This window comes from Dendropsophus ebraccatus, chromosome 13 (genome assembly GCF_027789765.1).
Source record: "Dendropsophus ebraccatus isolate aDenEbr1 chromosome 13, aDenEbr1.pat, whole genome shotgun sequence".
NCBI classification, from domain to species: domain Eukaryota; kingdom Metazoa; phylum Chordata; class Amphibia; order Anura; family Hylidae; genus Dendropsophus; species Dendropsophus ebraccatus.
This window is the reverse complement of record NC_091466.1, coordinates 4,399,802-4,471,890: the sequence shown is the minus strand read 5'-3', so window position 1 is coordinate 4,471,890 and position 72,089 is coordinate 4,399,802. Positions and strand designations below refer to the sequence as shown.

Genomic DNA, 72,089 nt, shown 5'->3' with positions numbered 1-72,089 from the left:
TAAGATCATGTTAAAGGATCAAAATGAACGATTTCTCGCTCGTAGTTCAATCGTTCGCCGCGTTTACACGTATGATTATCGTTCAAATTCGATCGTTATCGCGAAAATTCGCCCGATAATCGTTCCGTGTAAACGTAGCATTAGGGTGCGTTTACGCAGAAAGATTTATCTGACAGATTTTGGAAGCCAAAGCCAGGAATGGATTTGAAAAGAGGATAGATCTTTCCTTTATGACCCGTTCCCTGTGGTCTGTTCCTGGTTTTGGCTTCAAAGATCTGTCAGATAAATCTGTCTGTATAAACGCACCCTTACACATAACACGACATGTCCGGACTTGTCTCCCCTATTGCCATCCCATATATCGCTACCCGGGTCCCGCAGCCCCCGTGGCCCCGGTGCGTCCGCCTCCCCCGGAGCCATATAGACCCCACAAGCCCCTCACGTGACCCCTGCCCTCTCCGCAGCCCCCGACCTCCACTATAAGCCCCGATAATACATATTGACCTTCCCAAGATGGCGGCGCGGCGCCCCCGTATCGTCACTTCCGGGCTGTGCGGCCGCTCTCCCTTATATACGGCGCTCAGCTTCCGGTCTCCCTCCTTTTCTTCAGCGGCCGCGTACCGTGAACATGCCTGTGAGTGCGGGGAGCGGGAGCGGCGAGCTGGGCCGGGGGAGCGGGGCTGTGGACGGGCACGGGGCCGTACCTGGTGCCGCCCCTACCGGGAGCTGCCGGACTCATAGGCGGGGAGAATGAGGAGGACGCGTGGGCAAGATGGCGCGCCGGGGCCTGTGGAGATGGGGCCGCGGAGGGGAGGTCACGTGACTAGCTGCTCCTGGCCCAAAATCCAGGGGCCACATGCAGCTCCGGGGCAGAAGGGGAGGAGTGTGCGGGGGGCCCGGAGTGTGCGGGGGGCCCGGTGATTATAGGTGTATATACTGCCGGCTGTACGTGTGTATATATGTATATACTGCCGGCTGTACGTGTGTATATATGTATATACTGCCGGCTGTACGTGTGTATATATGTATATATATATATACTGCCGGCTGTACGTGTGTGTATGTGTATATATATATATATATATATATATACTGCCGGCTGTACGTGTGTGTATGTATATATATATATATACTGCCGGCTGTACGTGTGTGTGTGTATATATATATATATATATATATATATATATATATATATACTGCCGGCTGTACGTGTGTGTATGTATATATATATATATATATATATATATATATATATATATATATATATATATATATATATACACACTGCCGGCTGTACGTGTGTGTATGTATATATATATATATATATATATATATATATATATATATATACTGCCGGCTGTACGTGTGTGTGTGTGTGTGTATACGCTGCCGGCTGTGTGTGTGTGTATACGCTGCCGGCTGTACGTACGTGTGTGTGTGTATACACGCTGCCGCCTGTGTGTGTGTGTGTATGCTGCCGGCTGTACGTACGTGTGTGTGTGTGTATACACGCTGCCGCCTGTGTGTGTGTGTGTGTGTGTGTACGCTGCCGGCTGTACGTACGTACGTGTGTGTGTGTGTATACGCTGCTGCCTGTGTGTGTGTGTATATACGCTGCCGGCTGTACGTACGTGTGTGTGTATACACGCTGCCGCCTGTGTGTGTGTGTGTATACACTGCCGGCCTACCGGGGCTTAGTGGGACGGCGGAGCACTACAACTCCCAGCCTGTCTAACACTACTACAACTCCCAGCCTGCTTTATATGCGGTCCTGTAGATGTTACAATAGTGCACATCCTGATGGGGCATGCTGGGAGTTGTAGTTGATTGATGGGGATGTCTTGCAGCTCGCTAAGGATCTCCTGCACCCGTCTCCTGAGGAGGAGAAGAGGAAGCACAAGAAGAAGCGTCTGGTCCAGAGCCCCAACTCCTACTTCATGGATGTCAAGTGTCCTGGTGAGTGAGCGCTCCGGGGGTGGGGCTTGGGTCACTTCCTGTGCATCCTCTAATTGTGTCCCCATCTCTCTGCAGGTTGTTATAAGATCACCACGGTGTTCAGCCATGCCCAGACCGTCGTCCTGTGTGTCGGCTGCTCCACGGTCCTGTGTCAGCCCACTGGCGGCAAGGCGCGACTGACAGAGGGTGAGTGACCACTATGGGGAGAATGGGGTCCTCTGCTCTGTAGCCTCTTGGGTCATGTAGTGGGGTTACTCTGCTCTGTACCCTCTTTTTAGGACATGTAGTGGGGGTCCTCCGCTCTGTATGGGGTCGGTTGGGGGGGTCCTCCGCTCTGTATGGGGTTGGGGGGGTCCTCCGCTCTGTATGGGGTTGGGGGGGTCCTCCGCTCTGTATGGGGTTGGGGGGGGTCCTCCGCTCTGTATGGGGTTGGGGTTGGGGGGGTCCTCTGCTCTGTATGGGGTTGGGGGGGTCCTCTGCTCTGTATGGGGTTGGTGTTGGGGGGGGTCCTCTGCTCTGTATGGGGTTGGTGTTGGGGGGGGTCCTCTGCTCTGTATGGGGTCGGTTGGGGGGGTCCTCTGCTCTGTATGGGGTCGGTTGGGGGGGTCCTCTGCTCTGTATGGGGTTGGTGTTGGGGGGGTCCTCTGCTCTGTATGGGGTTGGTGTTGGGGGGGGTCCTCTGCTCTGTATGGGGTCGGGGTTGGGGGGGGGGGGGGGTCCTCCGCTCTGTATGGGGTGGGTTGGGGGGGTCCTCCGCTCTGTATGGGGTCGGTTGGGGGGGTCCTCCGCTCTGTATGGGGTCGGTTGGGGGGGTCCTCCGCTCTGTATGGGGTCGGTTGGGGGGGTCCTCCGCTCTGTATGGGGTCGGTTGGGGGGGTCCTCCGCTCTGTATGGGGTCGGTTGGGGGGGTCCTCCGCTCTGTATGGGGTCGGTTGGGGGGGTCCTCCGCTCTGTATGGGGTCGGTTGGGGGGGTCCTCTGCTCTGTATGGGGTCAGTTGGGGGGGTTCTGTAATGTTGGGGTACTATGTACACTGATGGCGTCCCCCTTCTCCCCTCACAGGTTGCTCTTTCAGGCGGAAGCAGCATTAGGCGGTGATGACCCGGAGGCGTCCGGCGGATGTCAGCTGCGGCTGGAGGGGCTCCGCTCACACCCGGGACACTGTAGCCTGTACCCCCCTGACTGTCAATAAATTTTGGATACCAATTTCAGCTTATGCTCAGTAAATTATTTCGAGGAATTGTCCTATTTCCAGTGGAATTATCTGAGGTGGCCGCGTGGCGTTCCGGTCATGTGACTCCTCGTTCTGTGAATTAAACATCATTGAAAGATCCTGCTGCAGTGTGTTGATGTGAGTGCGGCTCGGCGGGGGGCGGGGATCCTTGTGTGAGACTCTGCGCCTTCACCACCGCCATAGTGTGGCTACATCTGCCCCTTAGCCTCCAGTTTCTCATTAAGGGCCGGTTCACACTGAGCAAACACGGTGCAATCCCGCCGTGTTTAGTGTCCTGCTTTGAGCGAATGGGAGAGCGCGCGCCTGTCCGCCCCCTCTCCTCTCAATGATCATGTTCAATCGGTGGCAGCGGATGAGCGCGCGCCTTCTCCATTCACTTAAACAGCAGGACACTGAGCGCGGCGGAATTGCGCTGTTTGCTCAGTGTGAACCGGCCCTAATGCAGACATTTTGCTTCCTGTCCGTGAATCTTAGGGTCCTATTCCACGGGGCGATGGGGGGCCCGATTAACGATGTAAACTAGCGTCGATCTGCCAGATCGGTGCTCGTTTACTGGGCCTATTCCACGGCCTGATGATCGTTTAGCGAGGGCAGCGGGGACATTGTTACCGATGTCCTTGCAGCCCTTGCACCATACATTACCTGTCCGGGCTGCAGGTCTTCTCCTCCCAGCAGAAGCTTTGGTGCGGGGCTGTCTGAACTTACGGACCGCTCAGCCAATCACTGGCCAGGACTGCAGCGGCCAGTGATTGGCTGAGCGGTCTGTCAGTTCAGACAGCCCCGCGCCAAAGCTGCTGCGCGCGGGACCCCAGGAGAAGGCCTGCAGCCCGGACAGGTAATGTATGATGCTGCTAAAATGGTGGGTCGCCGCCGTGCACCGCTATTTTAGGTCTGAACCTAAATGATCAGCCGATGACACGATCGACTGATCGTTCTCTATTCCACGGAGCAATAATTGCTGAATTGGCATGATATCACTCCCATTCGGCTGATTATCGCTCCGTGACTATCGTCAGATAGTCACTCTTACAGCGGTGTTCCCATCATACACAATACATAGAATATTTATTGGTTCCAGGACGGCCATTGTGTGTAACATATTGTATCTCGAGACAAAAACTATGAAAACTGGTAAAACAAGCAGCTGACTAACAGGTAGATCTGGTAGAGAGGAGATACCAGACACAGCAGTACAGGACATGTAGTATCACACTATACTGTAGAGAGGAGATACCAGACACACAGCAGCACAGGACATGTAGAATCACACTATACTGTAGAGAGGAGATACCAGACACACAGCAGTACAGGACATGTAGTATCACACTATACTGTAGGAAGGAGATACCAGACACAGCAGTACAGGACATGTAGTATCACACTATACTGTAGAGAGGAGATACCAGACACACAGCAGTACAGGACATGTAGTATCACACTATACTGTAGGAAGGAGATACCAGACACACAGCAGTACAGGACATGTAGTATCACTATACTGTAGAGAGGAGATACCAGACACACAGCAGCACAGGACATGTAGTATCACTATACTGTAGAGAGGAGATACCAGACACACAGCAGCACAGGACATGTAGTATCACTATACTGTAGAGAGGAGATACCAGACACACAGCAGCACAGGACATGTAGTATCACTATACTGTAGAGAGGAGATACCAGACACACAGCAGCACAGGACATGTAGTATCACTATACTGTAGAGAGGAGATACCAGACACACAGCAGCACAGGACATGTAGTATCACTATACTGTAGAGAGGAGATACCAGACACAGCAGTACAGGACATGTAGTATCACACTATACTGTAGAGAGGAGATACCAGACACAGCAGTACAGGACATGTAGTATCACACTATACTGTAGAGAGGAGATACCAGACACAGCAGTACAGGACATGTAGTATCACACTATACTGTAGGGAAGAGATACCAGACACACAGCAGCACAGGACATGTAGTATCACACTATACTGTAGGGAGGAGATACCAGACACACAGCAGCACAGGACATGTAGTATCACTATACTGTAGAGAGGAGATACTACATGTCCTGTGCTGCTGTGTGTCTGGTATCACACTATACTGTAGAGAGGAGATACCAGACACACAGCAGTACAGGACACATGAGTAATCACTACTGGCCTAATCTGGTTTTAAAAAAATTTGTAATGAGTACACATAGCCCAACACAGGGCCAACATGATAAATTAGTTAGATGCCCGTCCTCGTCTAATGATTGGCTGCTTCCTGCGGTCAGTATGAGATTAGTCATCACTTCCGTCCTGATCTGGTGATCAGCCGCTTCCTGCGGTCAGTATGAGATCAGTCATCACTTCCGTCCTGATCTGGTGATCAGCCGCTTCCTGCGGTCAGTATGAGATCAGTCATCACTTCCGTCCTGATCTGGTGATCAGCCGCTTCCTGCGATCAGTATGAGATCAGTCATCACTTCCGTCTTGATCTGGTGATCAGCCGCTTCCTGCGGTCAGTATGAGATCAGTCATCACTTCCGTCCTGATCTGGTGATCAGCCGCTTCCTGTGATCTGTGGTTGGGATTTTGTGGCTCTATTCACTTTAATAGAACTTTGTTGCAGTACCACGCATGGACTGAGGACAGAGGTAGTGCTGTTTATGAAAGAAAGTAGCCAAATGTTTATAATCCTGGGTAACCCCTATAATAGTGACGGTGGATGGGTGAGGGTTCGGCCCCTTCAGCATCAGGCATAGCGCACCCTAGTGGCCATACCTGGTACTACATCTTACTGGCAGAAGAGGTAGGCTAAAGAGAGAAGCGACCCCTCCAGCCTGGTGCTCGGGGGGGGGGCTCACACTGTGGACCCTTCTAACAAACAGGATCAGCTGGGTTTGGTATGCTGTAGCCGGTGGTGAGTCCCCTATACTAAAGTGTAGACCACCACTCTGCAGCATCATACCCATCCCTGCCCGCTGGCTGCTATAAATCATCGGGCAGCACTTGCCTTGTGTCAGCACTAGGGGGCGGTATGTGCACATCCCTTTGTACTACAGGCTGTTATATGAAGACTTCTGACACTGCAGCAGATCTGCCAGGTGTGAACACAACACTAGAGACATTAAAGGGGTTATCCAGCGCTACAAAAACATGGCCACTTTTCCCCCTACTGTTGTCTCCAGTTTGGGTGCAGGTTTTGAAACTCCGTTCCATTGAAGTAAATGGAGCTTAATTGCAAACTGCACCTGAACTGGAGACAACAGTAGGGGGAAAAGCGGCCATGATTTTGTAGCGATGGAGAACCCCTTTAGTGTGGCCATGACTCCGCACATCAGCCATACAAACAGAATAACCCCTTCTCTCTAAAGGACCCCAGTCCATACAGATCAGCGCGGATCCCAACCATGGCAGAAGCGTCACCTCATAGACTGTAATGTGGTACAGATGGCCCCTGTGTAACGCTGCCCGCTTATCTGCCGCATTGTGCTATATACAGAGACTGACCACCATCTTGGTGTGGACTGGTAGATCTGGAGATTCACCACCTGATCGCCGCCTACGCTGCTCGGCTATGGTGCACGACGCTCAGGAATCCAGTCCAGACAGGCGCGGGCCGACTTGTCAGACCAGCTATGGCAGCCACCGAGACAAACAATGCACCAGTGGATACACGTCTGCTGGACGCCATCACCCCCCTGACTGTGCCCCCCCCCCCCCCCCGCTCTGATAGTCCGAAGAACCGCCAAGCCTTTAGGATCCAAAAGCTCCAGAGCGCAGCTGCCATTGTCTTATCATCACGTTAGAGTCCAGGAGGTGACACTGACAATATTGGGATCAGCTCCAAGATACCATTTAGTTTCTGTCAGATAAGGGTTAACGCAGAATACAGGCAAGGCGGGTCCTGTGACTATATATCTATATCATAAAAACGAAAGTCTGTCTGTCTGTCCGTCTGTCCCATATAGACTTCCAAACGCCAGAACCGTTTGAACCCAAATTTGGCACACAGATACATTGGGCGCCCGGGAAGGTTACAGCGAAGATCCCGTCCTTGCCAGATGTACAGGAGAGGAGGGGGATGCAGAAGAGCGGCGCCCCATAGAAATGAATGGGAACATCTCCACACTGCACACACAGGTGATAGAATTAGCTGCATCTGCCCAGCAGTAAATGGTAGTTGGAAGCCTTAGCAACCAATAGGATTACTGCTTTCATTTTCACAGGGAGCAATGGTTGCTAGGGCGGCTGCCTCACAACATCCACAGTAATAACTCGTAGATCCCCTACTCCATCTATACAGTACATGTATACAGGGCCCCCTACTCCAACTATACAGTACATGTATACAGGGCCCCCTACTCCATGTATACAGTACATGTATACAGGGCCCCCTACTCCATCTATACAGTATATGAATATACAGGACCCCCTACTCCATGTATACAGTACATGTATACAGGGCCCCCTACTCCATCTATACAGTATATGAATATACAGGACCCCCTACTCCATCTATACAGTACATGTATACAGGACCCCCTACTCCAACTATACAGTACATGTATACAGGACCCCCTACTCTATAGATACAGTACATGTATACAGGACCCCCTACTCCATCTATACAGTACATGTATACAGGGCCCCCTACTCCATCTATACAGTACATGTATACAGGACCCCCTACTCCATCTATACAGTACATGTATATACAGGGCACTACAGGTATACAGGACCCCTACTCCATCTATACAGTACATGTATACAGGACCCCCTACTCCATCTATACAGTACATGTATAAAGGACCCCTACTCCATCTATACAGTACATGTATACAGGACCCCCTACTCCATCTATACAGTACATGTATACAGGGCAGTATTACCAGCTGCTGCTGCCCTAAGCACTATACCTGAGGACGCCCCATCCTCACTCACCAATTAGCATCATGATAGATTGGTAGATAATAGCTCCAGAGGTCACATTTAACAAGACCATATCAGACCTGACCAATACCGCCATACTGTGACTGGATAACACCGCCATACCAGACCTGACCAATACTACCATACCCCCCTTTAAAAAGACACTAGATTTTCTGGCAAGTCTGAACAGGAGGTGGAAGACTAGAAAAAAAAAAAAGAAGAAAAAAAGTTGTTTCCTTCCCCCTGCTCCCTGGTGCTGCGCCCATGCCAAGGTGCTGTCCTACGCAGAGCACGAAAGCCTAATGGTAAATAGGAGCCTGCAGGTATACAGGACCCCAAAACTATACACTACAGGTGCACGGGACCTCCACCAACTATATACGACAGGTATACAGGACCCCAAACTATACACTACAGGTATACAGGACCCCAAAACTATACACTACAGGTGCAAAGGACCTCCACCAACTATATACTACAGGTATACAGGACCCCAAAACTATACACTACAGGTGCACGGGACCTTCACCAACTATATACGACAGGTATACAGGACCCCAAACTATACACTACAGGTATACAGGACCCCAAAACTATACACTACAGGTGCACGGGTCCTCCACCAACTATATACAACAGGTATACAGGACCCCAAACTATACACTACAGGTAAACAGGACCCCAAAACTATACACTACAGGTGCAAGGGAGCTCCACCAACTATATACTACAGGTATACAGGACCCCAAACTATACACTACAGGTATACAGGACCTCCACCAACTCTATACTACAGGTGTACAGGCCCTCCACCGATTATATACTACAGGTAAACAGGACCCCAAACTATACACTACAGGTATACAGGACCTCCACCAACTCTATACTACAGGTATACAGCACCCCCACCAACTCTATACTACAGGTAGACAGGACCCAAAACTATACACTACAGGTATACAGGACCCCAAAAGTATACACTACAGGTATACAGGACCTCCATCAACTATATACTACAGGTATACAGGACCCCAAACTATACACTACAGGTATACAGGAACCCAAAACTACACACTAAAGGTATACAGCACCCTCACTAACTCTATACTACAGGTATAAAGGACCCAAAAATATACACTACAGGTATACAGGACCCCAAAACTATATAATACAGGTATACAGGAACTCCACCAACTATATACTACAGGTATACAGGACCCTCAAACTATACACTACAGGTATACTGGAACCCCGAACTAAATACTTCAGGTATACAAGATCTCCACCAACTCTACTACAGGTATACAGCACCTCCACCAACTCTATACTACAGGTATACAGGACCCCAAACTATACACTACAGGTATACAGGACCCTAAAACTATACACTACAGGTATACGAGACACCAAAACTATACACTATAGGTATACAGGACCTCCACCAACTATACACTACAGGTATACAGGACCCCCACCATCCAACTATACACTACAGGTATACAGGACGGATGTTTGAAGCTTTTAGTTTATTTCTAATGTGAATAAGCTACAATTTACATAAACAGTGCAGAACTGTCGGGTATATAGGGGGACATAGGGCTACTGGCGATTTCCCCTTAAACATAGATTGGCCTCCTGGGCACCTTAGAATAAATCTAATCAACACACTGACACTTTATACCCGGGCAGCGCCGGGTACAATTTCTAGTATATATATATATATATATATATATATATATATATATATATGCTGTATCCATGTTGGGCACCTGTGGGGAATCAAATGCAGAGCGTTCGGTTTCGGGTACAGTTTCCGAACTCAAACAATTTGACAGATCCCCTGATATATTTTTGGCTTAAGGCGGCCCACCGTTTCTGTAGCCGTCTTTGGTAAGGGCCAAGAGTGTGGTGGTGGGGGTCCCTTCACCGCTATATGTACAGGATCAGCAGCGTCATTCCATATAATCTGTCACCACTACTTTTACCTGACAAGGAACAGAAAACCAAAAAGAGCTCTTGAAGGTTCCAGGAGGATTAAGCAGAAACCCCATGACGGTCGCACCTGATGCCTGGGCTACATGATGGCTGCAACGCTAGTTGTGTTACGTGGCAGAACCAACACAAGTACCTGCAGGAGTGTGACCCCATTCACTTACCATACTGTCATCTTATTCACAGGCTGCATCTGCCGGAGCATGGCCCCCTTACCTTACTGCAGCTGCCAGAGCATAGCCCCTTACCTTACTGCAGCTGCCAGAGCATAGCCCCTTACCTTACTGCAGCTGCCAGAGCATAGCCCCTTACCTTACTGCAGCTGCCAGAGCATAGCCCCTTACCTTACTGCAGCTGCCAGAGCATAGCCCCTTACCTTACTGCAGCTGCCAGAGCATAGCCCCTTACCTTACTGCAGCTGCCAGAGCATAGCCCCTTACCTTACTGCAGTTGCCAGAGCATAGCCCCCTTACCTGACTGCCGGAGCATGGCCCCCTTACCTTACTGCCGGAGCATGGCATTGGCCCCCTTACCTTACTGCAGCTGCCAGAGCATAGCCCCTTACCTTACTGCAGCTGCCAGAGCACGGCCCCCTTACCTTACTGCAGCTGCCGGAGCATGGACCCCTTACCTTACTGCAGCTGCCGGAGCATTGCCCCCTTACCTTACTGCAGCTGCCGGAGCATTGCCCCCTTACCTTGGAGCATGGACCCCTTACCTTACTGCAGCTGCCAGAACATGGCCCCCTTACCTTACTGCAGCTGCCAGAGTATTGCCCCCTTACCTTACTGCAGCTGCCGGAGCATAGCCCCTTACCTTACTGCAGCTGCCAGAGCATGGCCCCCTTACCTTACTGCAGCTGCCGAAGCATTGCCCCATTACCTTACTGCAGCTGCCGGAACATTGCCCCTTTACCTTACTGCCGGAGCATGGCCCCCTTACTGCAGCTGCCGGAACATGGCCCCTTTACCTTACTGCAGCTGCCGGAGCACGGCCCCCTTACCTTACTGCAGCTGCCGAAACATGGCCCCCTTACCTTACTGCCGGAGCACGGCCCCCTTACCTTACTGCCGGAACATGGCTCCCTTACCTTACTGCCGGAGCACGGCCCCCTTACCTTACTGCCGAAACATGGCCCCCTTACCTTACTGCCGGAACATGGCTCCCTTACCTTACTGCAGCTGCCGGAGCATGTCCCCCTTACCTTAATGCAGCTGCCGGAACATGGCCCCCTTACCTTACTGCCGGAGCATGGCCCCCTTACCTTACTGCCTGAGCATGGCCCCCTTACCTTACTGCCTGAGCATGGCCCCCTTACCTTACTGCCTGAGCATGGCCCCCTTACCTTACTGCCTGAGCATGGCCCCCTTACCTTACTGCCTGAGCATGGCCCCCTTACCTTACTGCCTGAGCATGGCCCCCTTACCTTACTGCCTGAGCATGGCCCCCTTACCTTACTGCCTGAGCATGGCCCCCTTACCTTACTGCCTGAGCATGGCCCCCTTACCTTACCTAACTGCCGAAGCACGGCCCCCTTACCTTACTGCAGCTGCCAGAGCATGGCCCCCTTACCTTACTGCCGGAGCATGGCCCCATTACCTTACTGCAGCTGCCAGAGCATGGCCCCCTTACCTTACTGCAGCTGCCAGAGCATGGCCCCTTTACCTTACTGCCAGAGCATGGCCCCCTTACCTTACTGCAGCTGCCAGAGCATGGCCCCCTTACCTTACTGCAGCTGCCAGAGCATGGCCCCTTTACCTTACTGCCGGAGCATGGCCCCCTTACCTTACTGCAGCTGCCGGAGCACGGCCCCCTTACCTTACTGCCGGAGCATGGCCCCCTTACCTTACTGCAGCTGCCGGAGCACGGCCCCCTTACCTTACTGCCGGAGCATAGCCCCCTTACCTTACTGCAGCTGCCGGAGCACGGCCCCCTTACCTTACTGCCGGAGCATGGCCCCCTTACCTTACTGCCGGAGCATGGCCCCCTTACCTTACTGCCGGAGCACGGCCCCCTTACCTTACTGCCGGAGCATAGCCCCCTTACCTTACTGCCGGAGCATGGCCCCCTTACCTTACTGCCGGAGCATGGCCCCCTTACCTTACTGCCGGAGCATGGCCCCCTTACCTTACTGCAGCTGCCGGAGCACGGCCCCCTTACCTTACTGCCGGAGCATGGCCCCCTTACCTTACTGCCTGAGCATGGCCCCCTTACCTTACTGCAGCTGCCGGAGCACGGCCCCCTTACCTTACTGCCGGAGCATGGCCCCCTTACCTTACTGCCGGAGCATGGCCCCCTTACCTTACTGCCGGAGCATGGCCCCCTTACCTTACTGCCGGAGCATGGCCCCCTTACCTTACTGCCTGAGCATGGCCCCCTTACCTTACTGCCGGAGCATGGCCCCCTTACCTTACCTTACTGCCGGAGCACGGCCCCCTTACCTTACTGCCGGAGCATGGCCCCCTTACCTTACTGCCTGAGCATGGCCCCCTTACCTTACTGCAGCTGCCAGAGCATGGCCCCTTTACCTTACTGCCGGAGCATGGCCCCCTTACCTTACTGCCGGAGCATGGCCCCCTTACCTTACTGCCGGAGCACGGCCCCCTTACCTTACTACAGCCGCCGGAGCACGGCCCCCTTACCTTATATCGATTCTATACGTCCCACATATATATATATATATATATATATATATATATATATATATATATATATAAATAATCCTTCTATAGACTGTATACGTCCCACCTGTATATATACATCATCCTTCTATAGGCGGTATACGTCCCACATATATATATATATATATATATATCGTCCTTCTATGGATTGTATACGTCCCACCTGTATATATACATCATCCTTCTATAGGCTGTATACGTCCCACATACATATATATATATATATATATATATATATATATATATATCTATCGTCCTTCTATAGGCTGTATACGTCCCACCTGTATATATATATATATATATATATATATATATATATCGTCCTTCTATAGACTGTATACGTCCCACCTGTATATACAGTATATCTACCCTTATATAGACTGTATACATCCCACCTGTATATAAATATATATATATATCCTTCTATAGACTGTATACATCCCACCTGTATATACACTACAGTTCAAACGTTTGGGGTCACATTGAAACGTCCTTATTTTTGAAGGAAAAGCGCTGTACTTAGCAATGAAGATAACTGTAAACTAGTCCTAACTTTAAACCAATCCCCTCTATACATTGCTAATGTGGTAAGTGACTATTCTAGCTGCAAATGTCTGGTGTTTGGTGCAATATCTACATAGGTGTATAGAGGCCCATTTCCAGCAACTATCACTCCAGTCTTCTAATGCTACAATGTGTTTGCTCATTGGCTCAGAAGGATAATTGATGATTAGAAAACCCTTGTGCAATCATGTTCACACATCTGAAAACAGTCTAGCTGGTTACAGAAGCTACAAAACTGACCTTCCTTTAGCAGATTGTGTTTCTGGAGCATCACATTTGTGGGGTCAATTAAACGCTCAAAATGGCCAGAAAAAAAAACTTTCATCTGAAACTCCACAGTCTATTCTTGTTCTTAGAAATGAAGGCTATTCCATGCCAGAAATTGCTAAGAAATTGAAGATTTCCTACAACGGTGTGTACTACTCCCTTCAGAGGACAGCACAAACAGGCTCTAACCAGAGTAGAAAAAGAAGTGGGAGGCCGCGTTGCACAACTAAGCAAGAAGATAAGCACATTAGAGTCTCTAGTTTGGGAAACAGACGCCTCACAGGTCCCCAACTGGCATCTTCATTACATAGAACCCGCAAAACACCAGTGTCACCATCTACAGGGAAGAGGCGGCTGCCGGATTTTGGGCTTCAGGGCCGAGTGGCAAAGAAAAAGCCATATCTGAGACTGGCCAATAAAAGAAAAAGATTAAGATGGGCAAAAGAACACAGAGATTGGACAGAGGAAGACTGGAAAAAAGTGTTGTGGACGATGGATGAATCCAAGTTTGAGGTGTTTGGATGACAAAGAAGAAGGTTTGTGAGACGCAGAAGAAATGAGAAGATGCTGGAAGAATGCCTGACGCCATCTGTTATACATGGTGGAGGTCATGTGATGGTCTGGGGTTGGTGCTGGTAAGGTGGGAGATTTGTACAGGGTAAAAGGGATTGTGAATAAGGAAGGCCATCACTCTGCACCGCCATGCCATACCCAGTGGGCAGCGCTTGGTTGGAGCCAATTTCATCCTACAACAGGACAATGACCCTAAACTCCTCCAAATTGTGCAAGAACTATTTCCAGCAGAAGCGGCAGCTGGTATTCTATCATAGGTAATGGAGGGGCCAGCGCAGTCACCAGATCACCACCCCATTGTGGGAGCAGCTGGACCGTATGGTACGCCAGAAGTGCCCATCCAACCAATCCAACTTGTGGGAGCTGCTTCTAGAAGCGTGGGGGGCAATTTCTCCAGCTTACCCCAACAGATTAATAGCTAGAATGCCAAAGGTGTGCAATGCTGGAACTGCTGCAAGAGGAGGATTCTGGGACGGAAGCAAAGTGTGATGGAAGAACAATGTTATTTCACATACAAATCAGTATTTCTCACCTTGTCAATGTCTTGTCTCTATTTTCTATTCATTTCACAACGTCTGGGGGTGAAGAAGTGCGACTACATGGAAAACACTAAATTGTTTGGGGGACCGCAAACTTTTGAATGGTAGTGTGTATATATATATATATATATATAATTCTTCTATAGGCTGTATACGTCCCACCTGTATATATATATATCCTTCTATAGACTGTACACATCCCAACTGTATATATATATATATATATATATATATATATCTCCTTCTATAGACTGTACACATCCCACCTGTATATATATATATATATATATATATATATATCCTTCTATAGACTGTACACATCCCAACTGTGTATATATATATATATATATATATATATATCCTTCTATAGACTGTACACATCCCACCTGTATATATATATCCTTCTATAGACTGTACACATCCCACCTGTATATATATATATATATATATATATATATATATATATATATCTATCCTTCTATGGGCTGTATACATCCCACCTGTATATATATCGTCCTTCTATAGGCTGTATACATCCCACCTGTATACAGGGCTGATTCTAGCCTTTCTGCTGCCTGAGGCAAAAATTAAAATGGCGCCCCCCCCCCCCCAATAATTAGTGATCAACTGCACACATACATATATATACTAGCAGCAATTATACCACACATATAGGTATATATTAGCTATAAATATACCACACACATAAAAATATACCTGCCGGCAGTGTATGGACTGCATAGTAGGTGCCAGCGGTGCGTATACTGCATGCAAACACATGTAGCAGCTGTGTGACCAGTTACCATCACTCCCCCTGTCTCTGTGCCTTAGGCCATGTGCACACTATGTATAACACCGGCCGTTCTGTGACCCAGCCGGATCACAGAGCGGCTGGTGTTACTGAAGATCATCAAGTCACTGCAGTATCGGCTGGATGATGTTCATTCCTTCTGAATTTGGGTGCGGACCCACTCATGTGCGCCCACATCCGAATTCACCGCTGCACACAATGGAGCGTACGGCCGGAGCCACACACTCCATTGTGTGAACTAACAGGTTCTCTGCGGCCGGTATTCAATGAATGAGATGGAGAGATGATGATGAACTATAAAGCATGAGATCCGCATAATGGCTGCACCCTCACCATGCTGTATAAGTCACCTCCCTGTGCCCAGTAGAGGATTACAGCAGATGATCAGGGGAGGTGACCTATAAAGCCTGGTGCCCCCTGGAATGGTGGACATCACCTAATACCCCCAAACAGACTGACCTCCTAATAGAAGATACCCATACCCCTCCCTCAGCAAAGACCCCCTAATACCAGTCACCCCCCACAGTAAGCACCTAGAAACACTGCATACCCACCTCACCATATATCTACTGTATAATACACACACACACACACACACACACACACACACACACGGAGGCTGTGAAGGGTCAGAACCTCAGAAGACAGAGCTCATGGTGCAGAGGGGGGCACAGGACAGGCAGCACACAGAGGGGAGGGGGGCACAGGACAGGCAGCACACACAGAGGAGGGGACAGTCAGCACACAGAGGGGAGGGGGCACAGGACAGGGAGCACACAGAGGGGAGGGGGCACAGGACAGGCAGCACACAGAGGGGAGGGGGGCACAGGACAGGCAGCACACAGAGGGGAGGGGGCACAGGACAGGCAGCACACAGATGGGAGGGGGGCACAGGACAGGCAGCACACAGAGGGGAGGGGGGCACAGGACAGGCAGCACACACAGAGGGGAGGGGACAGGGAGCACACAGAGGGGAGGGGGGCACAGGACAGGCAGCACACACAGAGGAGGGGACAGGGAGCACACAGAGGGGAGGGGGCACAGGACAGGCAGCACACAGAGGAGGGGAGGGGGGCACAGGACAGACAGCACACACAGAGAGGAGGGGAGGGGGGCACAGGACAGGCAGCACACACAGAGGGGAGGGGGGCACAGGACAGGCAGCACACAGAGGGGAGGGGGGCACAGGACAGGCAGCACACACAGAGGGGAGGGGGGCACAGGACAGGCAGCACACACAGAGGGGAGGGGACAGGGAGCACACAGAGGGGAGGGGGGCACAGGACAGGCAGCACACACAGAGGAGGGGACAGGGAGCACACAGAGGGGAGGGGGCACAGGACAGGCAGCACACAGAGGAGGGGAGGGGGGCACAGGACAGACAGCACACACAGAGAGGAGGGGAGGGGGGCACAGGACAGGCAGCACACACAGAGAGGAGGGGAGGGGGGCACAGGACAGGCAGCACACAGAGGGGAGGGGGGCACAGGACAGGCAGCACACAGAGGGGAGGGGGGCACAGGACAGGCAGCACACACAGAGGAGGGGGGCACAGGACAGGCAGCACACACAGAGGGGAGGGGGGCACAGGACAGACAGCACACACAGAGAGGAGGGGAGGGGGGCACAGGACAGGCAGCACACAGAGGGGAGGGGGGCACAGGACAGGCAGCACACAGAGGGGAGGGGGGCACAGGACAGGCAGCACACAGAGGGGAGGGGGGCACAGGACAGGCAGCACACACAGAGGAGGGGACAGGGAGCACACAGAGGGGAGGGGGCACAGGACAGGCAGCACACAGAGGAGGGGAGGGGGGCACAGGACAGACAGCACACACAGAGAGGAGGGGAGGGGGGCACAGGACAGGCAGCACACACAGAGGGGAGGGGGGCACAGGACAGGCAGCACACACAGAGGGGGGACAGGGAGTACACACAGAGGGGAGGGGGCACAGGACAGGCAGCACACACAGAGGGGAGGGGGCACAGGACAGGCAGCACACACAGAGGAGGGGGGCACAGGACATGGAGCACACAGCTCTGCAGGGTCAGTTTCCTGGTCTCCTCACTGTTATGACCCCTGCAGGCTGCCCTACTGAGTCCCCTCCTCCTCCTGCTTCCAGTCCAGACGCTCAGGCAGCACACAGTGGAGGAAGCACAGGGATCACAGGGAAACTGTGGTATTGTGCATCCTCCACTGTTTGCTTTGGAGATAAGGCAGCAGGAGGGGGTCCTGTAACTGCTGGGCGGCTGCTGTCATTTAGTTAAGTCAGAAATGACTTAAATGGGCATTCCCCCCTCCTACGTACCATCCGTGCCAATGTAGATATTGGAGGAATCCGAGTTGGGGGCGCAACCCATAAGGTGGCTGCCTACGCGGATGACCTACTTTTTTTCATTTCCTCCCCGAGAATCACACTACCGGTCTTGATGAGGGAATTGGAGGTCTTTTCCTCCTTATCCAACTTCAAGATTAACTTTTCCAAATCGGAGGCACTTAATGTCTCCCTTTCAGTAGACGTAGTGTCCTCCATTTGTCCTTCCTTTGGCTTTCGCTGGGCCTCGAAATCCATCAAGTACCTGGGTAATGTGCTTTCCGCTTCACTCCAAGATTTATACACTCTCAACTACCCACCTCTGTTAGCCCAGATCCAATCCTGCTGCTCCGAATGGAGCAAAGGGACATTCACGTGGTTTGGTAGGTGCGCCATTTTTAAGATGACGCTGCTGCCGAAGTTGCTGTATGTCTTCCAATGCCTGCCGATCAGAGTCCCCAAATCCTTTTTTAGAGCCGTGACGTCCACCCAGTTGAAATTCATCTGGGGAGCAAAACCTGCCCGCCTAAAAAGGACAATCTTGTGCAGACGAAAGGAACATGGAGGAGTGTCCTTGCCAGACCTTTATACATACTACCAAGCCGCCCTACTGACCAGAGTGATTGACTGGACTAGACACACACGGACGAAGTCTTGGGTAGCCATAGAACAGGCTGTGACGGACATCCCCTTGTGTTGTGCCCCGTGGTTGCCTGGAGCGGCGTGTAGCGCCCTTCAGGCACACCCCATGATTGGTCCGACGCTTAAAGTGTGCGAAAATACTATTGTCCGTGACAGGCTCCTGCCACGGAGGTCCCTGATGATGCCGGTTCTCGGTAACCCGGATTTCGTGCCGGGCCTCTCAGACCCGGTTTTCATGAGGTGGATATCCCTAGGGTTCTTTAGGGTAACACACTTCTCCTCTGGCGCCTCCTGGCTCTCAACGGAGGCATTGGGGTCCAATCCTGACCTCCCGCCCCTTGGGATGTGGAGGACTATGCAACTCACCCACTTTATTAGATCCCTCCCTCCGCCACCCCAATTCTCCAGCACAATGACTTACTTTGAGACCCTCTGTGACGGTTCCGACACGCTACGACATTCTCTGTCCCTGATCTACTCCGACTTGGTGTCCCCGACTGACCAGGACCCCCCCCCCATTCCTAGCGAAATGGGAAGAGGACTTGAACTTGGTCCTGACCCCGGCCCAAAGAACCAATATCCTGACGCTCGCACACAAGAGCTCTGTGAGCTCACGCCTCCAGGAGGCGGGGTACAAAATCCTAACACGTTGGTACCAGGTCCCGGTGAAATTGCATGCGATCTGGCCTGAGTCTGACCCACTCTGTTGGAGGTGTCGGGACTCTCAGGGCACGTTCCTGCACATCTTTTGGTCCTGCCCCCTACTCTCCGCTTTCTGGGACCGGGTGAAGGTCACGTCACAACAAGTGACGGGGGTCTCAGTGGAACTCACCCCTGCTCTCTTTCTCCTACATCACAGCGAGATGGCAATGCAAACTTATAGGCGATCTCTATTGCGCTTCCTGGTGATGGCCGCCAGGGCGTGCATACCTTTGTACTGGAAACACTCGGTCCCTCCTCCCGTATCGCTGTGGGTTAACAAAGTTAATGAGTTAATGAGGATGGAAGATTTGACATCCTCGTTGCACAACTCCAACTCCCGTTTTACGCGGACTTGGTTCGCCTGGATGGAATTTCAGTCCACCCCTAAATATGCCACCCTCCTGGCTGGAGACGCTGCTTCCCCACCAGTGTAGGGGACATTGTAGGCCGCCTTGGGGACTGCCATCTGGGCCCTGCTCCCCCCCCTCCCACACCCTTCCCTATATCCCCCCCTTTATACTTTCCTGCCCCCTCTCCCTCTATTCTGGCTCTCTTTCTCTGTCCTGTGGGCACTTCTTGGCCCCGGGAATCTATCCTTTGTATGTTGGAAAAGCAGCGGGCCCGGGTGTGGTTCCATCCTTGAAGTGGTTTGCCCATTATCCTTTTCATGAGTACTGTCAATTGTTATTACATATTTGCACAGCATCCTGATATCTACTCAACCGCATCACGAGTATTTGGTGTACTGTGTTTGCTCTGTCTCGTGGGTTCACATTATGATACTCACCTTATGTCATCCTTCCGGGGTGTGTCCACACCTTCGGCTTCCGTCTGCAGAAAAGGTGTTGTGGTTGTTGTTATTGTACTTTATTGTACTTTATTGTATCCTCATTTTATTCACCTCTGTTTGTCTTTACTATGTGTCTTTTTTGTGTTACATAAATAAAGAATTTATAAAAAAAAAAAAAAAAAAAGGGCATTCCCCCCCAAGAGCTAAAAAACTGAAATGCTCCCAAACCTAGCTGGCCTTACTCACCAAGTCCCCCTGAGTATTTTGAGCCGTCTCCCATCTTTCTAGCTGCTGCCGTTTCTGAGTTACAACTTTTTCTAAAACATTGTCTATATCCAAGATAGGAAACTACATTTCCCATCATGCAATGCTTCTGCCTGATGATGGCGATGTAGCAGAGCTGAGACAATGAAGGAGATGATGACAGTGTAGCAAAGCTGAGTTGGAAGTGACGGTGTAGCAGAGCTGAGTTGGGGACGCCGGTGTAGCAGAGCTGAGTTGGCGGGGACGCCGGTGCCGCAGAGCTGAGTTGGCGGGGACGCCGGTGCCGCAGAGCTGAGTTGGCGGGGACGCCGGTGTAGCAGAGCTGAGTTGGCGGGGACGCCGGTGCCACAGAGCTGAGTTGGCAGGGAAGCCGGTGTAGCAACGCTGAGTTGGCGGGGACGCCCGTGTAGCAAAGCTGAGTTGGCGGGGACGCAGGTGTAGCAGAGCTGAGTTGGCGGTGATGCAGGCGATTGGGAGGGGCGTAGCTTGTCGCGGTGGGGGGCGGAGCTTACCGGGGGGCGGAGCTAGTCACGGGCGATTGCGGGGGGGGGGGGGGGGGGGACAGAGCCAGTCGCGGGCGATTGTGTGTGTGTGTGTGTGTGGTGTAGGGGGCGGAGCTAGTCGTGGGCGATTGCGGGGGGCGGAGCTTGCCGTGGGCAATCGCGGGGGGCGGAGCTTGCCGAGGGGGGGTGCCGCTGGTGAGTGCGGAAGCTATGCTGCGGGTGAGTGAGGGATGCTACGGGTGATGGTGCGGGGGGCTGTGTGCTCCGGGTGAGTGCTGGACACGGGGGGTGAGCTCTGGGCTGGGGGTGACCGGGCGGCTGCTGATAGAGAGGGATGCAGTCACAGCTGCGCTGATCACTGTAACAGAAGCCGCCCCATCAGTGTTCTCAGTCACTTCACTGTGCTGGGACCGAGGACACGTGATGCCGACACGGAGGGTGGGGGCCAGGAGCAGGGAGCGTGTCGGTGTGGACTGAGGTCTGATGATTCTCTGCAATCCGTGGGGGTGAGTGCAGCTGGATAACAGCAAAACTGTGCAGAATCCATAATAACTTTATATTTGAAAGATGGAAAGCTACGGGGGGGCAGCGTATTAACCCTTTAACGAACGTGGGCGTATATTTAAGCCCTGCGGTCGGTAAGGACGTTCAGAGCGAGGCCGCGCAGCGGCCGCGCTCTGAACCGCGGCGGTCCCGGGTGCCACTTGTAGCCCGGGACCGCAGGTATTAGCGGGCACAGTCCGATCGCCGTGCCCGCTAATACAGTAATCGGATGCAGCTGTCAAAGTTGACTGCTGCATCCGATTACCGTTTGCAGCGTCATCCCTGGTTTCTAGTGGGGAGATCGCTCCTCCGGGACGTTGTCCCGGAGGAGCGATCTCCGTTTCTGAAGCCGGCCGGGGACCGCTCCAAGATGGCGCCGTCCCCGGCTCGACACTCGTTTACTTCCGGCTGCAGCAGCGAGAAGTAAACAAGTGTCTATCTCATGGATCTCTGCAGCATATCTATGCTGCAGAGATCTCTATGAGTGATCAGAGCGCTTATACTAGAGGTCCCCCAGGTGGAATAACCCTAACCCCAGGGGGGGATAACCCTAACCCCAGGGGGGGGGGAATAACCCTAACCCCAGGGGGGGGGGAAATAACCCTAACCCCCGGGGGGGGGGGGGGAATAACCCTAACCCCAGGGGGAATAACCCCAGTCCCAGGGGGGAATAACCCTAACCCCAGGGGGGAATAACCCTAACCCCAGGGGGAATAACCCTAACCCCGGGGGGGGGGGGGGGGGGGGGAATAACCCTAACCCCAGGGGGAATAACCCTAACCCCAGGGGGGAATAACCCTAACCCCAGGGGGAATAACCCTAACCCCGGGGGGGGGGGGAATAACCCTAACCCCAGGGGGAATAACCCCAGTCCCAGGGGGGAATAACCCTAACCCCAGGGGGGAATAACCCTAACCCCAGGGGGGAATAACCCTAACCCCAGGGGGAATAACCCTAACCCCGGGGGGGGGGGGGGGGGGGGAATAACCCTAACCCCAGGGGGAATAACCCCAGTCCCAGGGGGGAATAACCCTAACCCCAGGGGGGAATAACCCTAACCCCAGGGGGAATAACCCTAACCCCAGGGGGGAATAACCCTAACCCCAGGGGGGAATAACCCTAACCCCAGGGGGGGAATAACCCTAACCCCAGGGGGGCTTCTAGTATAAGTGTAAAAGTAAAAATAAAAGTGTTGTTAATAGTAAAAATCCCCCTCCCCTAATAAAAGTCAGAATCACCCCCCTTTTCCCAGGTTATTAATAAAAGTAAATAAATAAACATGTTTGGTATCGCCGCGTGCGTAATCGCCCAAACTATTAATTAATCCCATTCCTGATCTCGCACGGTAAACGGCGTCAGCGCAAAAAAATCCCAAAGTGCAAAATTGCGCATTTTTGGTCGCATCAAATCCAGAAAAATGGTAATAAAAAGTCGTATATGCGCAATCAAGGTACCGATAGAAAGATCACATCATGGCGCAAATAATGACACCTCACACAGCCCCATAGACCAAAGGATAAAAGCGCTATAAGCCTGGGAATGGAGAGATTGTAAGGAACATATATTTGCTAACAATGGGTTGAATTTTTTACAGGCCATCAGATACAATATAAGTTATACATGTTATATATCGTTTTAATCGTAACGACTTGTGGAACATATATAACAAGTCAGTTTTACCCCAGGGCGAGCGGCGTAAAAACACATCCACTAAAAACACAAAATGTGGGGGTTTTTTTCCAATTTCACCACACATTGAATTTCATTCTGGTTTCGCAGTGTACTTTATGCAAAAATTCAGCCGTCATTGCAAAGTACAATTAGTGACGCAAAAAATAAGGGCTCATGTGGGTCTGTAGGTGGAAAAATGCAACTGCTATGTATGGCCTTATATACACAAGGAGGGAAAAACTAAAACGCAAAAATCTAAATTGCCCCGGTGCTTAAGGGGTTAATGCAAAAATAATTTTGGGGGGAATACCCCTTTAACCACAATGACAGGGCAGGATTGTGCCGCCCCCTCAGGGACCTCGTAAGCTGCCGCCTGAGGCAGAATTCTCACTCCGCCTCATGGTAGGAACGGGCCTGCCTGTAATATATATATATCCTTCTATAGGCTGTTTACATCCCACCTGTATATATATATCGTCCTTCTATAGACTGTATATGTCCCACCTGTATATATATATCGTCCTTCTATAGACTGTATATGTCCCACCTGTATATATATATATATATATATATATATATATATATCCTTCTATAGGCTGTATACATCCCACCTGTGTGTGTGTGTATATATATGTATATATATATATATATATATATATATATATATATATATATATATATATATATATATATATATATATATATATATCCATCCTTCTATAGATTGCTTATATTCTTCTAATAATTTGTTTCATAAAATTGTATCTTTGTCCCAGTCTTTACAGACATATCTGAACCTTAAAGTGTCACTGTCGTGAATTTTTTTTTTGCAGAAATCAATAGTCCAGGCGATTTTAAGAAACTTTGTAATTGGGTTTATTATCCGAAAAATGCATTTTTATCATGAAAAAGCAGTTTGAAGCTCTCCCCCGTCTTCATTGTTCTCCTATGGAGAGAGCTAAAGAAAAGACCAAAACAGGACAACAAACAGTTAATCTACAAATCCCTCACGGGATATCTCCTGTGACAGTCACCAGTGACCTGTCTGAGCTCGGATTACAGCTGTCACCCAGCTCCGTGCCTGTAATCCTCTGTTATCTGCTTTCTGCTGCCGGCTAACTCCCTCCTTCCTCCTCCCCCCTCCCCTCTCCATAGAGCAGACTGGGGACGTCTCCTGCAACAAGTCACAATTTTCAGATTTTTCAGAGTGGATGAAAAAGAGGAAGGAGGGGGGGACCTGGGAAAAGGCTTTTTACATGCAGATAATGGCAGATTTGGCTAATAAACCCAATTACAAAGTTTCTTAAAATCGCCTGGACTATTGATTTCTGCAAAAAAAAAAAAATACGACAGTGACTCTTTAAGTGAGGACACCCCTGAGGCTGGACACCCCGTCCTTGTCTCCCCCAGGCTCCCCGCAGGGACAGGACACCCCTGAGGCTGGACACCCCGTCCTTGTCTCCCCCAGGCTCCCCGCAGGGGCAGGACACCCCGTCCTTGTCTCCCCCAGGCTCCCCGCAGGGACAGGACACCCCTGAGGCTGGACACCCCGTCCTTGTCTCCCCCAGGCTCCCCGCAGGGACAGGACACCCCTGAGGCTGGACACCCCGTCCTTGTCTCCCCCAGGCTCCCCGCAGGGACAGGACACCCCTGAGGCTGGACACCCCGTCCTTGTCTCCCCCAGGCTCCCCGCAGGGACAGGACACCCCTGAGGCTGGACACCCCGTCCTTGTCTCCCCCAGGCTCCCCGCAGGGACAGGACACCCCTGAGGCTGGACACCCCGTCCTTGTCTCCCCCAGGCTCCCCGCAGGGACAGGACACCCCTGAGGCTGGACACCCCGTCCTTGTCTCCCCCAGGCTCCCTGCAGGGACTGGACACCCCGTCCTTGTCTCCCCCAGGCTCCCTGCAGGGACTGGACACCCCGTCCTTGTCTCCCCCAGGCTCCCGCAGGGACAGGACACCCCTGAGGCTGGAGGGACCACCCTTGTCTCCTCTCTCTGGTGGTGCTTACCTGCCTTCTGGTCTGCTGCTGTGATACATTGTTGTTGCTGATACTATGTACCACCCAGCAGCACACATGGCCAGTGATCGCCCCATACACTGCCCCAACCACCAGGGGGAGACACTACACAGTGCCACGCAGACATTATTGGGGGCCTCCACCTAGTAGTCCCCTCTTCCCCCAGACCCAGCACAATAACCACAGCAGAGGTGTCGTTCACGTAGCAGCCTTATTTTATTCATGGATATGGAAGCTTAAAAAATTTGTGAATTTGTGAATTTAAAACCAGTCAGAGAAAAACAAATATTGTCACGCCACCAGCCGGCGTCCCACCACCCCTCCCCCACCCGACCACCGCAGACAGGACACTGAGGCAGTCATAGGAAAAAAGTGGCACATGGCGTTTATTGGCTGGAACTGGCACCAAGGAGAAATCAGAGACCCCCCTCCCCCGCACAACATGGACAAGGGGAACTCCGGCCCCCAGACCTGACTGACAGGAGGGACCCCACTCACAGGAGCCTAGAGGGGCTGTAATACTATTCCCGGGGGTCCAGACAAAACATCAGATCCTAATCATACAGTAACAACTAATCACATGATCTAATGGGAGCGGGGGGACACACCAGTACCCCACCGGCTCCGCACTGATGGGGGAGGGGTACAACCATTACTGAGGCCCCATAGAAAGAGCCCTCCTCTCAGGGGAATACTGCAGAGGGCGGCTGGATGCTTCTGGGATACAGAAGTCACCCGCCATGCTAGGGTCGGGGGTCCGGGAGACCCCTGGAATATGGCACTGGGCACAGAAAGATTTGGTCCTTAAAAACCAGCATTTGGTGGGTGGCGCCCACTGGGACAGGAGGAAAGCGCTAGACACGGGGGCGGAGTGTGGTCTGGGGGGCAGCGGTGGGGGGAGGGGAGGGGCTGACGTCAGGCAGTGACACGGGGGTCTACAAGCTGTGCAATTCCAGCAGAGTGTCGTCCAACATCTTCTGCATCTTGCAGTTCTCCTCCTTAGTGATCCTCAGCTTATCTGCGGAGACAAGAGACACATCAGGACTGGTACACAAGGGACTACAACTCCCAGCAGCACACCATGCTGGGGGTAACAGTACACATAAACAGCTGTGCAGGATGAGATTTCCTTGATCTGCCACCAGGGGGCACCAGAGACCGCCTCTCTCCTCCGGAGCTGTATATACCTATTTATACACATGACGTAGTGATTGGCGCTGGGCCCGGAGCGCAGACGAGCCGGAGACATGGCTGTATATGGACAGGTCTGCAGACTCTACCCCGCCCACCATGCTGATGGTTTCCCGACAGTGGGTGGGGCTTCATGTCCCTCTAAGAACAGCGGCACCACCCCTGTCCATGGCCGTGCCCGGTACTGCAGCCACATCCATGGGCGGTGTTACAGCATAGCCGCCATGACAGCTCCCACACGAGTGGACACTGGTCTATCGGGGGTCATGGGGCTGTAATGGCGTTATCCAGCTTTCCTGGGGACAGATGGGATTATCCTCTCCGAACTTTGCTCCAGCCACAATGTAAGGTCCGTGCCGACTGCAGTGCATCATGGGAGGAGTGTTTACAACAATGCATTGCAGAAGGACATGGGGAATCACAGGAGCTCAGCACAGAACTATGAGCGCAGCTCTGAAGGATACAGCACCCCATTGTATATTCATGTAGAAAGACGGCTCCACACAGCGAGTCACAACATGGAAGTTTATTAAAGAAATACAAAAAAAAATGCCGGCAACAACCAAGACATTGCAGAACCCAAAAAAACAGGACAGGCTGGGACCCCCAGGAGGACAGGCTGGGACCCCCCCCTCCATATACAGGACCCCCAGGAGGACAGGCTGGGACCCCCCCCTCCATATACAGGACCCCCAGGAGGACAGGCTGGGACCCCCCCCCTCATATACAGGACCCCCAGGAGGACAGGCTGGGACCCCCCTCCCCCATATACAGGACCCCCAGGAGGACAGGCTGGGACCCCCCTCCCCCATATACAGGACCCCCAGGAGGACAGGCTGGGACCCCCCTCCCCCATATACAGGACCCCCAGGAGGACAGGCTGGGACCCCCCTCCCCCATATACAGGACCCCCAGGAGGACAGGCTGGGACCCCCCCCCTCATATACAGGACCCCCAGGAGGACAGGCTGGGACCACCCTCCCCCATATACAGGACCCCCAGGAGGACAGGCTGGGACCACCCTCCCCCATATACAGGACCCCCAGGAGGACAGGCTGGGACCCCCCGCCCCCATATACAGGACCCCCAGGAGGACAGGCTGGGACCCCCCTCCCCCATATACAGGACCCCCAGGAGGACAGGCTGGGACCCCCCTCCCCCATATACAGGACCCCCAGGAGGACAGGCTGGGACCCCCCTCCCCCATATACAGGACCCCCAGGAGGACAGGCTGGGACCCCCCTCCCCCATATACAGGACCCCCAGGAGGACAGGCTGGGACCCCCCTCCCCCATATACAGGACCCCCAGGAGGACAGGCTGGGACCCCCCTCCCCCATATACAGGACCCCCAGGAGGACAGGCTGGGACCCCCCCCTCATATACAGGACCCCCAGGAGGACAGGCTGGGACCACCCTCCCCTATACACAGGACCCCCAGGAGGACAGGCTGGGACCCCCCCCCCCTCATATACAGGACCCCCAGGAGGACAGGCTGGGACCCCCCCCTCATATACAGGACCCCCAGGAGGACAGGCTGGGACCACCCTCCCCCATATACAGGACCCCCAGGAGGACAGGCTGGGACCACCCTCCCCCATATACAGGACCCCCTTGGGGTACAGGCTCGGCCCCCCATATACAGGACCCCCTAGGGGTACAGGCTCGGCCCCCCATATACAGGACCCCCTAGGGGTACAGGCTCGGCCCCCCACATGCAGGGACCCCCTAGGGGTACAGGCTCGGCCCCCCACATGCAGGGACCCCCTAGGGTGACAGGCTCGGCCCCCCACATGCAGGGGCCCCAGGGGTACAGGCTCGGCCCCCCACATGCAGGGGCCCCAGGGGTACAGGCTCGGCCCCCCACATGCAGGGACCCCCTAGGGTGACAGGCTCGGCCCCCCACATGCAGGGGCCCCAGGGGTACAGGCTCGGCCCACCCCCACATGCAGGGGCCCCAGGGGTACAGGCTCCTCCTATATACAGGCGCCCCAGGGGTACAGGCTCCTCCCATATACAGGGGCACAGGCTCCTCCCATATACAGGGGCACAGGCTCCTCCCATATACAGGCCCCAGGGGTACAGGCTCCTCCCATATACAGGCCCCAGGGGTACAGGCTCCTCCCATATACAGGCCCCAGGGGTACAGGCTCCTCCCATATACAGGCCCCAGGGGTACAGGCTCCTCCCATATACAGGCCCCAGGGGTACAGGCTCCTCCCATATACAGGCCCCAGGGGTACAGGCTCCTCCCATATACAGGCCCCAGGGGTACAGGCTCCTCCCATATACAGGCCCCAGGGGTACAGGCTCCTCCCATATACAGGCCCCAGGGGTACAGGCTCCTCCCATATACAGGCCCCAGGGGTACAGGCTCCTCCCATATACAGGCCCCAGGGGTACAGGCTCCTCCCATATACAGGCCCCAGGGGTACAGGCTCCTCCCATATACAGGCCCCAGGGGTACAGGCTCCTCCCATATACAGGCCCCAGGGGTACAGGCTCCTCCCATATACAGGCCCCAGGGGTACAGGCTCCTCCCATATACAGGCCCCAGGGGTACAGGCTCCTCCCATATACAGGCCCCAGGGGTACAGGCTCCTCCCATATACAGGCCCCAGGGGTACAGGCTCCTCCCATATACAGGCCCCAGGGGTACAGGCTCCTCCCATATACAGGCCCCAGGGGTACAGGCTCCTCCCATATACAGGCCCCAGGGGTACAGGCTCCTCCCATATACAGGCCCCAGGGGTACAGGCTCCTCCCATATACAGGCCCCAGGGGTACAGGCTCCTCCCATATACAGGCCCCAGGGGTACAGGCTCCTCCCATATACAGGCCCCAGGGGTACAGGCTCCTCCAACCCGACACACACGAAGCCTCACATTTTGAAATAGTTGAGCTTTATTGACAGTAGTCGGATGCTACAGAACGATGTAACCACAAGACCCAGAGGGTTCTAGAATGGGCATCTCACCATTACTGGGGACCCCGGGGCCCTCATTACCCTATCAGGGGCCACAGCGAAGGAGAAGCAGAGATCCGGTTTAGCCCTGCACTCCACTGGGTGGCAGAACAGAGTAGATCCCTCAGTGCCGCCGCTGTACGTATAGCACCAGTCCTATAATGGCCGGAGGTAGGGGGGGGGGGGGGGGGGGGGTCAGACATCACTATAGAGACTGATGAGGCCAGTATATACATATAGACAGGGGATGGCCCCTCCCACGGGCGGCGCTCCACGTCCCCAACTGATCCGCCACACGCTTGCGATGTACGGGGCCCGACCTCACTCACAGAGGTCACGCAGAGTCACCTTCAGCTCACTAGCAAGGAGCCTGTTTTTCTCCATTTGGCTGTAGAGGCGCTCTGCGGGGGAGGGGCAGAAGAGGGAGGGGCGGAGAGAGGAGAGTGAGAGAAGAGACAGCTTGTGTTAGTGTCAGAGAGAGAGAGCGAGAGCGTGTGAGATTACAGAACAGACCATGCAGCTGACGGCTCATCCTCCTCCAATCACCTCCACTGCTGCCACACAGACAGCCCTCAGGATACCACCGCTGCCACACACAGACAGCCCTCAGGATGCCACCGCTGCCACACACAGACAGCCCTCAGGATGCCACCGCTGCCACACACAGACAGCCCTCAGGATGCCACCGCTGCCACACACAGACAGCCCTCAGGATGCCACCGCTGCCACACACAGACAGCCCTCAGGATGCCACCGCTGCCACACACAGACAGCCCTCAGGATGCCACCGCTTCACAGACAGCCCTCAGGATGCCACCGCTGCCACACACAGACAGCCCTCAGGATGCCACCGCTGCCACACACAGACAGCCCTCAGGATGCCACCGCTGCCACACACAGACAGCCCTCAGGATGCCACCGCTGCCACACACAGACAGCCCTCAGGATGCCACCGCTCCACAGACCGCCCTCAGGATGCCACCGCTGCCACACACAGACAGCCCTCAGGATGCCACCGCTGCCACACACAGACAGCCCTCAGGATGCCACTGCTGCCACACACACAGACCTCAGGATGCCACCGCTGCCACACACAGACCGCCCTCAGGATGCCACCGCTGCCACACACAGACAGCCCTCAGGATGCCACTGCTGCCACACACACAGACCTCAGGATGCCACCGCTGCCACACACAGACCTCAGGATGCCACTGCCACCTCAGGATGCCACCGCTGCCACACACACAGACCTCAGGATGCCACACACACACACAGACGCTCCACAGACAGCCCTCAGGATGCCACTGCTGCCACACACAGACAGCCCTCAGGATGCCACCGCTGCCACACACACAGACCTCAGGATGCCACACACACACAGACGCTCCACAGACAGCCCTCAGGATGCCACTGCTGCCACACAAAGACAGAGAGCTCTCAGGATGCCACCGCTGACACACACAGACAGCCCTCAGGATGCCACACACAGACAGCTCTCAGGATGCCACCGCTGACACACACAGACAGCCCTCAGGATGCCACCGCTGACACACACAGACAGCCCTCAGGATGCCACCGCTGACACACACAGACAGCCCTCAGGATGCCACCGCTCCACAGACAGCCCTCAGGATGCCACCGCTGACACACACAGACAGCCCTCAGGATGCCACCGCCTGGTGACCGGGGGTGCAGAGTATGACCGCCACTGCTGAGTGACCGGGGGTACAGAGCATGACCACTACAGCTGGGTACACAGTATGACCACTCCCGCCAGGTGACCGGGGGTACAGAGCATGACCACTACAGCTGGACTCCTAAACGGGAAATGCGCTGTGGAAAAATGGCCTTCCCTCCATTCAGGATTCCAGAAAAGCTGGACCATGATCATATGACCATAATCAGTCATCACTTATAAAGAGTGTGATCGCAGCTCCAGAGAATGGCTCACTGTTAATGCAGCCCGTTGCAGCCAGTGCCCCCCCACTCCTCTTACCCAGGTAGACGCCTGCAGCTGGAGACCCCCCCCCCCCCCATATACATCCAGCATCATAGTGACTGCACCCCTCCCCCCCATATACATCCAGCATCATAGTGACAGCACCCCCCCCATATACATCCAGCATCATAGTGACAGCACCCCCCCATATACATCCAGCATCATAGTGACAGCACCCCCCATATACATCCAGCATCATAGTGACAGCACCCCCCCATATACATCCAGCATCATAGTGACAGCACCCCCCCCATATACATCCAGCATCATAGTGACTGCACCCCCCCATATACATCCAGCATCATAGTGACTGCACCCCTCCCCATATACATCCAGCATCATAGTGACTGCACCCCTCCCCATATACATCCAGCATCATAGTGACTGCACCCCCCCCATATACATCCAGCATTATAGTGACTGCACCCCTCCCTCCCCATATACATCCAGCATAATAGTGACTGCACCCCTCCATATACATCCAGCATCATAGTGACTGCACCCCCCCATATACATCCAGCATTATAGTAACTGCACCCCTCCCCCCCATATACATCCAGCATCATAGTGACTGCACCCCCCCATATACATCCAGCATCATAGTGACTGCACCCCCCATATACATCCAGCATTATAGTAACTGCACCCCTCCCCCCCATATACATCCAGCATCATAGTGACTGCACCCCCCCATATACATCCAGCATTATAGTAACTGCACCCCTCCCCCCCATATACATCCAGCATCATAGTGACTGCACCCCTCCCCATATACATCCAGCATCATAGTGACTGCACCCCCCCCATATACATCCAGCATCATAGTGACAGCACCCCCCCATATACATCCAGCATCATAGTGACTGCACCCCCCCATATACATCCAGCATTATAGTAACTGCACCCCTCCCCCCCATATACATCCAGCATCATAGTGACAGCACCTCCCCATATACATCCAGCATCATAGTGACTGCACCCCCCCCATATACATCCAGCATCATAGTGACTGCACCCCTCCCCCCCATATACATCCAGCATCATAGTGACTGCACCCCTCCCTCCCATATACATCCAGCATTATAGTAACTGCACCCCTCCATATACATCCAGCATCATAGTGACTGCACCCCTCCATATACATCCAGCATCATAGTGACTGCACCCCTCCCCATATACATCCAGCATAATAGTGACAGCACCCCCCCCATATACATCCAGCATCATAGTGACTGCACCCCCCCCCATATACATCCAGCATCATAGTGACTGCACCCCCTCCATATACATCCAGCATCATAGTGACTGCACCCCCCCATATACATCCAGCATTATAGTAACTGCCCCCCCATATACATCCAGCATCATAGTGACTGCACCCCTCCCATATACATCCAGCATTATAGTGACTGCACCCCTCCATATACATCCAGCATCATAGTGACTGCACCCCTCCCCATATACATCCAGCATAATAGTGACAGCACCCCCCCCATATACATCCAGCATCATAGTGACTGCACCCCCCCCCATATACATCCAGCATCATAGTGACTGCACCCCCCCATATACATCCAGCATCATAGTGACTGCACCCCTCCCATATACATCCAGCATTATAGTAACTGCACCCCTCCATATACATCCAGCATCATAGTGACTGCACCCCTCCCCCCCATATACATCCAGCATCATAGTGACTGCACCCCCTCCATATACATCCAGCATTATAGTGACTGCACCCCCCCATATACATCCAGCATCATAGTAACTGCACCCCTCCATATACATCCAGCATCATAGTGACTGCACCCCTCCCCCCCATATACATCCAGCATCATAGTGACTGCACCCCTCCCCATATACATCCAGCATCATAGTGACTGCACCCCGCCCCCATATACATCCAGCATCATAGTGACTGCACCCCCCCATATACATCCAGCATCATAGTGACTGCACCCCCCCATATACATCCAGCATTATAGTAACTGCACCCCCCCCATATACATCCAGCATCATAGTGACTGCACCCCGCCCCCATATACATCCAGCATCATAGTGACTGCACCCCTCCCCCCCATATACATCCAGCATTATAGTGACTGCACCCCTCCCCATATACATCCAGCATCAGTGACTGCACCCCTCCCCCCCCATATACATCCAGCATCATAGTGACTGCACCCCTCCCCCCCATATACATCCAGCATCATAGTGACTGCACCCCCCCCCATATACATCCAGCATTATAGTAACTGCACCCCTCCCCCCCATATACATCCAGCATCATAGTGACTGCACCCCTCCCCATATACATCCAGCATCATAGTGACTGCACCCCCCCCCCATATACATCCAGCATTATAGTAACTGCACCCCTCCCTCCCATATACATCCAGCATCATAGTGACTGCACCCCCCCATATACATCCAGCATTATAGTGACTGCACCCCTCCCCCCCATATACATCCAGCATCATAGTGACTGCACCCCCCCCCATATACATCCAGCATTATAGTGACTGCACCCCTCCCCCCCATATACATCCAGCATCATAGTGACTGCACCCCCCCATATACATCCAGCATCATAGTGACTGCACCCCCCCCATATACATCCAGCATCATAGTGACTGCACCCCCCCCACATACATCCAGCATCATAGTGACTGCACCCCCCCCCATATACATCCAGCATTATAGTGACTGCACCCCTCCCCCCCATATACATCCAGCATCATAGTGACTGCACCCCCCCCATATACATCCAGCATTATAGTAACTGCACCCCCCCCATATACATCCAGCATTATAGTGACTGCACCCCTCCCCCCCCATATACATCCAGCATCATAGTGACTGCACCCCTCCCCCCCATATACATCCAGCATCATAGTGACTGCACCCCCCCCATATACATCCAGCATCATAGTGACTGCACCCCCTCCATATACATCCAGCATCATAGTGACAGCACCCCCCATATACATCCAGCATCATAGTGACTGCACCCCTCCCCCCCATATACATCCAGCATCATAGTGACTGCACCCCCCCCCATATACATCCAGCATCATAGTGACTGCACCCCCTCCATATACATCCAGAAGGAATGAATGTACGCAGGGAACTCCTGTATTAATATAAATTATTCCTCATCATTATATATGTAAACATTATTTTCCCTGTTAAAATTCTCCATGTTCATGTACCATTTCATAAGCACATATTTCTCAACATACATGCAAAGTACTAAATACGAATATATTGGGATAGCCATCTAAGAAACGATGCGATCGCGGGGGGGAGATCAGTTCTTCTGCCCGTGCCGGGCCTCAGCGTCGGAATGACGCTGATCCCGGCTCGGCAATAGATTGCTATGGCCTGCAGCAGGCCATAGTAATCTATGACCAATCTAATCGATCTTTGCTGTGTATATACACAGCATTGATCTCTATGAGAGATCAGTGCTGTCTTTATACAAGCCCCCCCCTAATAAAATCCCCTCCCCTAATAAAAGTCCAAATCACCCCCCTTTTCCCATTTTATAAATATAAATGAATAAATAAATAAACATATTTGGTATCGCCGCAAACGTAATCGCCCGAACTATTAATCACATTCCTGATCTCGCACGGTAAACGGCGTCAGCGCAAAAAATCCCAAAGTGCAAAATTGCGCATTTTTGGTCGCATCAAATCCAGACAAAATGTAATAAAAAGTGATCAAAAAGTCGTATATGCGCAATCAAGGTACCGATAGAAAGAACGCATCATGGCGCAAAAACTGACACCTAACACAGACCCATAGACCAAAGGATAAAAGCGCTATAAGCCTGGGAATGGAGCGATTGTAAGGAACATATATTTGCTAACAATGTTTTGATTTTTTTAAAAGCCATCAGATACAATATAAGTTATACATGTTATATATCACAGTAATCGTAACGACTTGAGGAACATGCATAACAAGTCAGTTTTACCATAGGGCGAACGGCGTAAATGCAAAACTCCCCGAAATCAAAACAAATTTGTTTTTGTTTTCAATTTGACAGCGCAAATTATTTTTTTCCGGTTTCGCAGCATATTTTATGGAAAAATAATGCCGGTCATTGCAAAGTACAATTGGTTTCACAAAATGCAAAATGCAAAATGCAAGCGCTATGTACTTTTAAACATAAAATGGAAAAAGCAAAAGCGCAAAAACGAAAATTGGCTTTGACCTTAAGGGGTTAATGTCTAAGTTAATGTTTGTGCTTTTATTCATTCTTTTATATTCTTATTCCTCTTACAATCAAGCAACCGTATTCTTTGTCCAAGTATTCACAGCATGTGAAATTAGTTCTTTTAATTGTATTCCTCTATTGACTTGTATGTACACCTGCATGGTGACTATGTAAGGGAGGTAATGAGGGGGAGGCACTAGGTGAAGAGTGCGCATGCGCTAGAAAGCGTCTAATCTCTGGGGTCACTGCATCTTGGTGTTCTGCTGTTTATTGCAACGAAACTGAATAAACTTCTTTGCCAAGTGCTGGACTGTTGAACTTTTCCTTCAGTGTTGCATATCCACACATCGAGCCATATGTGAGTTCGGGCACCGGAGAGGTTGCAATCGGTGAGCTGACACTACTTACTACATGTTCATACAGGGCAGTATTACCAGCTGCTGCTGCAATACCGCCATACTGTGACTGGATAACACGGCCATACCAGACCTGACCAATACCACCATACTGTGACTGGATAACACTGTCATACCAGACCTGACCAATACCGCCATACTGTGACTGGATAACACGGCCATACCAGACCTGACCAATACCACCATACTGTGACTGGATAACACTGTCATACCAGACCTGACCAATACCGCCATACTGTGACTGGATAACACCTCCATACCAGACCAATACCGCCATACTGTGACTGGATAACACGGCCATACCAGGCCTGACCAATACCGCCATACTGTGACTGGATAACACCGCCATACCAGACCTGATTAATACCGCCATACTGTGACTGGATAACACCTCCATACCAGACCAATACCGCCATACTGTGACTGGATAACACTGCCACATCAGACCTGACCAATACCGCCATACTGTGACTGGATAACACTGCCACACCAGACCTGACCAATACCGCCATACTGTGACTGGATAACACCGCCATACCAGACCTGACCAATACTGCCATACTGTGACTGGATGACACCGCCACAGCACCTCCACCAACTCTATACTACAGGTATACCGAACCCCAAACTATACACTACAGGTATACAGGACCCCCGAACTATATACTTCAGGTATAAAAGACCTCCACCAACTCTTTACTACAGGTATACAGCACCTCCACCAACTCTATACTACAGGTATACAGGACCCTCTATACACACTGACACTTTATACCCGGGCAGCGCCGGGTACATTTTCTAGTACTGTATATAAAGCAGCTTCTCCTATGTATGCAGTGGATGCAGCCAGTCTCCAGCCTCCATGTCCTGAACAACTCATAGCTAGACTAGATGGAGCAGGTGGTCTCTTTCTGCTGACATCTTCTATGTTTCTAACTAAATATTCACCAGACACACAGAAATACTAACACTGCCAGATACCTGTGATATAGAGAGGGGTCACACACAGTGATATAGAGAGGGGTCACACACAGTGATATAGAGAGGGGTCACACACAGTGATATAGAGGGGTCACACAGTGATATAGAGAGGGGTCACACAGTGATATAGAGAGGGGTCACACAGTGATATAGAGAGGGGTCACACAGTGATATAGAGAGAGGTCACACATAGTGATATAGAGGGGTCACACAGTGATATAGAGAGGGGTCACACATAGTGATATAGAGGGGTCACACATAGTGATATAGAGGGGTCACACATAGTGATATAGAGAGGGGTCACACACAGTGATATAGAGAGGGGTCACACACAGTGATATAGAGAGGGGTCACACACAGTGATATAGAGGGGTCACACAGTGATATAGAGAGGGGTCACACAGTGATATAGAGAGGGGTCACACAGTGATATAGAGAGAGGTCACACATAGTGATATAGAGGGGTCACACAGTGATATAGAGAGGGGTCACACATAGTGATATAGAGGGGTCACACATAGTGATATAGAGGGGTCACACATAGTGATATAGAGAGGGGTCACACACAGTGATATAGAGAGGGGTCACACACAGTGATATAGAGAGGGGTCACACACAGTGATATAGAGAGGGGTCACACATAGTGATATAGAGGGGTCACACATAGTGATATAGAGAGGGGTCACACACAGTGATATAGAGAGGGGTCACACACAGTGATATAGAGAGGGGTCACACATAGTGATATAGAGGGGTCACACATAGTGATATAGAGGGGTCACACATAGTGATATAGAAGGTCACTGTGGGGGCACACACACACACACACACCCCACTGCAGCCATAGCACACACACATACACACAGCTGCAGCCATAGAACACTGTGAAGAAAAACACACAATCTTCTCCCAGAGAGAAAACCCCACACTGAGGACTGAGGTTACAGCTACACTACTTATGTCTTCTCCTCCTCCTCTATATTACACAGGATATCTCCATATTACACTGCTGCTCATATACAGTCATCCAGCATCCAGGAAGAGACCAGCACAGATCTCCCCCCACACAATGGACTCTTCCAGCTCAGAAACAAGCTGCCAAATAGTGACCGACAACTTTTCCCCTACCACCCTTGTCTAATAGGGCCAGTGTCCTATTACTGATATATCCCCCGACCACCCTTATGTAATAGGGCCAGTGTCCTATTACTGATATTACCCGACCACCCTTATGTAATAGGGCCAGTGTCCTATTACTGATATATTCCCCGACCACCCTAATGTAATAGGGCCAGTGTCCTATTACTGATATATTCCCCGACCACCCTTATGTAATAGGGCCAGTGTCCTATTACTGATATATTCCCCGACCACCCTTATGTAATAGGGCCAGTGTCCTATTACTGATATATTCCCCGACCACCCTTATGTAATAGGGCCAGTGTCCTATTACTGATATTACCCGACCACCCTTATGTAATAGGGCCAGTGTCCTATTACTAGTATACTCCCCGACCACCCTTATGTAATAGGGCCAGTGTCCTATTACTGGTATTTTCCCCGACCACCCTTATGTAATAGGGCCAGTGTCCTATTACTGGTATTTTCCCCGACCACCCTTATGTAATAGGGCCAGTGTCCTATTACTGATATTACCCGACCACCCTTATGTAATAGGGCCAGTGTCCTATTAGAATGTTGCTCCTAATATATATTCATGAGCAAAACTTGTAAAATGCATATCAAAATTCAATTCTACATTTTTTTAAAGATGTTTATAAAGCTGGAGTCGGTATATTTTTTCCCGACTCCAGCCAAAACTAGCTCCAACTCCGACTCCACAGCCCTGATCATAGTGACCGGGACCCTTCCTCTTGGAACTCCAGATAATCCTCGGGGACTCCCTCCCCCCCATTGGATGAAGGGCCCCTTTAAGAATGCAGATCCCCCTTTATCACGCTTGGGTGAAGCTGGCGTCATTGCCTCAACAGGTCTGGAGATGAGCAGAGAAACCGCCTGCACCCACCGCCAGGGAAGTGTACAGGAACCAGGCCCTAGCCAAACAACCCAGGCCATGACCAGCAGGGGGCGCACCCGAGCCTAGCCAAACAACCCAGGCCATGACCAGCAAGGGCGCACCGAGCCTAACCAAACCCAACCCAGGCCTTGACCAGCAGGGGGCGCACCCGAGCCTAGCCAAACAACCCAGGCCATGACCAGCAGGGGGCGCACCCGAGCCTAGGCAAACACAACCCAGGCCATGACCAGCAGGGGCGCACCCGAGCCTAGCCAAACCCAACCCAGGCCATGACCAGCAGGGGCGCACCCGAGCCTAGGCAAACAACCCAGGCCATGACCAGCAGGGGGCGCACCCGAGCCTAGCCAAACACAACCCAGGCCATGACCAGCAGGGGCGCACCCGAGCCTAGCCAAACCCAAACCAAGCTAAGACCAGCAGGGGGCGCACCCGAGCCTAGCCAAACACAACCCAGGCCACTACAGCTCCCAGCATGCCCTCACAGCCCGGGCCATTACAGCTCCCAGCATGCCCTCACAGCCCGGGCCATTACAGCTCCCAGCATACCCTCACAGGCCGGGCCACTGCAGCTCCCAGCATACCCTCACAGGCCGGGCCACTACAGCTCCCAGCATGCCCTCCCAGGTACAGCCTGGGCCACTACAGCTCCCAGCATGCCCTCACAGCCCGGGCCACTACAACTCCCAGCATGCCCTCACAGCCCGGGCTACTGCAGCTCCCAGCATGCCCTCACAGCCTGGGCCACTACAGCTCCCAGCATGCCCTTACAGCCCGGGCCACTACAGCTCCCAGCATGCCCTCACAGCCCGGGCCACTACAGCTCCCAGCATGCCCTTACAGCCCGGGCCGCTACAGCTGCCAGCATGCCCTCACAGGTACAGCCCAGGCCACTACAGTTCCTAGCATGCCCTCACAGGTAGCTCCCACTTATATACATCTTATAATATCAGCGCCCCCCAGAGGATACCGAAGGAAATTAACAAAAACACAAAGGCTAAAATAAATGGAGGAGACGGTGATCGTTTTAGAAATCTGGTATAATCCATCAGAGAGAGAGAGGAAGAAGAGACGGCGGCTGCGGGAGACTCGCTGGATTTATCTATGTGAGAGATGAGAGAGACGAGAGTGAGAAGCCGAGAGAGGAGTCCACGCAGAGAGGCGGTGCACCCCCACACCCCTCCCCACCCTGGGGTTAGTTCTTCACACGCACACACAGGTGCACAGACATGTCTGAGAGCGCCAGGAGAAGCGTCCTGGGGGCGGCTCAGACAGCTGAGGTCACACAGGCAGCATGGTGGTGCCCCTCCTGTGTGCAGGCTGAGATCACACAATAATGATGGTGGTGCCCCTCCTCTGTGCGGGCTGAGATCACACAATAATGATGGTGGTGCCCCTCCTCTGTGCGGGCTGAGATCACACAATGATGGTGGTGCCCCTCCTCTGTGCGGGCTGAGATCACACAATGATGGTGGTGCCCCTCCTCTGTGCGGGCTGAGATCACACAATGATGGTGGTGCCCCTCCTCTGTGCGGGCTGAGATCACACAATCATGATGGTGGTGCCCCTCCTGTGTGCAGGCTGAGATCACACAATGATGGTGGTGCCCCTCCTCTGTGCGGGCTGAGATCACACAATCATGATGGTGGTGCCCCTCCTGTGTGCAGGCTGAGGTCACACAAGCAGCATGGTGGTGCCCCTCCTGTGTGCGGGCTGAGATCACACAATCATGATGGTGGTGCCCCTCCTGGGTGGGGGCTGAGATCACACAATCATGATGGTGGTGCCCCTCCTGTGTGCGGGCTGAGATCACACAAGCAGCATGGTGGTGCCCCTCCTGTGTGCGGGCTGAGATCACACAATCATGATGGTGGTGCCCCTCCTGGGTGGGGGCTGAGATCACACAATCATGATGGTGGTGCCCCTCCTGGGTGGGGGCTGAGATCACACAATCATGATGGTGGTGCCCCTCCTGGGTGGGGGCTGAGATCACACAAGCAGCATGGTGGTGCCCCTCCTGGGTGGGGGCTGAGATCACACAAGCAGCATGGTGGTGCCCCTCCTGTGTGCGGGCTGAGATCACACAATAATGATGGTGGTGCCCCTCCTGTGTGAGGGCTGAGATCACACAATAATGGTGGTGCCCCTCCTGTGTGCGGGCTGAGATCACACAAGCAGCATGGTGGTGCCCCTCCTGTGTGCGGGCTGAGATCACACAAGCAGCATCGTGGTGCCCCTCCTGTGTGCGGGCTGAGATCACACAAGCAGCATCGTGGTGCCCCTCCTGTGTGCGGGCTGAGATCACACAAGCAGCATCGTGGTGCCCCTCCTGTGTGCGGGCTGAGATCACACAAGCAGCATCGTGGTGCCCCTCCTGTGTGCGGGCTGAGATCACACAATCATGATGGTTGTGCCCTTCCTGTGTGCGGGCTGAGACCACAAAAGCAGCATGGTGGTGCCCCTCCTGTGTGCGGGCTGAGGTCACACAAGCAGCATGGTGGTGCCCCTCCTGTGTGCGGGCTGAGGTCACACAAGCAGCATGGTGGTGCCCCTCCTGTGTGGGGGACTGAGACCACACAATCATGATGGTGGTGCCCCTCCTGGGTGGGGACTGAGATCACACAAGCAGCATGGTGGTGCCCCTCCTGTGTGCGGGCTGAGAACACACAGGCAGCATGGGGGTGCCCCTCCTCTGTGGGGACTGAGATCAAACAATCATGATGGTGGTGCTCCTCCTTTGTGGGGACTGAGCTCACACAATCATGATGGTGGTGCCCCTCCTGTGTGCGGGCTGAGATCACACAAGCAGCATGGTGGTGCCCCTCCCTCCCCCAGCACACAGCACTCTGCAAGCAGTGAGTGCACACAGGGCACGGCACGCAGCCAGGTTAGTGTCCCGGTATTTACATGGAGGTCATGTCGTTGAGGGCGTGGTCCAGCTCCTCACTTACAGCTTTGTACTTGAGCTTCTGGGCGTACAGCTCGTCTGGGTGGGGAGACGGGAAGGAAACGGGTGAGGAAGAGGACGTCACAAAACACGTCCTGATACAAGGGAAGAGCAACCGCTCACAGGGCCGGAGGGGGGCACATACTTATACACAACCCACCTTCCAGGTCATCAATCGTCTTCTCAAGTTTGGCAACTGATCTCTCTGCAAACTCTGCTCTCGTCTCTGCCTGTAACCAGAAGGAAACGGGGTGAGTGATGGCGGCCAAGGCTAAAGACGGGGGGCTACAGGGGTCAGTGATGGGGGGGGACCGGGGGTCTGAGGCAATACAGGAGAACTAAGGGGCTACAGGCACCCTCCCTGAGGTTGGCCCCTCCCCCATATTGAAGGCTCCACCCACTTACCTCTTTTAGTTTATCTGTCAGAATCTTAATTTCTTCTTCATATTTATCTTCCTTTTGAGAATACTGGAAGATAAGAGAAGAGACGTCAGTGAGGGGAACGGCAGAGCGACCAGCACCTCCCCCCCCACCATCACTAAGCCCCTCCTCCAAGACCCCTGGAACCTATCCCCATCAGGGAGGGAGAGCAGTCAAAGGGAGGCCGGCAGCCCCCTCACCCACGCTCTGCCAGGGAGAGCAGTCAGGGAGGCCGGCACCCCCCTCACTCCCGCTCTGCCAGGGAGAGCAGTCAGAGGGAGGCCGGCACCCCCCTCACTCCCGCTCTGCCAGGGAGAGCAGTCAGAGGGAGGCCGGCACCCCCCTCACTCCCGCTCTGCCAGGGAGAGCAGTCAGAGGGAGGCCGGCACCCCCCTCACTCCCGCTCTGCCAGGGAGAGCAGTCAGAGGGAGGCCGGCACCCCCCTCACTCCCGCTCTGCCAGGGAGAGCAGTCAGAGGGAGGCCGGCACCCTTACCTTCTCGGCCTGAGCCTCCAGAGACTTCAGGTTGTTGGTGACATTCTTCAGCTCCTCCTCGAGCTCGGCACATTTACTGAGGAGGCCGAGAGGGAGAGAACAAGGGAAGAGGAAGAGAGAGACAGAAGAGGAAGGATGAGAAGAGGGCACTCTGCCATGATGTCACTTCCTGCCCCGCCCCCCACCCCAGGAGCCTATCACAGAGCAGGAGGCGGCAGCGGTGCTGAGTAGAAGAGACAACACAGGGAGAGGAGGAGGAGCAGCCGGGACAGGAGCAGCCGCCATCATATACCTTTTCCTCGGAGGCGTTCAGACACTTCAGACTCTGGTCCAGGAGGCGGATCTGTTCCTCCAGCTCGCGGCATCGGCTGATGATGTCACAGCGGGGGGAGGGAAGGGGAGGGGGAAGGATCGTCAGCGGCGGCGGCACACACAACAAGCCGGGAGGACGGGGAGGGGGCAAAAACAAAGACAACAAATTCAGTTCATGCAAGGACGGGGTTAAACAAGGCCTGAAGCGGGGAGTACCCCCCCTCCCCTGAGACCCCCCCCAGGCAGGGATCCTGACACCAGGGGGCGCTCCTCCTCAGGTCTTGTATATAGGGGCAGGCAGAGATCCTGACACCAGGGGGCGCTCCTCCCCTCAGGCCTTGTATATAGGGGCAGACAGGCAGGGATCCTGACACAAGGGGGCGCTCCTCCTCAGGCCTTGTATATAGGGGCAGGCAGGGATCCTGACACCAGGGGGCGCTCCTCCCCTCAGGCCTTGTATATAGGGGCAGGCAGGCAGGGATCCTGACACCAGGGGGCGCTCCTCCCCTCAGGCCTTGTATATAGGGGCAGGCAGGCAGGGATCCTGACACCAGGGGGCGCTCCTCCTCAGGCCTTGTATATAGGGGCAGGCAGGGATCCTGACACAAGGGGGCGCTCCTCCCCTCAGGCCTTGTATATAGGGGCAGGCAGGGATCCTGACACCAGGGGGCGCTCCTCCTCAGGCCTTGTATATAGGGGCAGGCAGGGATCCTGACACCAGGGGGCGCTCCTCCTCAGGTCTTGTATATAGGGGCAGGCAGGGATCCTGACACCAGGGGGCGCTCCTCCCCTCAGGCCTTGTATATAGGGGCAGGCAGGCAGGGATCCTGACACCAGGGGGCGCTCCTCCTCAGGCCTTGTATATAGGGGCAGGCAGGGATCCTGACACAAGGGGGCGCTCCTCCCCTCAGGCCTTGTATATAGGGGCAGGCAGGGATCCTGACACCAGGGGGCGCTCCTCCTCAGGCCTTGTATATAGGGGCAGGCAGGGATCCTGACACCAGGGGGCGCTCCTCCCCTCAGGCCTTGTATATAGGGGCAGGCAGGGATCCTGACACCAGGGGGCGCTCCTCCTCAGGCCTTGTATATAGGGGCAGGCAGGGATCCTGACACAAGGGGGCGCTCCTCCCCTCAGGCCTTGTATATAGGGGCAGGCAGGGATCCTGACACCAGGGGGCGCTCCTCCTCAGGCCTTGTATATAGGGGCAGGCAGGGACTGGTGATACTCACGACTCTGACAGGTCCGCTCTCTCCTCGGTGCGCTCCATGTCGCCCTCTATGATCACCAGCTTCCTGGCCACCTGTAGAAAACGACAGTCCAAGAGTAAGAAGACCCCCCGTTGCTCCCCGGACAAGGCCCCCCCCCCAAACATCCGGCCCACTCACCTCCTCGTACTTCCTGTCCGCCTCCTCGGCTATGTGCTTGGCCTCCTTCAGCTGGATTTCTTGGAGCTCCATCTTCTCCTCGTCTTTCAGGGCTCGGTTCTCGATGACCTTCATCCCCCTGCAGAGAAAGATCCGGACAGGTGTCACCATCTACAGCAGAGCCCGGCAGTATATACAGGGGCCCCCCTATATAGTATACAGCAGAGCCCGGCAGTATATACAGGCCCCCCCCCTATATAGTATACAGCAGAGCCCAGCAGTATATACAGGCCCCCCCCCTATATAGTATATAGCAGAGCCCAGCAGTATATACAGGGGCCACCCTATATAGTATACAGCAGAGCCCGCCAGTATATACAGGCACCCCCCTATATATTATACTGCAGAGCCCGGCGGTATATACAGACAGCCCCCTATATAGTATACAGCAGAGCCCGGCGATATATACAGGCATCTCCTGTATAGTATACAGCAGAGCCTGGCAGTATATACAGGGGCCCGATGTATAGTATACAGCAGAGCCTGGTAGTATATATAGAGGACCCCCTATAGTATACAGCAGAGCCCGGCAGTATATACAGGCCCCCCCCCAATATAGTATACAGCAGGGCCCGGCAGTATATACAGGCACCCCCCTATATAGTATACAGCAGGACCCGGCAGTATATACAGGCACCCCCCTATATAGTATACAGCAGAGCCCGGCAGTATATACAGGGGCCCCCCTATATAGTATACAGCAGAGCCCGGCAGTATATACAGGCCCCCCCCCCTATATAGTATATAGCAGAGCCCAGCAGTATATACAGGGGCCCCCCTATATAGTATACAGCAGAGCCCGGCAGTATATACAGGCACCCCCCTATATAGTATACTGCAGAGCCCGGCGGTATATACAGGCACCCCCCTATATAGTATACAGCAGAGCCCGGCGATATATACAGGCATCTCCTGTATAGTATACAGCAGAGCCTGGCAGTATATACAGGGGCCCGATGTATAGTATACAGCAGAGCCTGGCAGTATATACAGGGGCCCAATGTATAGTATACAGCAGAGCCTGGTAGTATATATAGAGGCCCCCCTATAGTATACAGCAGAGCCTGGTAGTATATATACAGGCACCCCCCTATATAGTATACAGCAGAGCCCGGCAGTATATACAGGCACCCCCCTATATAGTATACTGCAGAGCTCGGCAGTATATACAGGCACCCCCCTATATAGTATACAGCAGAGCCCGGCAGTATATACAGGCACCCCCCTATATAGTATACAACAGGACCCGGCAGTATATACAGGCACCCCCCTATATAGTATACAGCAGAGCCCGGCAGTATATACAGGCCCCCCCCCCCTATATAGTATACAGCAGGGCCCGGCAGTATATACAGGCACCCCCCTATATAGTATACAGCAGGACCCGGCAGTATATACAGGCACCCCCCTATATAGTATACAGCAGAGCCCGGCAGTATATACAGGCACCCCCCTATATAGTATACAGCAGAGCCCGGCAGTATATACAGCCCCCCCCCCTATATAGTATACAGCAAAGCCCGGCAGTATATACAGGCACCCCCCCTATATAGTATACAGCAGAGCCTGGCAGTATATACAGGGCCCCCCCTATATAGTATACAGCAGAGCCTAGCAGTATATACAGGCTCCCCCCTATATAGTATACAGCAGAGCCCAGCAGTATATACAGGCACCCCCCTATATAGTATACAGCAGAGCCCGGCAGTATATACAGGCTCCCCCCTATATATTATACAGCAGAGCCCGGAAGTATATACAGGCTCCCCCCTATATAGTATACAGCAGAGCCCGGCAGTATATACAGGCACCCCCCTATATAGTATACAGCAGAGCCCGGTAGGCCAGGCCGGGAAGATGGGGGGGGGGGATGTCGGCCATGCTGGGGGGGCACTCACCGCTCGCTCTCATCGGCCACCTTCTCGGCTTCCTCAAGCTTCTGCATGGCGGTGGAGAGTCGCTCCTGGGTGCGGTCCAGCTCTTCCTCCACCAATTGGATGCGACGATTGAGCGAAGCGACTTCAGCCTCAGCCTGAGGAGAGAAGAGTTGGAGGTCAGCGGCCAATCACATGAGAGAATACACAGAGGTGGTCCTCTACCATCCCGGGAGCAGCTGGGGGTAATACACACCAAGAGGCTCCCCCAATTACATCATCAGTGCAGGTAACCCTGAGGGGGAGGGGCTAGTTACGATGTATCAGTGCAGGTATCGGAGGGGGAGGGGCTTGTTACAATGTATCAGTGCAGGTACGGGAGGGGGAGGGGCTTGTTACAATGTATCAGTGCAGGTACGGGAGGGGGAGGGGCTTGTTACAATGTATCAGTGCAGGTACTGAAGGGGGAGGGGCTTGTTACAATGTATCAGTGCCCGTATCGGAGGGGGAGGGGCTTGTTACAATGTATCAGTGCAGGTAACCCTTCCGGAGCTCGCTCTGCTTAGCTGAAACACTGGAACGGCCCATCAGCTGTGACATGTCTGATCCCTGGTTGAGCGCCCTGCCCCTCTGTACCCGGCACTTAGAGTCCTCCACCCAGACAGATCAAACACTAGACGGTGCAGCAGAGCTGAGGGTGTTTGTACAGTGATCAGTGAGGGCATTGTGAGGTGGTGTGAGGGTGGCAGAGCAAGCGAGAACCTGGCACAACAACGACCAGCACCACCACGAGCGGCTGCCGCCTAGACAGCGCACACTGCCGAGCCATCACCTGACAGACTACAACACCCAGCATCCCGGGCCCCGACAGACTACAACACCCAGCATCCCGGGCCCCGACAGACTACAACACCCAGCATCCCGGGCCCCGACAGACTACAACACCCAGCATCCCGGGCCCCGACAGACTACAACACCCAGCATCCCGGGCCCCGACAGACTACAACACCCAGCATCCCGGGCCCCGACAGACTACAACACCCAGCATCCCGGGCCCCGACAGACTACAACACCCAGCATCCCGGGCCCCGACAGACTACAACACCCAGCATCCCGGGCCCCGACAGACTACAACACCCAGCATCCCGGGCCCCGACAGACTACAACACCCAGCATCCCGGGCCCCGACAGACTACAACACCCAGCATCCCGGGCCCCGACAGACTACAACACCCAGCATCCCGGGCCCCGACAGACTACAACACCCAGCATCCCGGGCCCCGACAGACTACAACACCCAGCATCCCGGGCCCCGACAGACTACAACACCCAGCATCCCGGGCCCCGACAGACTACAACACCCAGCATCCCGGGCCCCGACAGACTACAACACCCAGCATCCCGGGCCCCGACAGACTACAACACCCAGCATCCCGGGCCCGGAGAGACTACAACACCCAGCATCCCGGGCCCAGAGAGACTACAACACCCAGCATCCCGGGCCCGGAGAGACTACAACACCCAGCATCCCGGGCCTGGAGAGACTACAACACCCAGCATCCCGGGCCTGGAGAGACTACAACTCCCAGCATCCCCGGCCCCGACCCACTACAACTCTCAGCATCTGTAATTTTCTTCTATTAAAATAATCTCCAGTACTTATCAGCTGCTGCACATCCTGCAGGAAGTGGTGTATTCTCTCCAGTCTGACACAGTGCTCTCTGCTGCCACCTCTGTCCATGTCAGGAACTGTCCAGAGCAGGAGAGGTTTTCTATGGGGATTTGCTGCTGCTCTGGACAGTTCCTGACATGGACAGAGGTGGCAGCAGAGAGCACTGTGTCAGACTGGGAAGGATTGGAGGAGAAGCGGGAGCTGTCAGGTACCCAAATACTGAAGCCGGCAGCTATATAACAGAGCTCCATATGAAAGTGCCCTCCTGGCCTCCTCTATGAGCCCCATAGAAGTGTCTGAATCCAGCCTGGGGATGGGTGGGTGTAAGGGCACGTGGGTAGCGCCACCATTATCATTAGATTAATGGGGGGAGGGGGGGTCTACAGTATGGGGGCCATCTATTATATGGGAGCAGCACGGGGGAGGGGTTTACAGTATGGGGGCCATCTATTATATGGGAGCAGCACGGGGGAGGGGAGGTCTACAGTATGGGGGCCATCTATTATATGGGAGCAGCATGGGGGAGGGGGGTCTACAGTATGGGGGGCCATCTATTATATGGGAGCAGCAGGGGGGAGGGGGGTCTACAATATGGGGGCCATCTATTATATGGGAGCAGCACGGGGGAGGGGGGTCTACAATATGGGGGCCATCTATTATATGGGAGCAGCACGGGGGAGGGGGGTCTACAGTATGGGGGCCATCTATTATATGGGAGCAGCAGGGGGGAGGGGGGGTCTACAATATGGGGGCCATCTATTATATGGGAGCAGCACGGGGGAGGGGGGTCTACAGTATGGGGGCCATCTATTATATGGGAGCAGCAGGGGGGAGGGGGGTCTACAATATGGGGGCCATCTATTATATGGGAGCAGCACGGGGGAGGGGGGTCTACAATATGGGGGCCATCTATTATATGGGAGCAGCACGGGGGAGGGGGGTCTACAGTATGGGGGCCATCTATTATATGGGAGCAGCACGGGGGAGGGGGGGTCTACAGTATGGGGGCCATCTATTATATGGGAGCAGCACGGGGGAGGGGGGTCTACAATATGGGGGGGCCATTATATGAAAGAGTGAGGATGTTTCTTGGGCAGATTCTGTGGTGACAAGTCACGCCTGGGAGGGGTCTTCATGATGGTCCAGGAAAAAGAAGAGCGAGCAACTCTGATTACAGATGACATCCCCTGTGAGTCACTGGATATAACTGCACTGTAATCACTTGTATGGTGTGTAACGCTGGATCTGTATGGGATGGTTATAGGGGAGCAGGATCTCTCTTCTGAGGGTGTGCTATAGAGATATAGGGGGGGCAGGATCTCCACTTCTGAGGGTGTGCTATAGAGATATAGGGGAGCAGGATCTCCTCTTCTGAGGGTGTGCTATAGAGATATAGGGGAGCAGGATCTCCTCCTCTGAGGGTGTGCTATAGATATATAGAAGAGCAGGATCTCCTCTCTTCTAAGGGTGTGCTATAGAGATATAGGGGAGCAGGATCCTCTCTTCTGAGGGTGTGCTATAGAGATATAGGGGAGCAGGATCTCCTCTATTCTGAGGGTGTGCTATAGAGATATAGGGGAGCAGGATCCTCTCTTCTGAGGGTGTGCTATAGAGATATAGGGGAGCAGGATCCTCTCTTCTGAGGGTGTGCTATAGAGATATAGGGGAGCAGGATCTCCTCTCTTCTGAGCGTGTGCTATAGAGATATAGGGGAGCAGGATCTCCTCTCCTGAGGGTGTGCTATAGAGATATAGGGGAGCAGGATCTCCTCTCTCCTGAGGGTGTGCTATAGAGATATAGGGGAGCAGGATCTCCTCTCTCCTGAGGGTGTGCTATAGAGATATAGGGGAGCAGGATCTCCTCTGAGGGTGTACTATAGAGATATAGGGGAGCAGGATCTCCTCTCTTCTGAGGGTGTGCTATAGAGATATAGGGGGGCAGGATCTCCTCTCTTCTCAGGGTGTGCTATAGAGATATAGGGGAGCAGGATCTCCTCTCTTCTGAGGGTGTGCTATAGAGATATAGGGGGGCAGGATCTCCTCTATTCTGAGGGTGTACTATAGAGATATAGGGGAGCAGGATCTCCTCTCTTCTGAGGGTGTACTATAGAGATATAGGGGAGCAGGATCCTCTCTTCTGAGGGTGTGCTATAGAGATATAGGGGAGCAGGATCTCCTCTCTTCTGAGGGTGTACTATAGAGATATAGGGGAGCAGGATCTCCTCTCTTCTGAGGGTGTGCTAGAGATATAGGGGGGCAGGATCTCTCTTCTGAGGGTGTGCTATAGAGATGTAGGGGAGCAGGATCTCCTCTATTCTGTATGTGCTATAGAGATATAGGGGAGCAGGATCTCCTCTTCTTTGGGTGTGCTATAGAAATATAGGGGAGCAGGATTCTCTCTTCTGAGGGTGTGTCCCCCCAGTGTCTCCCCCTCTCTCTCCTCATCTCTCCCCCCAGTGTCTCCCCGCTCTCTCTCCTCATCCCTCCCCCCAGTGTCTCCCCCTCTCTCTCCTCATCTCTCCCCCCAGTGTCTCCCCCTCTCTCTCCTCATCCCTCCCCCCAGTGTCTCCCCCTCTCTCTCCTCATCTCTCCCCCCAGTGTCTCCCCCTCTCTCTCCTCATCTCTCCCCCCAGTGTCTCCCCCTCTCTCTCCTCATCCCTCCCCCCAGTCTCCCGCTCTCTCTCCTCATCCCTCCCCCCAGTGTCTCCCCCTCTCTCTCCTCATCTCTCCCCCCAGTGTCTCCCCCTCTCTCTCCTCATCCCCCCAGTGTCTCTCTCTCCTCCCCCCGCCGGGTGTCTCTCCCCTAGGTATCTCTCTCCTCCCCCCGCCGGGTGTCTCTCCCCTAGGTATCTCTCTCCTCCCCCCGCCGGGTGTCTCTCCCCTAGGTGTCTCTCTCCTCCCCCCGCCGGGTGTCTCTCCCCTAGGTATCTCTCTCCTCCCCCCGCCGGGTGTCTCTCCCCTAGGTATCTCTCTCCTCCCCCCTCCGGGTGTCTCTCCCCTAGGTATCTCTCTCCTCCCCCCTCCGGGTGTCGCCTCACCTGCTCCCGGGCGCGCTTCTCCCCCTCCACCTCCCGGCTCAGTTTCTCGGCCCTCTCCTCGGCATCGTCCGCCTGTTGCTGCAGGACCTGGATCTTTCTCTTCACGGCCTCGATGCTGGTCATCCCCCCGCCGGACATCTTCTCTTCCTCCCTCTCTCTGACTGACTGAGTGAGTGACCGAGACTTCCGCTCCCCGCGCGCCCCGCACTTCCGCCGCCACTCCCTTAAATCCAGGAAGCCGGGAGCGGTGGAGGGATGCTGCCACCTGGCGGCCAATTTCGGGAACTGCACCCAGCCGGCATAGACTGTATACTGCTCCTATGTACTGTATACTTCTCCTATATACTCCCTGTATACTGCTCCTATATACTGTACACCTCCCTGTATACTGCTCCTATGTACTGTACACCTCCCTGTATACTGCTCCTATGTACTGTACACCTCCCTGTATACTGCTCCTATGTACTGTATACTTCTCCTATATACTCCCTGTATACTGCTCCTATATACTGTACACCTCCCTGTATACTGCTCCTATGTACTGTACACCTCCCTGTATACTGCTCCTATGTACTGTACACCTCCCTGTATACTGCTCCTATGTACTGTATACTTCTCTTATATACTCCCTTTATACTGCTCCTATATACTATACACCTCCCTATATACTGCTCCTATGTACTGTACACCTCCCTGTATACTGCTCCTATATACTGTACACCTCCCTGTATACGGCTCCTATGTACTGTACTGTACACCTCCCTGTATACTGCTCCTATGTACTGTACACCTCCCTGTATACTGCTCCTATATACTGTACACCTCCCTGTATACTGCTCCTATATACTGTACACCTCCCTGTATACTGCTCCTATGTACTGTACACCTCCCTGTATACTGCTCCTATGTACTGTACACCTCCCTGTATACTGCTCCTATATACTGTACACCTCCCTGTATACTGCTCCTATGTACTGTACACCTCCCTATATACTGCTCCTATGTACTGTACACCTCCCTATATACTGCTCCTATATACTGTACACCTTCCTGTATACTGCTCATATATACTGTACACCTCCCTATATACTGCTCCTATGTACTGTACTGTACACCTCCCTGTATACTGCTCCTATGTACTGTACACCTCCCTGTATACTGCTCCTATGTACTGTACACCTCCCTGTATACTGCTCCTATATATTGTACACCTTCCTGTATACTGCTCATATATACTGTACACCTCCCTATATACTGCTCCTATATACTGTACACCTTCCTGTATACTGCTCCTATGTACTGTACACCTCCCTATATACTGCTCCTATATACTGTACACCTTCCTGTATACTGCTCATATATACTGTACACCTCCCTATATACTGCTCCTATGTAATGTACACCTCCCTGTATACTGCTCCTATATACTGTACTGTACACCTCCCTGTATACTGCTCCTATATCCTGTACACCTTCCTGTATACTGCTCCTATGTACTGTACACCTCCCTGTATACTGCTCCTATGTAATGTACACCTCCCTGTATACTGCTCCTATGTACTATACACCTCCCTGTATACGGCTCCTATGTACTGTACACCTCCCTGTATACTGCTCCTATATACTGTACACCTCCCTGTATACTGCTCCTATGTACTGTACACCTCCCTGTATACTGCTCCTATGTACTGTACACCTCCCTGTATACTGCTCCTATATACTGTACACCTCCCTGTATACTGCTCCTATGTACTGTACACCTCCCTGTATACTGCTCCTATGTACTGTACACCTCCCTGTATACTTCTCCTATGTACTATACACCTCCCTATATACTGCTCCTATATACTGTACACCTCCCTGTATACTGCTCCTATGTACTGTACACCTCCCTGTATACTGCTCCTATGTACTGTACACCTACCTGTATACTGCTCCTATATACTGTACACCTCCCTGTATACTGCTCCTATGTACTGTACACCTCCCTGTATACTGCTCCTATGTACTGTACACCTCCCTGTATACTGCTCCTATGTACTGTACTGTACACCTCCCTGTATACTGCTCCTATATACTGTACACCTCCCTGTATACTGCTCCTATGTACTGTACACCTTCCTGTATACTGCTCATATATACTGTACACCTCCCTATATACTGCTCCTATGTACTGTACACCTCCCTGTATACTGCTCCTATGTACTGTACACCTCCCTGTATACTGCTCCTATGTACTGTACACCTCCCTGTATACTGCTCCTATGTACTGTATACTTCTCTTATATACTCCCTGTATACTGCTCCTATGTACTGTACACCTCCCTGTATACTGCTCCTATGTACTGTACACCTCCCTGTATACTGCTCCTATATACTGTACACCTCCCTGTATACTGCTCCTATATACTGTACACCTTCCTGTATACTGCTCCTATATACTGTACACCTCCCTGTATACTGCTCCTATATATTGTACACCTTCCTGTATACTGCTCATATATACTGTACACCTCCCTATATACTGCTCCTATGTACTGTACACCTCCCTGTATACTGCTCCTATGTACTGTACACCTCCCTGTATACTGCTCCTATGTACTGTACACCTCCCTGTATACTGCTCCTATGTACTGTACACCTCCCTGTATACTGCTCCTATGTACTGTACACCTCCCTATATACTGCTCCTATGTACTGTACACCTCCCTATATACTGCTCCTATATACTGTACACCTCCCTGTATACTGCTCCTATGTACTGTACACCTCCCTGTATACTGCTCCTATGTACTGTATACCTCCCTGTATACTGCTCCTATGTACTATACACCTCCCTGTATACGGCTCCTATGTACTATACACCTCCCTGTATACTGCTCCTTTAGGCTAGGTTCACACTATGTAACTGTGCGGCTGTATTTTTTATGCGGCTGTAAATGTGCGGATGAAACTCCGGCCGTTAGAAAAAATAGACATGCGGCTGAAAACATACGGTCATTTACTTGGAAATCTGGTTCAACTAAAAATAACAAATAAAATCTTAAGAAAGTGATGGAAACACCTCTGGATGCATCTGGGAAAGCAGGGAAACAGTTTACATGAATCGCTATTACCGGGGTTTGTGATCCTCTGCACTAATGCCGATGTCTCTCATGGTTAATATATTAAAATAATAAAACACATTTTCTTTGTAATAAAGTCCCTTTCGTTGTTCAATAATTTAATTCTAACGAATCCATCATTGTGCAATTAAATATACTGTTAAAATAAATATATATATAAATAAATGTATATTTATATATATATTTATTTTTTGACATTATATTTAATTGCACAATGATGGATTCGTTAGAATTAAATTATTGACCAACGAAACTGAATTTATTTAATCGAAAATGTGTTTTATTAAGTAAATATTAATTAGTACAGGAAGCTCCATAAGCCGTTAATTCATATTGCCGGTAATAGAGCTTTCTGTACTAATCATCACTTTACTTTAATGATAACATCAAATGTTTCTTCTAATTCTGTTATCACAATAGCATTATTAGAAGAAACATTTAGAATTATATGTGCGCTCAGCTGATTGGCTGATCGGCTGAGCGCACATATAATTAGCCGGTCCGCAGTACAGTGACTTCATTGTGCTGCGGACCAGCGAAGAGGACACATCGGGGTGAGTATACAGATCTCCCCACCCCCTCCCCAGCACTGCACCCCTCCCAGCAAGGAAGGGGAGGGGGGGGGGGGGGGGTCAGTTAACCCCTTCCTTGCTGGGATGGGTGCAGTCTGACATCAGTCTGGCCCCCAAGGGGTTAAGGGGGATGCAATACATCCTCCCTTAACCCCTTGGGGGTCAGACTGTCGATGTCGATGACCAGCGTTTTTTTAATGTTTTTTTTTTAATAAAATGGTCAATGAGGGGTGTGGGGTGTTTTTATTTGAATAAAAATTTTTTTTAACTTGTGTCTTGTCTTTATTTCTTTACTTTATAGACTTAGTAGTGGAAGCCGTCTAATAGACGGAATCCATTACTAAGTTGGGGCCTAGTGTTAGCCGGTATAAAATGGCTAACACTAACCCCCCATTATTACCCCAGTACCCAATGCCACCAGGGGTACTGGGAAAAGCCGGGTGCCAGTGGTCCCGGAGCGTCAAAATTGGCGCTCCTGGACCGGGCGGCAGCAGGCTGGTAAGATTTAGGCTGGGGAGGGCCTAAACCAATGGCTCCTCCCACCCTGGTGTTACCAGGCTGCTGTCGCTTGGTTTTTAACCCAGCTGGTTATAAAAATAGGGGGGACCCTATGCGGTTTTTTTTTAAATAAATAAATAATAAAAAAAAAACGCATAGGGTCCCCCCTATTTTTATAACCAGCCGGGTTAAAAACCAAGCGACAGCAGCCTGGTAACACCAGGGTGGGAATGGCCATTGGTTTAGGCCCTCCCCAGCCTAAATCTTACCAGCCTGCTGCCGCCCGGTCCAGGAGCGCCAATTTTGACGCTCCGGGACCACTGGCACCCGGCTCTTCCCAGTACCCCTGGTGGCATTGGGTACTGGGGTAATAATGGGGGGTTAGTGTTAGCCATTTTATACCGGCTAACACTAGGCCCCAACTTAGTAATGGATTCCGTCTATTAGACGGCTTCCACTACATAGTCTATAAAGTAAAGAAATAAAGACAAGACACAAGTGAACATTTTTTTTTTCAAGTAAAAACACCCCCACACCCCTCATTGACCATTTTATTAAAAATAAAAACCAAACAACCGCTGGTCATCGACGTAGTCCACCGAATCCGACGTAATCCACAGGATACCGATATCTGAAAAACAAAAAGGGAGAAACACACAAAAAACACACAAACAGGAGCACAACACCCATCATTGTGAGCGGTGTTGTGCTCCTTACAGTATGCAGCATCTTTACAGATCGCTGCTTACAGTCTGGCCCCCAAGGGGTTAAGGGAGGATGCATTGCATCCCCCTTAACCCCTTGGGGGCCAGACTGATGTCAGACTGCACCCATCCCAGCAAGGAAGGGGTTAAGTGCCCCCCCTTCCTTGCTGGGAGGGGTGCAGTGCTGGGGAGGGGGTGGGGAGAGCTCTATACTCACCCCGATGTGTCCTCTTCGCTGGTCCGCAGCACAATGAAGTCACTGTGCTGCGGACCCGCTTATTATATGTGCGCTCAGCCGATCAGCCAATCAGCTGAGCGCACATATAATTCTAAATGTTTCTTCTAATAATGCTATTGTGATAACAGAATTAGAAGAAACATTTGATGTTTTAATTAAAGTCAAGTATTGATAAGTACAGAAAGCTCTATTACCGGCATATGAATTAACGGCTTATGGAGCTTCCTGTACTAATTAATATTTAATTAATAAAACACATTTTTGTTGTAATAAAATCAGTTTCGTTGTTCAATAATTTAATTTAAACGAATCCATCATTGTGCAATTAAATCTACTGTAAAAAAATAAATATATAAATATACATTTATTTATATATATATTTATTTTAACGGTATATTTAATTGCACAATGATGGATTCGTTAGAATTAAATTATTGAACAACGAAAGGGACTTTATTACAAAGAAAATGTGTTTTATTAATTTAATATTAATTAGTACAGGCCGTGAATTTGCACAGTTCCGGCAGCAAACCATGGTCTTGTTCATTTTTTACGGGTCCGTTTACGATCGGGCCGTAGGCTCATACATAGTGTGCACTGTGCAGCCGTATATATTGTATACTTTCCAGTGTACGCATCAACCTCAAAATTACGGGCGAAAATTCGCGGCTCGCACTACGGCCGTACATATACGTAGTGTGAACATAGCCATAATTTGTGTGATATGTGTATACTGTGTGTGATATGTGTATACTGTGTGTGATATGTGTATACTGTGTGTGATATGTGTAATACATGTATAATGTGTGTGATATGTGTATACTGTGTGTGATATGTGTATACTTTGTGTAATATGTGTATAATCTGTGTGATATGTGTATACTGTATGTGATATGTGTATACTGTGTGTGATATGTGTATACTGTGTGTAATACATGTATACTGTGTGTGATATGTGTATAATACATGTATAATAGGTGTGATATGTGTATACTGTGTGTGATATGTGTATAATACATGTATAATAGGTGTGATATGTGTATACTGTGTTTGATATGTGTATACTGTGTGTGATATGTGTATACTGTATGTGATATGTGTATACTGTGTGTGATATGTGTATACTGTGTGTGATATGTGTATACTGTATGTGATATGTGTATACTGTGTGTGATATGTGTATACTGTGTGTAATACATGTATACTGTGTGTGATATGTGTATAATACATGTATAATAGGTGTGATATGTGTATACTGTGTGTGATATGTGTATAATACATGTATAATAGGTGTGATATGTGTATACTGTGTTTGATATGTGTATACTGTGTCTGTGATATGTGTATAATGTGTGTGATATGTGTATACCGCGTGTGATATGTGTATACTGTGTGTGATATGTGTATAATGTATGTGATATGTGTATAATGTGTGTGATATGTGTATACAGTTTGTGATATGTGTATAATCTGTGTGATATGTGTATACTGTGTGTGATATGTGTATACTGTGTGTGATATGTGTATACTGTGTGTGATATGTGTATAATCTGTGTAATATGTGTATACTGTATGTGATATGTGTATACTGTGTGTGATATGTGTAATACATGTATAATGTGTGTGATATGTGTATACTGTGTGTGATATGTGTATACTGTGTGTGATATGTGTATACTGTGTGTAATATGTGTATAATCTGTGTGATATGTGTATACTGTGTGTAATACATGTATACTGTGTGTGATATGTGTATACTGTGTGTCATATGTGTATAATACATGTATAATGTGTGTGATATGTGTATACTGTGTGATATGTGTGTAATACATGAATACTGTGTGTGATATGTGTAAACTGTGTGTGATATGTGTATACTGTGTGTGATATGTGTCTAATACGTGTATAATATGTGTGATACGTGTATACTGTGTGATAAGTGCATACTGTGTGTGATATGTGTATAATGTGTGTGATATGTGTATACTGTGTGATATGTGTATAATGTGTGTGATATGTGTATACTGTGTGTTATGTGTGTGATATGTGTATACTGTAAGTGATATGTGTATACTGTGTGTGTGATATGTGTATAATACATGTATAATGTGTGTGATATGTGTATACTGTGTGTGATATGTGTGTAATACATGTATAATGTGTGTGATATGTGTATACTGTGTGTGATATGTGTAATGTGTGTGATATGTGTAATGTGTGTGATATGTGTATACTGTGTGTGATATGTGTAATGTGTGTGATATGTGTATACTGTGTGATATGTGTATACTGTGTGTGATATGTGTATACTGTGTGTGATATGTGTAATGTGTGTGATATGTGTTATGTGTGTGATATGTGTATACTGTGTGTGATATGTGTAATGTGTGTGATATGTGTAATGTGTGTGATATGTGTATACTGTGTGTGATACGTGTATAATGTGTGTGATATGTGTATACTGTGTGTGATATGTGTAATGTGTGTGATATGTGTATACTGTGTGTGATATGTGTATACTGTGTGTGATATGTGTAATACATGTATAATGTGTGTGATATGTGTAATGTGTGTGATATGTGTAATGTGTGTGATATGTGTATACTGTGTGTGATATGTGTATACTGTGTGTGATATGTGTATAATACATGTATAATGTGTGTGATATGTGTATACTGTGTGTGATATGTGTATAATACATGTATAATGTGTGTGTGATATGTGTATACTGTGTGTGATATGTGTATACTGTGTGTTATATGTGTATAATACATGTATAATGTGTGTGATATGTGTATACTGTGTGTGATATGTGTATAATACATGTATAATGTGTGTGATATGTGTATACTGTGTGTGATATGTGTATAATACATGTATAATGTGTGTGATATGTGTATACTGTGTGTGATATGTGTATATTGTGTGTGATATGTGTATAATACATGTATAATGTGTGTGATATGTGTATATTGTGTGTGATATGTGTATAATACATGTATAATGTGTGTGATATGTGTATACTGTGTGTGATATGTGTATAATACATGTATAATGTGTGTGATATGTGTATACTGTGTGTGATATGTGTATAATACATGTATAATGTGTGTGATATGTGTATACTGTGTGTGATATGTGTATAATACATGTATAATGTGTGTGATATGTGTATACTGTGTGTGATATGTGTATAATACATGTATAATGTGTGTGATATGTGTATACTGTGTGTGATATGTGTATAATACATGTATAATGTGTGTGATATGTGTATACTGTGTGTGATATGTGTATAATACATGTATAATGTGTGTGATATGTGTATACTGTGTGTGATATGTGTATAATACATGTATGGGCAATGTGTGTGTGATATGTCTATAATTGGTGGCTGGTGGACATGAGGAGCCACATGGGACGGGTACGTACATCAGCCGCCTTCTTCTCGGCCACCTCCAGCTTCTCCTGGGCGTCCTTCAGGGCCTCGCAGTACTTGTCCAGCTCGTCCTCTGTCCCCTTCAGCTTCTTCTGCATGGAGATCAGCTCATCCTCCAGCTATGGGGACAGGAGAGAGGTGTATATAGTGAGGTCAGTGGTAGGGGGTCACATGGGGTCCTCTATGGTGTAGTATATACTGTAGCCCCCCCACCATTACCTGCTGACCTAAGGTGAGTATTATGGGGAGGGGTCCTCTATGGTGTAGTATATACTGTAGCCCCCCACCATTACCTGCTGTGAGGTGAGTATTATGGGGAGGGGTCCTCTATGGTGTAGTATATACTGTAGCCCCCCACCATTACCTGCTGACCTGAGGTGAGTATTATGGGGAGGGGTCCTCTATGGTGTAGTATATACTGTAGCCCCCCCACCATTACCTCCTGACCTGAGGTGGGTATTATGGGGAGGGGTCCTCTATGGTGTAGTATATACTGTAGCCCCCCACCATTACCTGCTGTGAGGTGAGTATTATGGGGAGGGGTCCTCTATGGTGTAGTATATACTGTAGCCCCCCACCATTACCTGCTGTGAGGTGGGTATTATGGGGAGGGGTCCTCTATGGTGTAGTATATACTGTAGCCCCCCACCATTACCTGCTGACCTGAGGTGGGTATTATGGGGAGGGGTCCTCTATGGTGTAGTATATACTGTAGCCCCCCCACCATTACCTGCTGTGAGGTGAGTATTATGGGGAGGGGTCCTCTATGGTGTAGTATATACTGTAGCCCCCCACCATTACCTGCTGTGAGGTGGGTATTATGGGGAGGGGTCCTCTATGGTGTAGTATATACTGTAGCCCCCCACCATTACCTGCTGAGCTGAGGTGAGTATTATGGGGAGGGGTCCTCTATGGTGTAGTATATACTGTAGCCCCCCACCATTACCTCCTGACCTGAGGTGGGTATTATGGGGAGGGGTCCTCTATGGTGTAGTATATACTGTAGCCCCCCACCATTACCTGCTGTGAGGTGGGTATTATGGGGAGGGGTCCTCTATGGTGTAGTATATACTGTAGCCCCCCACCATTACCTGCTGTGAGGTGAGTATTATGGGGAGGGGTCCTCTATGGTGTAGTATATACTGTAGCCCCCCACCATTACCTCCTGACCTGAGGTGAGTATTATGGGGAGGGGTCCTCTATGGTGTAGTATATACTGTAGCCCCCCACCATTACCTCCTGAGCTGAGGTTGGTATTATGGGGAGGGGTCCTCTATGGTGTAGTATATACTGTAGCCCCCCACCATTACCTCCTGAGCTGAGATTGGTATTATGGGGAGGGGTCCTCTATGGTGTAGTATATACTGTAGCCCCCACCATTACCTGCTGACCTGAGGTGGGTATTATGGGGAGGGGTCCTCTATGGTGTAGTATATACTGTAGCCCCCCACCATTACCTGCTGACCTGAGGTGAGTATTATGGGGAGGGGTCCTCTATGGTGTAGTATATACTGTAGCCCCCCACCATTACCTGCTGTGAGGTGAGTATTATGGGGAGGGGTCCTCTATGGTGTAGTATATACTGTAGCCCCCCACCATTACCTCCTGACCTGAGGTGAGTATTATGGGGAGGGGTCCTCTATGGTGTAGTATATACTGTAGCCCCCCCACCATTACCTGCTGAGCTGAGGTGAGTAATATGGGGAGGGGTGCTCTATGGTGTAGTATATACTGTAGCCCCCCACCATTACCTGCTGTGAGGTGAGTATTATGGGGAGGGGTCCTCTATGGTGTAGTATATACTGTAGCCCCCCACCATTACCTGCTGTGAGGTGAGTATTATGGGGAGGGGTCCTCTATGGTGTAGTATATACTGTAGCCCCCCACCATTACCTGCTGTGAGGTGGGTATTATGGGGAGGGGTCCTCTATGGTGTAGTATATACTGTAGCCCCCCACCATTACCTGCTGACCTGAGGTGAGTATTATGGGGAGGGGTCCTCTATGGTTTAGTATATATTGTAGCCCCCCCACCATTACCTGCTGAGCTGAGGTTGGTATTATGGGGAGGGGTCCTCTATGGTGTAGTATATACTGTAGCCCCCCACCATTACCTGCTGACCTGAGGTGAGTATTATGGGGAGGGGTCCTCTATGGTGTAGTATATACTGTAGCCCCCCACCATTACCTGCTGTGAGGTGAGTATTATGGGGAGGGGTCCTCTATGGTGTAGTATATACTGTAGCCCCCCACCATTACCTGCTGACCTAAGGTGAGTATTATGGGGAGGGGTCCTCTATGGTGTAGTATATACTGTAGCCCCCCCACCATTACCTGCAGACCTGAGGTGGGTATTATGGGGAGGGGTCCTCTATGGTGTAGTATATACTGTAGCCCCCCCACCATTACCTGCTGAGCTGAGGTGAGTATTATGGGGAGGGGTCCTCTATGGTGTAGTATATACTGTAGCCCCCCACCATTACCTGCTGTGAGGTGGGTATTATGGGGAGGGGTCCTCTATGGTGTAGTATATACTGTAGCCCCCCACCATTACCTCCTGACCTGAGGTGGGTATTATGGGGAGGGGTCCTCTATGGTGTAGTATATACTGTAGCCCCCCACCATTACCTGCTGAGCTGAGGTGAGTATTATGGGGAGGGGTCCTCTATGGTGTAGCCCCCCACCCTTACCTGCTTGCTCTTCTCCTCCACCTGCTTCTGCTCGGCCTCGGCCTGCTCGGCCCGGTCCAGGGCGTTCTCCTTGTCCAGCTTCAGCATCTGCATCTTCTTCTTGTTGGCCTCCATGTTGGGGTCTGCGGTGATGTGCTGGTGGTCTCGTGTCTGGCTGTTATATCTGAGCTATAAACACCTGTCCTTGGGTGATGTCCCCCCCGGACCCTCATGTCCCTTCATTGTTCTCCAGGGCCTGGGGGCGGGGGGAGGGGGGCTATATTTGGGCTGTGGGGGACAGGTGGTGGCAGATCATAATGGTCTGGTATGACGGACAGGATTATTGAGCTATGATGAGACCCCGGACCCCCACCCTGCACTGATAGCTGAGATGTCATAGAGAGCAAGAGGACAAATAGGGAAGATTACCGAGCGCACATAATCATTACAGCCATGAGATCAGCGGTGACATCACTGAGAATACAGCCTATCCATCACTAGAGATCAGTGACATCACTGAGAATACAGCCTATCCATCACTAGAGATCAGTGACATCACTGAGAATACAGCCTATCCATCACTAGAGATCAGTGACATCACTGAGAATACAGCCTATACATCACTAGAGATCAGTGACATCACTGAGAATACAGCCTATCCATCACTAGAGATCAGTGACATCACTGAGAATACAGCCTATACATCACTAGAGATCAGTGACATCACTGAGAATACAGCCTATCCATCACTAGAGATCAGTGACATCACTGAGAATACAGCCTATCCATCACTAGAGATCAGTGACATCACTGAGAATACAGCCTATCCATCACTAGAGATCAGTGACATCGCTGAGAATACAGCCTATCCATCACTAGAGATCAGCGGTGACATCACTGAGAATACAGCCTATCCATCACTAGAGATCAGCGGTGACATCACTGAGAATACAGCCTATCCATCACTAGAGATCAGCAGTGACATCAGTGAGAATACAGCCTATCCATCACTAGAGATCAGCGGTGACATCACTGAGAATACAGCCTATCCATCACTAGAGATCAGCGGTGACATCACTGAGAATACAGCCTATCCATCACTAGAGATCAGTGACATCACTGAGAATACAGCCTATCCATCACTAGAGATCAGTGACATCACTAAGAATACAGCCTATCCATCACTAGGGATCAGTGACATCACTGAGAATACAGCCTATCTATCACTAGAGATCAGCAGTGACATCCATCAGCCTATCCATCACTAGAGATCAGCGGTGACATCACTGAGAATACAGCCTATCCATCACTAGAGATCAGCGGTGACATCACTGAGAATACAGCCTATCCATCACTAGAGATCAGTGACATCACTGAGAATACAGCCTATCCATCACTAGGGATCAGTGACATCACTGAGAATACAGCCTATCCATCACTAGAGATCAGCAGTGACATCACTGAGAATACAGCCTATCCATCACTAGAGATCAGCGGTGACATCACTGAGAATACAACCTATCCATCACTAGAGATCAGCGGTGACATCACTGAGAATACAGCCTATCCATCACTAGAGATCAGTGACATCACTGAGAATACAGCCTATCCATCACTAGAGATCAGCGGTGACATCACTGAGAATACAGCCTATCCATCACTAGAGATCAGCGGTGACATCACTGAGAATACAGCCTATCCATCACTAGAGATCAGCAGTGACATCACTGAGAATACAGCCTATCCATCACTAGAGATCAGCGGTGACATCACTGAGAATACAGCCTATCCATCACTAGAGATCAGCGGTGACATCATATGACTTCATACTGTAGTGTAGCTGTGTATAGCATATTAGCACCTTTGCTCTGGATCAGTATAATCCTTCTCAGAAGCAACAGCTGGTGTCTGGATCTGCGGCCTCTCATAGCTGGGATGGTTGTGGTGTCAGTCGGATGATGATATCAGGAGAGGGATTATAGTGTCCTATATTGTCCCCTGCTTGTGTCTCCTATTGTTACATCTATCTCCTATCTATCTATCTATCTATCTATCTATCTATCTATCTATCTATCTATCTCCTATCTATCTATCTATCTATCTATCTATCTATCTATCTATCTCCTATCTATCTATCTATCTATCTATCTATCTATCTATCTCCTATCTATCTATCTATCTATCTATCTATCTATCTATCTATCTCCTATCTATCTATCTATCTATCTATCTATCTATCTATCTCTCTATCTATCTATCTATCTATCTATCTATCTCCTATCTATCTATCTATCTATCTATCTATCTATCTATCTATCTATCTCCTATCTATCTCCTATCTATCTATCTATCTATCTATCTATCTCCTATCTATCTATCTATCTCCTATCTATCTATCTATCTATCTCCTATCTATCTCCTATCTATCTATCTATCTATCTATCTCCTATCTATATATCTATCTATCTATCTATCTATCTCCTATCTATCTATCTATCTATCTCCTATCTATCTATCTCCTATCTATATATCTATCTATCTATCTATCTATCTCCTATCTATCTATCTATCTATCTCCTATCTATCTATCTATCTATCTATCTATCTATCTATCTATCTATCTATCTATCTCCTATCTATCTATCTATCTATCTATCTATCTATCTCCTATCTATCTATCTCCTATCTATCTATCTATCTCCTATCTATCTCCTATCTATTCAATTCAATTCAATTCAAAAAAGCTTTATTGGCAGGTCCAAAATAAACATTTAGCATTGCCAAAGCAACAGAGTATAATTGATGGAGTGTGGGGGAGGGGGGGGGGGGGTCATTTGGGGAGGAGGGTGTATACGGGGTAAGGGGCAGGATTGGGGTATAATAGGGTGTATACAGTCCATGGTATCTCATAATCCTCTCAGCTGGTGGCAGGTGGAGACATACTGGGCCGCTACTTCCATTGTGGCCTCCTCTTCCCCCAGCAGAATGTGGAGTTTCCTCTCCTCATCTATGGAGGTGAAGTCCGGGATGATGGTGTAGAGTCTCTGGAAGTAGGTGACCCTGGTGGATGATGGTGGAGAGTCTCTGGAAGTAGGTGACCCTGGGGGATGATGGTGGAGAGTCTCTGGAAGTAGGTGACCCTGGTGGATGATGGTGGAGAGTCTCTGGAAGTAGGTGTCCCTGGTGGATGATGGTGGAGAGTCTCTGGAAGTAGGTGACCCTGGTGGATGATGGTGGAGAGTCTCTGGAAGTAGGTGTCCCTGGTGGGTGATGGTGGAGAGTCTCTGGAAGTAGGTGACCCTGGTGGATGATGGTGGAGAGTCTCTGGAAGTAGGTGACCCTGGGGGATGATGGTGGAGAGTCTCTGGAAGTAGGTGACCCTGGTGGATGATGGTGGAGAGTCTCTGGAAGTAGGTGACCCTGGTGGATGATGGTGGAGAGTCTCTGGAAGTAGGTGACCCTGGTGGATGATGGTGGAGAGTCTCTGGAAGTAGGTGACCCTGGTGGATGATGGTGGAGAGTCTCTGGAAGTAGGTGACCCTGGGGGATGATGGTGGAGAGTCTCTGGAAGTAGGTGTCCCTGGTGGATGAGTATTTGCTGCAGTGTAGCAAGAAGTGGGCCTCATCCTCCAGGTCTCCCTGCTCACAGTGCCGGCACAGTCGGCTCTCCCGCGGCTTGTATGTCTGTCTGTGCCGCCCCGTCTCTATCTCCAGGCTGTGGGCGCTCAGTCTATAGAGGCTTAGGGTTTGCCTGTGTTTGGGGTGGTGCAGCCTCTCCAGGTATGGCGCTATGGTGTAATCTCTCTGCAGTGACTGGTAGATGGTGAGTTTCTGGGAGTTACTTATTGCTCTCCTCCATTCCTCTGTATATTGCCCCTGGTATGTCTCTATCACCCCCTTTATTTGGGCTTTTGTCAGGGCATGTTGTGGGGTTTGGCTGGACTGGTGGTGGATGCCCTGTTGGAGGGCACATTGGGCTCCACGGCTCAGGGAGGCTTTGTGGTGATAGGAGTCTGGGTTGCTTCTCTGTATGTGCGCCCAGAATGAGAGCGCCCTCTTCTGTACCTGAAACCATAGTGGGAACCTGCCCAACTCTGCCCGACACGCCATGTGCGAGGTGCTGCGATGGACCTGGAGGAGGTACTTGCAGAACTCCAGATGAAAGGTCTCTGTTGGGCTTGGATCCCATTTTGACTGGTCTGGGTAGGTGGCCGGACCCCAAACCTCACTGCCATAAAGCAGGATTGGGGCAATGACGCCATCAAAGATTTTTAGCCAGACCCTCACTGGTGCTTTCAGGTGGTACAGTCGCTTTCGTATGGCATAGAAGGTTCTGCTGGCTTTTCCTTTGAGGACCTCTATGACAGACTTGAAGCTCCTGATTGGTTGAGTTCCAGGCCCAGGTACGCGTAGCTGCTGGTTTCCTCCAGTACTGACCCATTTAGTGTGAAGGAGAGGATGGAGGCTTTTTTCTGACCCTTCCTCTGGAACACCACGATCTTGGTCTTCTTAGAGTTGACAGGTAGTGCCCATGTATTGCTGAATTTCTCCAGGACTGACAGGCTTTCTTGGAGGCCGCTCTCTGTGGGGGACAACAGCAGGAGGTAATCAGCGTACAGCAGGGACTTCACCTCACGGTCATGCAGGAGGAGGCCGGGGGCTGAGGATTCCTCCAGAGCTGCAGCCAGTTCGTTGATGTAGATGTTGAAGAGCGTTGGGCTCAGGCTGCAGCCCTGTCTGACTCCTCGGCCCTGCTGGAAACAAGCTGTCCTCTTGCCGTTCACCTTCACGCTGCATTGGTTCCCAGTGTATGAGCTCTTGATGACATCATACGTCCTCCCTCCTATCCCACTCTGCAGGAGTTTTAGGAATAAGCCCGGGTGCCACACGGAGTCAAACGCCTTCCTAAAGTCCACAAAACAGGAGAAGATCTTGCCCCATTTGGTGTTGTGGACGTGGGTCTTTATGAGGCTGTGTAGGGTGTAGATGTGGTCGGTGGTGCGGTGGTTCGGCATGAAACCGGCTTGACTTTTACTGAGGACCTGATGCTGTGTGAGGAAGGTGAAGTCTCTTCTGTTGATGATGCCGCTGAATAGCTTCCCCAGATTGCTGCTCACTCAGATCCCACGGTAGTTCGCTGGGTCGTATTTGTCCCCACTTTTATGGATGGGGGTTATGAGGCCTCGGTTCCAGTCTTGTGGGAAGTGTCCGGAGCTCAGGACAAGGGTGAACAGTTTGGCCAGTGCAGCGTGGATGTCTGGCGGGCTGTATTTCAGCATCTCGGGGGGGATGCCGTCAGCACCACTGGCCTTTCTGCATCTGAGTAGAGTGATGTTCTCCTGTATTTCCTGTGTGGTGATTGGCCGGTCCAGGGGGGTCTGGAAGTCCTTGATTGCCTCTTCCATGTGCCTCAGTTTTGTGATTATTTCTTTCTGTTCCTGGGTTTGCTCTTCTTCAGGGATGTTTTTGTAGAGGTCCCTAAAGTAGTTGTGCCAGATGGTGCCATTTTGGATATGGAGAGAGTTTTTCTTGGGCTTTGTGCCAAAATTTTTTGCCGCATCAGAATCGCACCGCAGTTGGTCACACCATCTGGAACACAAGACATTAAAACTTTCAGGCTCCCTCCGTACTCCAATAGGTATGTTCTCCAGTCTCTGCATACTGAATCACTTCTCTCCAGTGTAATGCATGTGAGCTGTTGTTACTCCATTCATAGAAAGGAAGGCGAACCTCCCCAGGGGAACTCCCCTGCTGGCGTCTCACGGACTGGGAACGGCCGCGGCTACTGCTAATTAATTAGCACAAGATATGCAAAGTGTAATGCTGCGTTTACACGGAGCGATAATTTGTCCGATCGTACGATTAACAATTTCGAAGTAACATTTTTTTTTTTTTATATAACGATCAGTGTTTAGACGGTATTATATATCGTACGGAGAAATCGTTTTGCGATTGTTTTGTGATCACTTAAGCTTATCTCGCACATTGGTGAACGACTGTTTACACAGAACGATCTGCAAATTTTTTGCGAACGACGATTTAAGAACATGTTGTAAGATCAAAATGAACGATTTCTCACTCGTCGTTTGATCGTTCGCTGCGTTTACACGTATGATTATCGTTCGAAGTCGATTGTTATCGCGTAAATTTGAACAATAATCGTTCCGTGTAAACGCAACATAAGCTCTGATTATTTGGACGGTGATCCTGGAAGTCCCAATGTGACAACACACGTGTCATGCACTGAGACTGCCCAGATCTGCTCTCCACACCATTCCATAGCTCCCATGTCCAATTCCCGCAGTCTGCCGCAACAATGTGAATGTGCTCCAATGTGTGATGATCTGAACTGATCCGTCTTGGTCTCGCTGTGATGGTCCGATCCTCTGCTGTTTTTCAGGTATTGTCTATAGAGAAAGAAGAAAAGGTAAGTATATTGTTGATGATACAACATGTGATTCGCTAGAGGTTCCAACAAGGCTGAATGGCAGGATCCATAGTATATCCACGCTATATATCTCTAACCACATATATATGTTTTGAAGTTTTATATTCAATATTGAGACCATCCGGTCCCATCGCTTCTGTTCTATATATCCACTGTAATTCTCGTTTTCTGAGTTGTCTATCCCCTCCTCATTTTGGGCAAAACACTCCACCATCCACCACCATCAATCTCCAATCCTTCCCAGTATGGCCGGCATCGGCAAAATGTTTGGATACTGGAAGATCAGGTTTTTTTGTTCTAAGGGTGGGTTCACACTACGGAATTCTCGCGGATAAACTCTGCAGAATTCCGTCGACAGTCCGCACGCACGGCCGCGCGCCTTTCCGCCGGCTCCATAGACACCATTCTATGGGCCCGGCATATTCCGCTATCCGCCGAAAGAAGTGACATGTCAGTTCTTTGTGGCCCCGTACGGGATCTCGGCCGGAGCGTATAAGATGTGTATACGCTCCAGCCGGGATCTCATTAAGGAACAGGCAATGTTCCATGCTGCATAATGCTGATGGCAACAACGGCCGTACTTTTACGTAGTGTGAACATAGCCTTACAGTGATTCCCTATCTATGCCCCCAATCTCACGTCTACACTCCTGTAGTAGGTCAGAAGGGTAACCTCTGTCTCAGAACTGTTTTACCATTTTATTGAGGGAATCTTCCAGGTCAGTTTGTTTTCGTACCGTCCTTCTGTCCCGTAACATTTGGCTCTTGGGGAGGGACCACAACACTTTGCCCTGATGGCAGCTGTTGTACCTTAGTATATTATTGCAATCCGTAGGTTTAACATATAGATTGATAGTTAATTTATTGTTTTCATTGGTTACTCAGACGTCTAGGTACTGAATGTTAGTGGTGTCATACGTCATTGAAAACTTGATGGTAGCATCAACCGTATTTAAGTAATCAGCAAATTTTGTTAACTCAGTGGCGCCCCCTGCCCATACCATGAATATATCATCTATGTAGCGCCACCACACCAGAACATGTCTGAAGTGGTGGGCTACATAGATCTTGGTCTCCTCAAGATGAGCCACAACAATATTGGCAAAGTTGGATAAAGTTGATAAAGATGAAGTTGGATAAAGACGTAAGATTGTCTGGAAATCATGGATACGGCCAATGACTATATCCATGTTTTCCACATAGCCTTAGGGCTTTATCCAACTTCAGCAGCCACCGCTAACTATATGCTGAACAATCGGGTTTGGATGGACTCCAGCTGCTCCAGGTTCACTCATGTCTAGTCACGACCCGACTCCCAGAGCTGTGCGGGCTGTAGCTGCTGGAGAGGATGATGGCAGAGGGACACCGAGCACTGGGGGGACACTGAGAGACACAGGAGGGACACTGAGGGCACTGAGAGACACCGAGCACTGGGGGGACACTGAGAGACACAGGGGGGACACTGAGAGACACAGGAGGGACACTGAGAGACACAGGAGGGACACTGAGGGCACTGAGGGACACTGAGGGCACTGAGGGACACTGTGCACTGGGGGGACACTGAGGGACACCGAGCACTAGGGGGACACTGAGAGACACAGGAGGGACACTGAGGGACACCGAGCACTGGGGGGACACTGAGGGACACCGAGCACTGGGGGGACACTGAGAGACACAGGAGGGACACAGAGACACAGGAGGGACACCGTGCACTGGGGGACACACTGAGAGACACAGGAGGGACACTGAGAGACACAGGAGGGACACTGAGAGACACAGGAAGGACACTGAGGGACACCGTGCACTGGGGGGACACTGAGAGACACAGGAGGGACACTGAGGGACACCGTGCACTGGGGGGCACACTGAGAGACACAGGAGGGACACTGAGGGACACCGAGCACTGGGGGGACACTGAGAGACACAGGAGGGACACTGAGGGACACCGAGCACTGGGGGGACACTGAGAGACACAGGAGGGACACTGAGGGCACTGAGAGACACCGAGCACTGGGGGGACACTGAGAGACACAGGAGGGACACTGAGAGACACAGGAGGGACACTGAGAGACACAGGAGGGACACTGAGGGCACTGAGGGACACTGTGCACTGGGGGGACACTGAGGGACACCGAGCACTAGGGGGACACTGAGAGACACAGGAGGGACACTGAGGGCACTGAGAGACACAGGAGGGACACTGAGGGACACCGAGCACTGGGGGGACACTGAGAGACACAGGGGGGACACTGAGAGACACAGGAGGGACACTGAGAGACACAGGAGGGACACTGAGGGCACTGAGGGACACCGAGCACTGGGGGGACACTGAGAGACACAGGAGGGACACTGAGGGACACTGAAAGAAACAGGGGGGACACTGAGGGCACTGAGGGACACCGAGCACTGGGGGGACACTGAGGGCACTGAGGGACACCGAGCACTGGGGGGACACTAAGAGACACAGAGGGGACACTGAGGGACACCGAGCACTGGGGGGACACTGAGAGACACAGGAGGGACACTGAGGGCACTGTGAGACACAGGAGGGACACTGAGGGACACCGAGCACTGGGGGGACACTGAGAGACACAGGGGGGACACTGAGGGACACCGAGTACTGGGGGGACACTGAGAGACACAGGAGGGACACTGAGGGCACTGAGGGACACCGAGCACTGGGGGGACACTGAGAGACACAGGAGGGACACTGTGCACTGGGGGGACACTGAGAGACACAGGAGGGACACTGACTGACACCTGAGGGACACTGTGCACTGGGGAGACACTGAGAGACACAGGGGGGACACTGAGGGCACTGAGGGACACCGTGCACTGGGGGGACACTGAGAGACACAGGGGGGACACTGAGGGCACTGAGGGACACCATGCACTGGGGGGGACACTGAGAGACACAGGAGGGACACTGAGGGCACTGAGGGACACCGTGCACTGGGGGGACACTGAGAGACACAGGAGGGACACTGAGAGACACAGGAGGGACACTGAGGGACACCGTGCACTGGGGGGACACAGGAGGGACACTGAGAGACACAGGAGGGACACTGAGAGACACAGGAGGGACACTGAGGGACACTGTGCACTGGGGGGACACTGAGAGACACAGGAGGGACACTGAGGGACACAGAGACACAGGAGGGACACTGAGGGACACCGTGCACTGGGGAGACACTGAGAGACACAGGAGGGACACTGAGAGACACAGGAGGGACACTGAGGGACACCGTGCACTGGGGGGACACAGGAGGGACAATGAGAGACACAGGAGGGACACTGAGAGACACAGGAGGGACACTGAGGGACACCGTGCACTGGGGGGACACTGAGAGACACAGGAGGGACACAGGAGGGACACAGAGACACAGGAGGGACACCGTGCACTGGGGGACA

At 51.4% G+C, this 72,089-nt stretch overlaps 2 protein-coding genes across 6 annotated transcripts; one reads left to right on the top strand and one right to left on the bottom strand.

The window, feature by feature from the left end:
- Positions 1–556: 556 nt before the first annotated feature.
- RPS27 (ribosomal protein S27) lies at positions 557–3,287 on the top strand. Its single transcript, XM_069949328.1, has 4 exons — positions 557–634; positions 1,848–1,956; positions 2,032–2,142; positions 3,018–3,287. Exons 1-4 carry the CDS (start codon positions 629–631, stop codon positions 3,044–3,046), a joined length of 255 nt encoding a protein of 84 aa, XP_069805429.1. The 5' UTR covers positions 557–628; the 3' UTR covers positions 3,047–3,287.
- Positions 3,288–25,353: 22,066 nt separating this feature from the next.
- TPM3 (tropomyosin 3) lies at positions 25,354–62,366 on the bottom strand. Of its 5 annotated transcripts, XM_069950354.1 has the most exons (10): positions 62,253–62,366; positions 59,557–59,682; positions 46,303–46,436; positions 44,366–44,483; positions 44,210–44,280; positions 42,960–43,035; positions 42,158–42,220; positions 41,913–41,982; positions 41,713–41,791; positions 25,920–26,009 (listed from the first exon to the last, which is right to left on the bottom strand). In XM_069950354.1, the coding sequence occupies exons 1-10, from the start codon at positions 62,364–62,366 to the stop codon at positions 26,006–26,008; spliced, it is 855 nt and encodes a 284-aa protein (XP_069806455.1). In that variant the 3' UTR covers positions 25,920–26,005. The 5 variants fall into 5 exon arrangements, with proteins under 5 accessions (XP_069806459.1, XP_069806455.1, XP_069806456.1 ...); XM_069950355.1 differs by lacking the exons at positions 25,920–26,009; positions 41,713–41,791; positions 42,960–43,035 and adding exons at positions 29,415–29,547; positions 42,668–42,743; XM_069950357.1 differs by lacking the exons at positions 25,920–26,009; positions 42,960–43,035; positions 59,557–59,682; positions 62,253–62,366 and adding exons at positions 39,839–39,907; positions 42,668–42,743; positions 50,988–51,188 and having other exon boundaries at positions 41,757–41,791.
- Between the last annotated feature and the right edge of the window lie 9,723 nt (positions 62,367–72,089).

Coding starts and splice junctions, on each gene's coding strand:
- RPS27 (XM_069949328.1), top strand. Junction 1,957..2,031: donor CATGGATGTCAAGTGTCCTG/GTGAGTGAGCGC, acceptor ATCTCTCTGCAG/GTTGTTATAAGATCACCACG. Junction 2,143..3,017: donor CAAGGCGCGACTGACAGAGG/GTGAGTGACCAC, acceptor CTCCCCTCACAG/GTTGCTCTTTCAGGCGGAAG.
- TPM3 (XM_069950354.1), bottom strand. CDS start 62,366: ATGGAGGCCAACAAGAAGAAGATGCAGATGCTGAAGCTGGACAAGGAG. Junction 59,683..62,252: donor TGGAGGAGAAGAGCAAGCAG/GTAAGGGTGGGG, acceptor CTGTCCCCATAG/CTGGAGGATGAGCTGATCTC. Junction 44,281..44,365: donor CGGACAGGAAGTACGAGGAG/GTGAGTGGGCCG, acceptor CGTTTTCTACAG/GTGGCCAGGAAGCTGGTGAT.